Source organism: Drosophila sulfurigaster, chromosome 3 (genome assembly GCF_023558435.1).
Source record: "Drosophila sulfurigaster albostrigata strain 15112-1811.04 chromosome 3, ASM2355843v2, whole genome shotgun sequence".
Taxonomy (NCBI): domain Eukaryota; kingdom Metazoa; phylum Arthropoda; class Insecta; order Diptera; family Drosophilidae; genus Drosophila; species Drosophila sulfurigaster.
The window spans coordinates 24,699,081-24,770,750 of record NC_084883.1 but is presented as its reverse complement, the minus strand read 5'-3'; the positions used below and the strand labels follow the sequence as shown (position 1 = coordinate 24,770,750).

Here is a 71,670-nt window from a genome sequence, read left to right as displayed (position 1 = left end):
ACATTTATGCACTGTTCATAAAGAGTGCGGAAAAAAATTTAATAAAAACGTATACTAAGAAAAAATTTGTATTTTTTATGGGCAGAAAATTGTTTGAAGCTTATTCAACATAGAATTTATATTTTATTGTCATCAATTTATGGCTCGTGCAATTTAATCGTGTGTTTTTATTTTATGCAGATTTATTTGCGAGCGACAAAAACATTTCGTTTTTGTTTTTTATTTTACAAATATATAAATGCATTTTAAAATGCATCAGCGTATAAATAATAAAATTTGTTGAGAGATGCAAATATAATTGCAAAAACGCATATGGAAATGTAGTAAAAATATTTTGAAAAGTATAAAAACAAAATGTATGAAATATGCGCAGAAATAAATGTTTTAAAGGGTAGTTAAAGCAACTTATATAGAAATATAGCAAAACAAAGAAAAATTTTAAAATGCATAAAAAGGAATTATATAAAATGCTGCGAAATTTTAAAATTTCTTAAATTAGTTCGCTCCAAAAAAAATTAAGAAAGTTACAATAGAATGTAATTGACTTTGAGATACATTGTGAATAAATGAAAACAGTGCAGTATTCAATTTATATACCGAATTAATATACCACAAAGTACTAAAATATGTATGGTATATTTTCCACTCTATAGTATATTTTAAAGTAGTACTTTATCAATATACCACAGGCAACAATATTATTTCAAAATATACCAATAAAGTGTAAAATATACCAAATTGTGAGCCATAGAGCAGTATTTTTTAAATGAGTTCTAAAATTTTCAATGTAAAAACTTAAATGTAATTTACATTATGTGAATTTAAATGTTTAAAGCAAGCTGTTAGACAGATTTGTGTTTTGATATTGCCCGTAAGCATTTCCCTTTTAGATTGACGAGTGGGTGGGGCAGCTAGCTGTCTGCACTCCTCACACCTTTCACTTGATCCGCGCAATTAAATTAACTCGCGCCCAGTGAAACTGTCTTGTTGTGCTTATTCATTTGCCAAGCTAATTTGCTTAATCGAGCTAATCAATGTTGCCATCGTCGTTGTTGTTGTTCACTCCTAATGTGTGTGTGTGTTTGTGCAAAGGGGTCGCAAGACAGCCAAAGGTGTGAGCTGTCCGTCCGTCTATCCGTCCGACTGTCTGTCAGTCGCTGTAGTTGCTGTTGTTGTGCATTATAATAACAGCATTGGCTTATTGAGTATCCAATTGAGCTCTTTGGTGGGAGCCAAGCAACTGTTGGCCTACCCTAACAGACAGACAGACAGGTATAAACACACACACTAGCACACACACACACAGAGATACAGACGGACGGACACACGGACAGAGTGTGGACGGTGCTGCCCTCGTCGCGTAGTCGTAAAATGCAAATTGCATGCAATCAACGCGTTTTTCGTTTAATTATTATGAGAATTTTTCGCTGGCACGGAACGTGCCAAGTGCCCAGGCCAACAACAACAACAATAACATATGTGTGTGTGCAGGTTGTAGTATGTGTGTGTATTGGCCTTTGTCTGCGTTTGTTGTACGTCGTCGTCGTCGTCGTCGTTGCCTGTTGTCTGTTGTGCGCCCCCTGAGGCTGCCATTTTCAATTAAATTACCCGGCATTTTGGCGTAAATTGCCAGCCACATACACACACTCATATTTATAACTATGTGTGTGTGTGTGTGTGCGTGTGTCAGTGGGCAGTGTGAAATAAATTCCATAGCTAATTAATTTGCATTATTTATGATGTACAAATGCAAACAACAAGAGCAACAGCAGCAGCAGTGGCAAGCGAACAAGTCTTGAAGCTTATACTAAAAGTATGTATTATTAGTTGGCTAGTTCCTGGCCAAGTATGTCTTTTGGCCAAGCTTTTGGGTGGCCACCGACCGACCACATTAGCATACCAATCACAAACTCAAACACACACACACACACACATCGAGCTGACTTTTGTATTCTATAGCCACGTGTTGTGCATGAATAAAAACAATTTGTTTTGAATTTATTTTGCAATTAATTTAAATTTAGTAGCCATTCATTCGCTCACTCATTCACTCACTCAGTCATTCACTCAATCAGTTGTTCATTCATTTCACATTTTTTTTGTTTTGTTTTTTTTTTGACAAGTTTTTGCGCTGAATATTTATTTTTGGTCAAAGCCCCAAAGACATTGAACTCAAATGTGGGCGGCGGCTTTTAATATTATAATTTTTTCAACAACAAAAATATTTTTTCCAACGAAATGAACAAAACAATTTGCGCTGAGCTAAACGATTGCCGCTCAAAATGGGAGCAATAAACAGCAAAGCACAAATTTTTGAGGTTGCATGAACTTGTGAGAAGATTTGCAACGTAGCAAACTAAAAAAGTAACTTAAGAGTATTCTCTAGTCAGTGCCTCAAACCTAATGTGTGAGTGTGTGTGTGTGTGTGTGCGCATCTAGTTGCAACTACGTGACGGGATTTTGTGCAACAAATGCGATTGGAATTGCAAAAACGAAATGGCATTGCAAAGTGGCATGCAGCAGCAGCAACAACATCACAGTGTGTGTGTGGCAGCAACCATGCTGAGTTGGGTGCGTGATTCACGCTGCAAAAACAACAACTGCGACAACTGTACACAAACAAATCCAATCAAACTTATCACATTTAAAAAGCTCAACAAAATGGGAAAATATAGAAATTGGGATTGTGAAGTATTTACTAGAAAAATACTTTCAATAAATTGGAGTTGAATTGAAATGCATTTTAAGAAAATAATATTATATTATGATAGATACCTTGATGCTTTAACGTGTCAGCTTATTGATAAAAATAATAATTATTATAATAAAAACTGAATTGAAATATTTTAATTTTTTTATATTAAGATATTTTCAGTTTGGTTAAGTTTATTTAAAATTCACTTTGTTTAAAAACTGCTAAGAAAACTACAGCCGAGAGTGCCTAATATTATCATTTAAATATAAAAAAAATTATATACCTAAATAGAATCCACATATACTGAAATGTATATTTGGTATATTGATATAAATAATACTGAAAGGTACAAGAGAGAGATCCAGCGAGTAAAAAACGTTGTGAGGTATTGTTAAAGCTAAGTTGAAATGCATTTTATTAAAAAGTAATTTTCATGTAAAGTTCTTAAAAGGAAAATAATATTCAATTTGTTGTCATACATAGATTATTTCTTTAGGGTGACAGTTCAATGATAAAAATTGCAATTTCAGAATAAATTCAAAGCAAAATGCCTTCAATTAAGATAACTTAAAAATAAATTTATTTATGCGATATTTAATCGTATTAAAGTTGAATTGAACCGCATTTTATTCAAGGGATATTTGTGTTCAAAGTTCTCAAAAGGTTTACCTTTCAAATCAATATGTAATAGTATTGTTAGTTTAATGATGAAAATAATCAGAAAATATGTAATTTCAATTATTTGAGTGAATACTCCACTCATGTTGGAGCCTTTGTTTAATGTTCATATTGATTATCACGTTGTCAGCACTAATACAATTTTAATTAGGAGATGTCCTGTGGCAAGTGTTGTGCTCCGTTGTAAGCGCCAAAATGATGGAAAATTGAAATTAGCAATTTGCTTGGCACATTAAATGCGTTGCGACATAATTGAATTATTAAGCGAGCTAAACGCAGATGGACAGTGAGAGTGAAGAGAAGAGAGAGAAGGGAAAGCTAGCTAAAACACACACATAGTAGGACATACACACACAGGAACAAAGGACCTAATGGAATTGTGTGCTTCATTTGGAGCTGGAGACAGCAGGTGAAGTGCAGCCTGGAGGCGGATGTTATCCACATTCGTTGCGAATTGCATAATGCAATTTAACAGAGATGTAGAGAGATGTGATAAGAGAGAGAGAGGGAAAGGTTGAAGTTGAGCATTGAAATGCACAAGCCACAACAGTGTGGGTGTAAATGTGTATGTGTGTGTGTGTATATCTGGGTGTGGTTGTGCAGCTAAAGGATTTACGAGCCATTCAGAGACGTCCGAGCAATAAAACAATGCAAATGGCAGAATGCAAAAGTTGTTGTCCGGTTGCTGGCAGTTGGCAGTTGGCAGCAGCAAACTGCTTATGCATGCACATCCATTGGGTCAAGTCAAATAAACGCAATAATAAAATTGTAGCATCGCCGCAAGGGCCACAGAAGAGAGTTGATATACACACAAAATGCCAGACAACAACTGTGTATGAGTGTGTGTGTGTGTGCGTGTTTGTAGCAGGCGAAATGTTTTTGTGGACAATTTCCTTTTGAAATTATTGTTTTTGTAATTGGATAAACCAATTGCAGAGGCAGCAGCAACATTCACAGCAGCATACGTGACATTTTAATTAAACAAACAATATATGGCGTAATGCTTGCAACTCGTATTTTATGCAGTCAAACAGCATTTAGAAGAGACAAAACTATTTTATTATTTTGCTAAGTGCTTTCAAAAACTATGAAATTAGTAAGTTACAAAGTTCAATTTAAATATTGAGTATTTATTCATAAATAGTGTTTAGAAGTTTTTAACAAAATTGCAATAAAATTATATGATTTACATTAACAGAAAGTGAAACAAGAAATGTAAAATATAAAATTAGGAAACAAAAATTGAAAATGTAAATTTTGAGCTGCTAAAATTATTTACAATTAAAATGAACAGAAAGTAAAATAATAAATTTAAAATATAGTGGTACATAATTTAAATTGAGAAAAAATACAACTTTAAAATAAAGTTGTGACATTATTTACAAGTTCAACAATTAAAATGAACAAAAAGTAAAGTAAAATAATAAATTTCATATGAAGAGATACACTATTTGTTTAAAAAGGTTGAAATATATATTCTAAATTAAAATTTGAGATAAATAGTGTTATCAAATAACTTTCTGTACTTTTTAAATATATTCGTATATACTATTCCAATAACATGAACTTAATAATCAACTAATTGAAATATAATAAATTTTTTTAAATCTAAATCATTTTTAATTTGCAAATCAAAAGTCAACTCAATAATCATGATATAAAAATAAACAAGCAATCATATACAAAGTGAAGCAATAAGAGCTTGCTATAATTGCTTAGTAATAATTGTTTATCAAGATTCTGGTTCTTTATGAATTTAATATCTAAATTGGTTGCTTAATAAAGTTTATTGCAGGCAGCACAATAAATGTTTTAGTTAGAAATTTGCTGGTAAAACACAAAAATTAATTGGTAGCTGAACTAATTTAAGCATTTCATAATACCACATACAAAAAAAATCATACAAATAAATATTTCAATTTTTCTTTGTTTTCATTACTTTAAAGAACTTAATTATCAATTTAGAAATTATTTATTTTATATTTGATATGATTGGAAATCAATTCAAATATTTAAGGGACCAACACTGTTTATTTATAATCATATTTAGGATCTCATCTTATTTCCACATTTCAATCATCCGAATCACTTAAAGGTCGTCGAAAACTTCAACAAATTTGAATTGCTTTAATTTAAATCGATTTTCATTTAGTGGTGTTTGGAGTTGAGTTGGTGTTCGTGTGACTTCGACAGCTTTGTAGAGGTCAAAACACACACACAACACCTGTAATAGCAGAGCACCCTTTTCACCCTTCACCCCCTCCCCCTCTCCTAATAAAACCCGCCATTAAGCAAGCTGGTGTCATCCCTTTTGTGTGTGTTTCGTTTGTGGAGGAGAGAGCGAGAGAGAGAGAGCGAAAGAACTCCGTTGTGTCTCGTTATTGTCATTAGCATTATATGGAATGTAGTATGCATGAACAATGCTGGGTAATTATTGTTTTGCTGTCGTTCCCTTCCCCCTCTCCCACTCTGCTATGGTCATGCAACAGTGGCCGGGAGAGGCCAAAGGGGCAAAGCACAAAGGGGGCAAGGCAGGCAGATTGCGTGACTCGCGCACATTTGTTTTGTTTGCGGAAAGTAATTGCAAAAGTTGTTTCAATTTTCCAAGACGCTCAACGGACTGCGAAAACCCCAAAAGGGGGGAGTAAGGAGTTTTTTTTCTGTGGGGGCAAATCGTTTGGACTATGCGATTTGCATGAGACAAGAGAGAGAGAGAGAGAAGGAAAGTCGAAGAGACGGCACATAATTGACAGCGGCTTAATGCTTAAACTTTTCAGCCACAGCCAGCAGCATCGGCAGCAACCAAACAAATAAAAGCATCCAAAAGCAAACCACTCACAGCGCCAGATGTGATAGTGGGTGGCAAGGCGGAGAGGGGCGTGGCATGGGGGCGGGCAACAGCATCAAAAACGCATTTCGCTTTTGGCGATTTCGTTGGGCCAAAAACTTTCTGCCAAGTTGCTAACAAAAACATAAAAAAAAAGAGCAGCCACAAAACAAGGGGAGGAGAGACGTCGCGGGGTCCTGTGCAGAGGAATCGCCAAGTGGATATAAAAAATAAAGAAAAGCAGCAGCGAGTAAAAGGGGAAAAGAGAAGCCAGGGGAAGGCAAAGGAAAGGGTCATTTGCCCACTGCTGCTTTTTTTTTGTATGCCAGTTTCTTTTGCTGCTTTTGTTGAAATTACAAAATTTTCCGACGTTTTTCTTTTTTGTAAAATGTTTTGCCCAGTGTTCTATGTGTGAGTGTGTTGCGTTTTTATGCAGCACATCCGGCGCAAAAAGCGCATGAAATGCGCAAAACAAAACAAAAACAACAAAAAATAGCACAACTGTTTATTTTTCTTCTTCTCTACTCCTCTGTGCTCTCTTTACATTTCTTTACTTTTTCTTTGCTCTGTTTGGTTATATTATTATTATTATTTTCGGGGCGCGGCGAACAGTCAAACAACAAGTAAGCATTTCTGCCAACAACAAGTCTGTCCGGCAGTCTCGACTCTTGGCCAGCTGGTCAGTTAGCCAGGCCATCGCATGTTGACCATTTCTAGAGAGTGTTTGAAGGAATGAACAAAATGCACAAATGTTGCCAAAATGCAGGCAAAGTTTTTACGGGAAAAGAACTTGAACATGTCACTGGAAACGAGTATTATTTATTTTGTTTTTCATAAATGAGGGACTTATATGAAGTATTACATTTAAATGCAACAATACGGATTCTCAAAAGTACCCAGAAATAAATAAATACGAAAATACTTGATTTTTGTAATTATAAAATTTACAAATTTAGGATTAAATGTAATACCATTTAGTATTTTTTAATACATTATAGTATTTTTTAATAGATTTTTACACATTTTAGTAATACATTAAAGTATTTTATAATACATCATAGTATTTTAGTATTTTTTGTTTTTGCTTCAGTCTTGAAGATTACATGATTTTGTAAAATTTCTCTTTTTTCTCGAATATATTATAGTATTTCATAATATATTATAGTATTTTTAGTAAATTATGGTATTTTAGTATTTTTTGTTTTTGCTTCAGATTCATGATTTTGTAAAATTTCTTTTTTTTCTGTAACTACTAACTTAATCAAGTTGAAAATTAACATAAAATATTGGTAATGTGCATTTGAATTATCATTGAAGAAATTCTATTACAGAAATGTTACTGAAAATATAATTAATTGCACTAATTGAAATACTTTTGTACATTTTTTGTATAGTTAGATAAACAGTTAGTAAGAAATTTTTAACTACAGCATATTCTATAAAGAAATCGATCCGATCTATTCCATACATTTATCTATATTATTACTTAGAAGAACCGAATTATCAATTTTTAAATTATCATAAAATATTTAGAACAGAGAGTAAATATAATTTTTATACTTTAAATTCTATATATAGTTGCTAGCACTTCCTTCTTTTAGTTATTATAATAATTTTTGTATAATTATTGTATAATAATTAACATGTAAATAATAATAATAATAGATTCTATATACATTTTTTCTTCTTTTCTTATTTAGTTTTCAATTGTTAGCAGTCGATTCTATAAAGACATATCACTTCAACTGCTATATATACACCCAGACATTCGTTTAATTGCTAGCAACAGCCCCACGTCGCAGCCTTTGATCGATTTAATGCCCAATTCTGCGCTGCGGCTGCTCTATTTCTCATTTCCGCTTCCTGGAACACTCCCTGAGGCACGCCCCAAACTGTGGGCGTGCAGGTTGCAGTTTGTTTTTCCTTTTTGTTCCGCCTGCAGCAAAAAAATGAAAACTAAAACGAAGAAGAAAAAGAAAAAAGAAAATGTAAAAAGGCAAAAAAGAAAATCGAAAGAGCGCAACTTGCAAACAGCGAGCAGCGAATTGCACAAAAAAGAGCAAAATGCTAAATGTTTTATGTCAGTGCGTTTCGATGTGGGTGTGCGAATGGGCGTGGCAGCTGCCCTTACGGCATTAAAGTGCATTAAATTCAGAGGCAGTTGCCAAGTGCATTAAATGCAACATTTATTTGCTTTCATTTGAATGTGCGTCGCATTTATTTTGTGTGTGTGTTCACTTGACGGCGGCAATTGAATTGCCAACGAAATGCAAACAATTCATTTAATCATACAATATATATGTATTTACATAAATAAGCAAACATGCAATTATAAAAAATAAATAAATTGCATAGCTGCCAATTAGAATTCATTAACATTTTCATTCTCTTTCTCTCTCTCTCGTTGCAGGTTCGTATTTAATTTAATCACACATTCAGAATCCTCTTCGCCCGTCTCTTTGGTCATTGTAAGTTAATAAGATTATATTTTGTCCGTCATATGCATATCAATTTAAAGTCCAATCAATAGCAGCATTTCGATGCTCTGTTGCACAAATTATGACGCATAAATCTGTTAGATACTTTCATGTATTTGTATGTGTATCTGCGTCTGCATCAGCGTTTGCATTATGTAATTGCAACTGACAGTTGGCTGACTTTGTGGCTTGTCAAAGCGCATTAAAACGGCTTAAAAACGAAGCAGCAGATGGCTATTTAATTAAGGCAAAGCTTGTGAAATGTTTGACAAACAATACAGTTGGAGTACACAGCAAAAACAAAATGAGATAAAGCAAAAGAACAAATATTGAATGATGTTGACATAATGTCAAAATTTAAACCAGAAGATAAGATCTGAACTTAACATCAACATACAACAAAAATTGTAAATATGGAATGCTTGGTACTGTTTAGTATATTTTAATGTAATACTATATAAATTTACCAAATATACCATTCGGTATATTTTAGTATTTCTATACACTTATATATTTTATATTTTTTCGTTATATATTTTGAAGGTAATAATATATTAATATACCAAATATAGCATTCGGTATATTTTAGTATTTATATACACTTATTATATATTACATATATTTTTCGTGGTATATTTTGAATGTAATAGTATATCAATATACCAAATATATTTTTGTGGTATATTGATTTGGTATATTTTAAGAATAACACCACACTGTCAACTTCAATTGCAGATAAAACAATTAAGAATGTAAGAATATATATTTCTACTCAACTTGAGCTTTCTATATAAATTCAAAGTATCTTTCTTCGTTCTCAAAACACTCCTTCGTTAATCGGCACTACAAAAACTCAAACTTAACTCATCCATTTCCCATATTCAGTGCAGTTAAATAGCTTTTAAATTTTATGCGCTGTTCCATTCAACTTCATTAAATGCCACTGTCAATTTCACATATAATTTGCTTTTGTCATTAAATAAGTCAGACTATGGCCAAAGTTTGAGTTCCCCTTGTGGCGTTATTATCGCAGCTTGGGAAGCTGCTCAATTGACTGGGACTTGTCTGCCTCTTTTTTTTTGTTGTGTGTTGTGTGTGCAATCTACAGTCAATTACTTTCCCATTCTCAATGCCATTTAAATTAACAAAGTAACGAACTTTCACCCGAACCACAACGAACCACAGCATCAATAACGACAACGACAACGACGAACACAGCGAACTGCGAACACAGCAAACGACGGCAGCAAACAACAAATGGCAGCAAAAGCATTTGGCAAATTGAAATCAAATCGATATCGAATCAAATTGAAATCTCACCACAGGCCGACGACGACGTCGCAGAGACCGCAAACAAATGCCAATAAAAAACGTGGCCAAAGATTGTCTAGCTCGATTTTTGTGTTTGTGTTTGTGTATTTGTGCCTGGCGCTGCTCCAGAAATCTGTCCACTCTGAAACCAAAAATACAGAGCTGTCTCAACTCCGCACAGATTCAAAGCAATCCGAAAGTGCGCCAAGCATCTAAGCGATACATAATAACTAAGAGGAGGAAAAACACAGAGAGACAGGAGGGCGAGAGAGAGATCGAGAAAAGGTGGGGAGACTGTGCCAAGATAAAATATGATTGAATGCATTTGCCTGGCGCTGTCTCCGCTTGCTTTCCCCCTTGAGACCAAACTACTGCTGCCGTTGTCTGATTAACATAAATCGTGCTGCTGCCGCTGCTGTTGCTGTTGCTGGCTGCTGGCTGCTGTTGCTGCCTCTGACTATATCTTATTTCGATTTTGCTGTTTTTTTTTTCTTTATTTTGCTTTTTTCTCTCGAGTTTATGCAAAAAGCAACAGCGCAAAAAATTGAATTGAAATGAACAAAACAGCACAGCAAAAAACTGAAAGGCAAGAGAGAATAAAAAAAAAAAGTTGAAATAAAATGCAAACGAAGCTTGGTAAAAGCAGCAGCAGCAGCAGGGCGCAGGAAACATTATGACAAAAGGCAGGAGGAGGGATAAAGAGGAAACAGAGAGAGAGATAGAGGGAGGGGAACGGGTGTCAGCCAGACAGTCAGTAGGAGCTACAGCAGTCAGCCAGGAGCAACACATCAGCACCGCCTGCTGACTTTTATGTGCAATCGCCTTAACTCCAACTCTGATGTTGCTGCTGTTGCTGTTGTTGCTGCTGATGAGCATGAGAATGATGTTGCTATCTGCTGGCTGACTGGCTGGTTGGTTGGTTGTCTCCTTGTGCCCCTCTGGCACTGTTGACCAGCTTTATTGTTGGCTCGCTTAAAATTCCAAACAGCAAATTGCAACTGCCAACAATTTCGAGGCTATCAGTGGCACAGCATCAGACTCGACGCTGCTGGTGGCTGCTGCCGTTGCTGTTGCTCCTGGTGGCTGGCTTGCCTCCTCTGGCTGCTGCTGCTGCTGCTGTCAGTAATTTTATGCAAGATGCTATCGCCCAGCACACCTCAACACGATGTGCGCTGCAGAGACGTGAGGCAGCAGAGAGCTGTGAAGTGGGACAATGTTGCTGTTGGGAGAAATGCATGTAAGCCATTTCACTTGGTATGACAAACAGCTACGGCTCTTCGTTGTCGTCGACTCCTTTTGAATGGAATGGAATGGAATGGAAATGAAATGGAATTCAATGTCCAACAACAAGCTGGCAAAGTCTGAACAAATCCCCAAAGTCCTACGTTGGGTATGCACTCGTGATATGAATAAGTTGCAGTCAAATTAAGAGTGCTCTTAAAATCAAAGCGAATATTAAAATCTATTCAAAAGTAAGGTATTCAACAATCAGAACAAAGAGCGTAGCTACTAAGTAGCTTAAAAGATTGTTAGAAGTAAGGAAAATACCAATTTTAAATGGTGGTATATGAAGCTTAAAGGTGCTTTAAAAGCTTTTTAAAATAACTAGCAAGTAAATAAAAAAAAATAATAATAATTACATTTAGCAAGTTTGTGCTCATAAATGAGAAAATTGAAAAGAAAATAAAGATGAGTTTAGTTGATGCTATCGAACTTTGATGTTTAATATGTTGTGCAAGTTTAAGCTCGTAAATTAGCTAATATATGTGCTTTAAAAGCACGGTAAAGCTTTGATAAGTTACAAGGCAATAAAGAACTATAAATTTGTTTGCAATTTAACTTAAGAATCGTAAATGTTTAACAAGTTTTAAGCTGTTTAATAATCTCATATATACATATATGTTATTTCAAAGCTCTTTAAAGCTTTATAAGTTTAAAATGTTAAACATGTTTTTGTTGTTAAATTGTGTCTTAAAAGCGCATTCAAGCTTATATAAAATATAGGCAAAACAATATGAATTTAATGTGATTCAATTTAAAAGCCTAATATGTTGAAAAAGTTAAAGCTCTTAGTCAGTCAACTAAAGATACAATTAAAAAAGCTTTTATAAGTTACAAGACAATATGTTAAACAAGTTTTATTTGTTAAACTGTGCCTTAAAAGCGCATTAAAGCTATAGGACAACAATATCAATTTAATGTGATTCAACTTAAAAGCATAATATGTTGAAAAAGTTAAAGTTCTTAGTCAGTCAACTAAAGATACAATTAAGAAAGGAATTCTCAACTGTGATATTTCTATGTTGAATTTTAAAAGTTTGCTGTAAACAATTCTTTTTTAAGCCACTCAATAGGGGAAAGTCTCTGCAGATTTGATTGCAGCAAAAAATACCATAAAGTGTTTATAGCCAAGCGAAGCAAAAATGTAATTACAAGTACTTGACTTGAATCCTCTGTGAAAAGAAGCTTTCGCTCATCACTAAAGCGACGCTGTCATCCCTAAGTAGCAAGCTGCTGCCGTTGTTGTTGCTGTTGTTGCTGTTGCTGCTGTTGTTGCTGCCTCTTTTGTCTGCCTTGCAGCAGCAGCAATACTTGTTTAGCTTGTTGCCTGCTGCTGTTGCTGCTGCTGCAGTTATTGCCATTGTATATCTGTGATGCCTTTCAAGTGCCAATTGTGCGACTTGTGGCCCGAACCTTCGTCTTTTTTTTTTCTCTCTTCCCTTCTCTTCTCTTCTCTTCTTATTGTACTCTTTGTACTCTCCCCCCTCGTTGCCGTTTAGACAAACTGAATGCTTATTTAATTTAAGGTGGGAATTTCAATGTGATGTGTATGCAGCTCATGCAAATTAAGTTGATAATAAATACTCTCGTAGTTGCCAAACACAAACACAAACACCACACAACACTCAAAGTAGTTGTTGTCCTTTGTGTGACTATTATTGCTGCTATTCAAGTGTTAATTGTTGTCGGCAGCTTCAAATAAAAACAGCGATGCTAGCAAATTTTTAGCGCTTTTTGTGTTGATGTCGTTTATATAAGTATTTTATACAATATTAAATAATTGCGTGATAGCGACAGCAACATTGACGAGACACTGTGTCAAGTTTAATCAAAATAATATAACAACATCAGTGAATGCCACAATAATAGCAAGCAAGAGCAACAACGATGGCCACAGACACAGCTGAATCCCAGTATAATTCACGATTTCCTGCTATAATTGAAAATATATTTCAACGAGCAACGCGCCACAAGAACAAGTTGCTGCTGTGCAGAGACAACAACAACAACAACAGCAGCAGCAGTGCATTAATTATTCATGAGTTGTCGCGCATTGGGCAGCAACAGTGACAGGCAGCAGCCACCACAGCAGCCATAGCAGCAGCAACAGCAGCAGCAGGAGCAACAACTCGCCAACTGGCAACATAATTATTCATGCGAGCTTATCGCCAGTAAGGTAGGCAACACCATTTTAACCACAGCGGATTATAATTATCAGCAGTTGCCATCAGGCGAAAAGCAACAAGCACACACACACACACACACACATATACACAGCTGACAGCAGCTACATGTTGCTCGTTGTGGCCACAGCAGCAGCAGCAACAGCAGCAACATCAGCAATTGCAATGGTTCAGTGCTTAGTCGAGTAGCAGCAACAACCACAGCAACCAAGATCATAATGATGATGATGATGATAATGACGTTGATTATAATGGCAAAGGCGCAACAACCAATATAATTACACGACAACAACAGCAACAACAACAGCTGAGAGACAGACAGCTGCTTTAATTGATGTTGATTGCTATCAGCAACATTTCGCTGTTGCTGCTGTCGTTGTAGTTGTAGTTGCTTGTTGTTGTTGCTACTTTTGGCTCGCATGTTGAGGCACCTCAATGAGAATTCTTTTCTGCTTTCGATAGCTTTTGTGTTTCTCCTTTTTTTTGTATTGTTTTGTTTCTTTAGCTTTTGTGTGATTTTTGGCTTGTAACCTCAAACAACAAAATGTTGCATGTCAAAGGCGCGTTAAACTGTTGCAAATTATGGATTACAGCAAGAAATGTTTTGCTACTTAAATAATAACTAAATCGAAAGCGAAAACCAAAACCAAAACGAAAACGTTGTCAAGTTTTGTTGTTACGCCTCCCCCCATCTATGAAAATCACCCATCCGCCCCGTTTGCCCGTGGCGACTTGACACGCCCAATGCTTCGGTTGCATGCAACGCCAACAACAAAACCAAAAACAAAGAAACAGATGCAAACGAAATGGGCGTGCAATGAGATGGAAAAACTTGGCAGTTGATTAGAGTGAACAGGCTTTGGAAACTTTGACGGGAAATAAATGAGAATGAATAGAAGGAAATAAACTGCATGAAAATGAAATACTTCGATTGACCAACAGTTCCATTAAACTAGTTAGGAAGTCAATAATGGACAAAACTACAGGTTTTAACAGGCAAACCAGTGTTGCTAATTAATCCAAAATCTACAAATTTCGGTATTTTACCTGCAATTGCACAAAGCTATGCACAGATTTGTTTTGTTTTTTTTTTTTTGGGAGCAGCTGCAGGGTATAAAAACAAATATCAACAACAAATTTGTTGTGAGTTTTCACTGGCAACTGAAATTGACTGCCCCAAAAGTCATGCAATTGAGTTGAGAGTAGGGTTGCCAACCAACTTTAACAAAACTAAAATAGTCAAAATACTATTTAAACTTTTCTATGCTCATTCTATTGTCCATAGAAATAAAGCAGCTAATCTCATAAAAAATAACTTATTTATTTTGATTTTAATTATAATCGAACAAAATAAATAAAAAAAAAAAAATAAAATAAAATAAAAATACAAAAATACTGTTCAAGTTTTCTTCGTATATCTCAGTATTTATTTCTTCAAATAAAGTTGGCAACTCTGGCTGTAGCTGACAGCAAAACGTAACAAACAAATTAAGAGTGAAAACACTGCTCCAGTTTTCGTTCAATATTTTTCGTCAAATAACTTGCCGAAACAAACGAGTGTGCCAAAATCGCATAACGGCATTTGTAAATTTGTGTAAAGGCATTTTCATTGCTACTTTGTGCACGCTGTATTTTATGTCTGTGTGTGTGTGTGTGTATTTGTGTGTATTTTTGCGAGCCATTTGAGTTTTATAGCTCCCGCTGCAGCAGCAGCAGCAGTTAATTGAAATGGAAACAAGTTGTTGCTGCTGCTTACTGCGGTTGCGGCCAAGCAATTGCTTAGCGCTTGACAGTTGTTGTGGTTGTTGTTGTTGCTTTTATATTACAATAAAGCAAAGCACATGCTCATAATGCTGGCCTGAGAGTTTATGGCCGTTGCATTTGTTTGTTGTAAATCGTATGTATTTATTCGTGTATGTGGCAAGATGTTTAACTTCGTTTGTATTTTTAGCACGTGCACGTACTTGGCCCATTGGGTTTTTATTGTCAATTTGCAAATACTGTGACTTGAGCTGTCAGCAAGCCATGCAATTAATTTGTAAATAGCAACGCACACACACATACACAAAAATACACATACACGTAAGCTGTATAAATAAAATGCGAAAAATAAATGCAATAATTTCATTTTATTAAAATGACAAAAGCAGGCAACGTTGACAGGCGGCAGCAAATAAATCATTGTTGCCTTGCCGTTGCTATGTCTGCAGCTTCTGTGCTACAATTTGCACAGTTTAAGCTTTTAAATTTTAATTAACATTTGAATTGTGCGCCCCTCGGGGCCACAACAGCAGCAGTAGCAACAAAAAAGCAGCGAGCAACCAAAGTGAAAATGCGCCACGCTCTTCCACTTGGCATTGCCCGCACTCTTTGCACTCCCCTCAAAACTCGTCCATACTCCACAATTTCAAACATTGCTCTCCCGCTGCACTTGCTGCCTGCAAAGAGCAAGTGAGCGAGACCGAGCGACAGCAGGAGCAGCCATGTTTGTTTATGGCGCTCACAGCGCGTTCAAGCGAGACAGCCAATGTACTCGCCTCTGCGACTGCGCTGCGCATGCAGAAAACGAAGAAGTAAAACCAAAAAAAAAGAAGGCAACTACAACTACAACAAATCTTACTACAACTACAAGGAGTGGAGTAGTTTTTATTTAGTTGTTGTTGTCTCTGCTGCTGGCTGCTGCTGATGTTGCCTTTTGCTTTGGGCTTGCCTCGCCTCGCCTCTTAAATGTTTAAACGATTAAGTCGAATTTTAATTTAGCCGCAAAACATAACACGATTTCACACACACATACACACACACACACATTCATATAGTCATAGGCACACAGGGGCACAACACACAGCAGCTTTGCGGCCCCCGGGCGCGGACTAAACTAACAGAAATGTAAAGCAGGCAATAAAGTGGCAACATGCTGACTTTGCCATAACTAACCGAAACAGTTGGGGGCGTTTGGCTGCCTCCAGACAGACAGACTCTCCCCGTCCTCCTCTTCTTTCGCCTTCTTTGCGCCTAAGTGGATGAATGAATAAACGAGCGTCGTTCGCTTGGGTCCAACTGGGCATTGGAGAGACAGCGACACAAACACACACAGACACAAACACACGTACATAAACAGAGACAGCGCAATGAATTGGCACAGTGGGCACGGTCTCAGTTCCCGGCTTGGGCTTTTTGGCCCTGGCGTTGCTGAGGCTCATTAATGTTTAAAGTGTTTTATGATATGCATAATTGCTTGTACAGATAATAAAGTTTTGCTGCTCGAGCGAATGTGTTTCTCCTCTTCCCCTTGACGTGCCCTGTTTGCTTTTTTAGTGGAAAGTCCACCCTCAACGTCCATTCACTTAATTAAAATGCAAATGAAAATTCTTCAAATTGCTAGAAATGAAAGCCAAACAAACGTGCATTCTTGAAGGTCCATAAATGGGTGCAAAGGGGCGAGCGAACAAGTGAGTGAGAGAGAGTGCGCTATATTCTTGAGGGTGGGCAGGAGGCGAAACATGATGATGACATGTTTGCTTCCATTCTCCATTGCACACACCCAACAAAACTCACTTGTACACAAGCAGGCGCATGCGGAAATTTTTTGACTCGTTGCTTCTCGTTTTGTTCTTGTTTGCTGTTGTTGTTTTGTAGCTTTGCTGCCTTTGTCTTTGTTGGTGTTGCTGTAGCGCCTGTTTGGAAGCAGCTACCGAGTTTACGACGCGTGAACGGCAACTCATCCGCACAAAAGAGGCGACAAAATACACCAGGGAGAACGACGCAACGCAACGCGTCGACCCGAGCTGAGCCTTAACTTGGGGGAGCCAACACACAATCACACACACACGCAGGCCAACACAAACACACACAGTGAGGGGAGCTACATTGATCTCGCGCTTACCTCGCTCTATCTCTCTCCACTCGTCTGTTGTTCTCACTGCTCGACGCTACCTTTTTTTATTGTACTGAGGCATATTTCCAGTGAATTTTTCGATGATATCTTTGAATGTTAACATTCACAAAAGCGTAAAGATTGCTGCTGCCTCTGCTGGTTTTTTCCCCTCTGCTTAGTTTACACACACACATACGCACACCGAGACTCAAATGTGTGTATCTGCCTTCATATATCGGGCCTTTTTATGGGCACTTTTAGTGTCGGACTCGAGTCTGTTGTTCGTTCGGGTCTTTGGACCCTTTTTCGGCATCCATGTGTCGCTCTTGCGTCTGCCTGTGTGTGTGTTAAGTGAAATTCTTTTGTGTCGACAAGCGAAAATAAAATTCACACAGTGCGAAACGTGTCCAATATACAACAACAAAAAAGAGCACAAACACAATGGACCTGAAACTGAGTTTGAATCAAGCTGGAACTGGAACCTCCGCACGATACCGATGCCGATAATGTTGCTGCGCTGCTCACTCTCACTCTCTCTCCTTCTCACTCTATACCTGAGCCAATCTGTGCGAGCGGTCATTGAAAAAAAGGTGCAAAGGCAGCAGCAACAGCAGCAGCGAGAACAACAACAACAGCGGCAAGCATTAAGTGAGTGAGTGAGAACAGCAACAACAACGAAAACAACAACGAAAGTCTACAGAATACACTCAATGACAAGCTGCTCGGCAATTTGACATAATTTATACGTCAAATTACTGCAAATTGATGCTAAATGGCTTCAAATTGAATTGACGGGCGCATAAGCGAGACAGAGATATTATGGTGGGCGAAGGAGAGTGAAAGAAGCAAAACAAAACAAAAGCAAAAATTGTATGCGAGCGGCAACAACAAAATCGACAATGTAGCGCCCTCTGGCAATCGTGAAGAGACGAGAAGGGCGGAATGGAGAGGTGAGGTGGGGCGAGTTGAGTCGAGGCGACAACAACAATCAGCACGTCGGCGTTTTGTGCACTCAAACGAAAACATTTTCAGTTTTCTGTGGGGCGTCATTGTTGTTGTGTTAGTTGTTGTTACTCTTGCCTCCATACCGGGAGTTGTGTTAGCGAGGGCAAAGAGCGGGAGGGGGATGAATCAGTGAAGTCCACAGCACACCTTTCGCCTCACTTCACTTAACTGAACTCAACTCTACTCAACTCAGCTGAACGCAACTTGACTCGACTCCACTCAACTGAGCTGGTTAACTGCCTTCTGCCTGCTTTGCAGATTTCGTGAACAAAAAGGAAAAAACCAGAAGAGCGCAACTTATCTTGACAGCCGCCAGAGTGCTGCACCTCAGCACTTTGTAATGATGATTGCCCCCAACGGCAACAACAGCAACGGCAACAGCAACAAAAAATCAGCAACCAGCAACAATTGCAACACACATGAACTTCAATTGCCGATCAGCGCCAAACAAAGAAAATCTCAACAAATTTGATATACTCCAATGATCCAACGGTGTTTTGTGCATTGTTTACAAGATGTTAGCTAGTTTGTTAGACAAGCTACATTTAGGCAAAAAAAAATAAATAAAAACATTTGTGGAATTAATAACTACTTTAGACATCTGTCGGGGTATAAAACATCATGAAGTAAAAAATTTAAGGCACTTCTTAATATTTTATGTAATTGGTGCTTTATTTTTCAGTATTCTATGTAGTAACAATAATGAATATAATAATAAAATAATTTAAAAGGTTCGCTAGCTCTAATTCTTAAACTGAAATATACCAAATATATACTATATACCACTAGTTTTTACTATATACCAAATATAATACAGGATTTAGCTAAAAATAGCTTTTTGAACTTTTTTTTACATTTTTGTGGATTATTAAAATTATATATTATTAAAATATAAGCAAGAAAAAAGCTGGGAAGTAAAAACGTTTGTTAATTAGTAGGTTGAAAGCTTTTAAGAAGTAAATAAATCAGAAAAAACCGTAGATTTTTTTAGCTGTTAAATAAAATGAATTTATTTAATTCCTACAACATTTTTTTACAAATATAACAATTACTCAAACTTTCAATAACAATAATGCTATAAAAAATAATACCATAAATACTAAATCTTTTCGTTTTCGTCTGCTCTTCTCTTTACAGGTTGGTATTTTATGGCATTTAAATAAAGAAAAGACGTCAAGAAAGCAGCGAAGAAGAAGAGAGAACAACGTGTCAATTGTCTGTTTTCCCAGTGGGGGCAATCGACACGCCGCCTTTCACACCAAGACACTCACACATATTTCCACCCACACACTCAGACGAGGTAAAAGGAAAATCAATTTTCAGCGCAAGAGACAGTGTACAAAAAAAATTGGGGGGGGGGACGAAAAGAAAGGGAGAAAAAGAAAAGAAAGAAAGCAAGCAATGAAATGTGCCAGGCCATAAAATGCAACTGTCAACGAAAACTTTGTTGTTTAACAATTTGTTGTTGTCGCAGTTGTTGTTGCAACAGCGCATGAAAATGGCATGAAGCACAGCGCGCTTGGCTGGCAAAATATTGAATTCAATTTAAAGCGCAAAAGGCGTTCATAAATCTCGACAATGTGAAGAGGAGAAAGGCAACCAGCCAACAAACTCGGCGGAGTAGCAAACTGGGCAACTTAACTTGCAACACAGGGAAACGAAACGGACGCTGCTGGCTGGCAACAAGGTCCGACAAAGTGAAAGAGTCGGCAAAAGAGCTGGAGCTAAAGCTCTTTAGCCAGATTATGGGTATGGCCAAGGCTCAATGTTGAGCTGGACCTGGGTTGGCTCATTGCCTTGATTAAGGCCCGGGTCAAAACCGAAAAGAAAATACGTAAAGAGAGCGCAAAAGTGGGAAAAATTAAATTAAAATTCAATTAAGCGGGGCAAGCTGACTGACTAAGTGCCTCCGAAAATGTGGCTTAAGAGTGAACTGCTTGAGAATTGTAAGCGAAAACAACTTGGGGGCAAAATTGTGCACTTTAGGGTCTCTTTTTGATGCCATGTAATTCAAAGTAAATTAACTATTTCAGCAACTTAATTGAAAATTAATTGCTAGTGGCAAGTGTGGCAAGCTCCCCATCACACACACACACACACACTCGCACACACACCAACACAAAGGCGGCAAGTCCATAAATTTATGGGCGCCCCATCATAAATTAGCGTCGAGAATTTTGCGTGTCGCCAGTGCCAGAAAAACTTGTCGCAGTTTGATTGCTTGTTGCTTGCCTCCCCCCCCTCCCCACAAACGCTGCGGGGCACTATGCAAATCTTGACTAGTAGCTGCCACAGCGGCAACAAAATGAACGCTGCACTCGGTGAGTGCGCATCTGTCTCTTTTCTCTCTCTCGCTCTCTCTTTCATCTCTATCTCTATCTTTGCCTCGACTCGGAAATTGTTCAACTTCATCAGTTGGGGCAACGTTGGCAGCACCAACTGAATGTATTATATATCTTGTTCACTGTGTGTACGAATGTGTGTGTGTGTGTGGCAAGTTTCTGTTGCCTGCCAACGTCTGGGCAACGTGGCTGCCCCGCAGCTTCTTCACTTCATGCCTCTTGCCTTGTCTGGCTTTTGTGCCCTTTTTTTTCTTCGTTTTTTTCTTTTTTTGCAACATAAAACCAAAAGTATGCTGCAGCCAAAAGGCCCCGAGGATGCGAGCCAAGCACTTCAACAGAACGAGAGAATCACGATGGAGCTGCAGGCGGGGTGGCGGAGGGGCGTAGAATGACAGAGAGAACGAAACGGAAGAAGCTAAAATAGTTGGGGATTGGTCAACTTTCAGATACCCTGTGCAAAGCTGAAAAGAATCTGCAAACTTTTGTTGAAGATTTTGATAAAGTTAAATTGATATTTTGTTACTCTGTGTAGGAAAACTTTCTAATGGAAATGATGATGGAAAACTTGGTTGCATTGTGACTCGTATTTATTATAAAGTAATAGATTGTTTTACGAAGCTGATGAAACAAAGTCGCTTTATATAGAAGGTTGTATTCATTGGAGTTCTTTAACCAATAGAAAATTCTTCTATAACAGGTTTATTAAGTTCTGTCTTAATATACCCCACAAAGTGTTTCTTTTGCTTATAGAACACGCAAATTGCAAACTAACAGCAACGATTCAAAGTGTACTGCATTATTTGTTGTTGTTACTGTAGTTTTCCTTGTTGTTGTTGTTGTTGTTGGTGTTGCTGTTGTTTATGGAGCAAGTTTGCAACCGTTTATTGCCAGAGATAGCAGGAAACTTGCCTCAGCAAACGAAAGCAAATGGAATTCAGTTGAAATTCATAGAAGTTTCGAATCTAACTACTTAGATCTCCCTCGGGCAGGGCAGCCAAAAACCCAGTAGTGCTCAGCACATAAAAGCACTGCTATCGATAGTAGAAGCGAAGCACTTGCCAAACTCATTACGAAAACAACTAGCCAAGGCAATAAGAGTGAGTCCCAAAGAGTTGTTGTGAACTAAGTCGCATCAAGTGGAATCGATATAAGAATTAATTCGCAAGCGATCTACTTAAAGCGCTTGTTATCGATAGAAATATACTATCGATTTACCAAAGCAACAGTTATTGATCAATAATAATACGTAAATGTTGCTAATATTTATCCTCATCAACATATTATTTTCATATTTCTGCGCTTGTTACGATTTATGTGTATTATTAAATAAGTTTTCATCCGTAATCGATCCACTTGAAGCGCTTGATAGCGATTGAAATACTATATAAGATGCTTGAAGTGGAATCGAAATAAGATGTCATTCGTAATCGATTTACTTAAAGCGCTTGTTATCGATTGAACTATACTATCGATTTAACAAAAACACAGTTATCGAACACTACAAATTCGCTAATGTTTGTAACATTTGTCTTCATCAACATATTATCTAAGACGCTTGAAGTTGAATCGAAATACGTATTAATTCGCAAGCTATCTACTTAAAGCGCTTGTTATCGATTGAACTATACTATCGATTTAACAAAAACACAGTTATCGATCAGTACACATTCGCTAATGTTTGTAACATTTGTCTTCATCAACATATTATCTAAGACGCTTGAAGTTGAATCGAAATACGTATTAATTCGTAAGCGATCTACCTAAAATGCTCGTTATCGATTGAAATAGACTATCGATTTAACAAAAACACAGTTATCGATCAGTACACATTCGCTAATGTTTGTAACATTTGTCTTCATCAACATATTATCTAAGACGCTTGAAGTTGAATCGAAATACGTATTAATTCGCAAGCTATCTACTTAAAACTCTTGTTATCGATTGAACTATACTATCGATTTAACAAAAACACAGTTATCGATCAGTACACATTCGATAATGTTTGTAACATTTGTCTTCATCAACATTACTTACATATTTCTATGCTCGTTTTGATTTATGTGTCTATAATCGATAATAATATGGTTAAGACCATGGATAAACTCGTTGATTGCGCTGGTCAATGGCGACAACTGAGATTGTTATCGATAAAGCCATTTCATGGCATCAAAATGCCATTAAGAGCGTCATCGAATCGGACTTGTTCACATTTCCATGGAGCAATAACTACTGTGCAGTTAAGGCAGATAAGGCCACAAACTGCATATTAACCTGGTTTTAAAGTCGGGCTGCATAACAATTTGCATTATTACACACATTTTGTGGCTGCCCCACACATGTGTATGTACATATGTGTGTATACACAGACAACATTTTCGGGGCGTAACCAAAGTTGTTGAGGCTGCGGCGAAAAATTGTGTTAATTGCTGTCAAGTGACAATTAAGCGATCTCTCAGAAACAACAACAGCGAGCAGGTAAAAATGACTTGATTGCAATGATTATGCCTCCTCCTGCTGTTGCACTGGACTCCGCACTTGATTAATTGACGCCCCGACAGCAGCACAACTCAAACAGCAACAACAACAACAAAAGCTATAGCAAGTCAGTTTGCAGTCGCTGAAGCTGAAGTTGACGCTGACGCTTGATTGACTCAACGTGGCCCGAACCTTTTGCAGCTAAAAGTTAACAAGTTTTTGCCGTTCCACTTGACTGCAAACGACAGCAACAACTGCAGCGAATGAAGACGCAATCGAATAGACAACGAAGCAACTAAGGCGACCATCGACTTCAAGAGCCAAAGAGCATGACTTTGGGGCCAGCTTCACTCGTAGACTTCAGTCGCAGCTTTAGCCTCAGTCAAGCATGCCAAATGCGGCGCACAGTTTTAAATTCGCTAGAGATGGAGATGGAGCTAGAGCTGGAGACAGAAGAGGAGGAGATGAGGAGAGGCAAGCAAAGCCTTTTATCTAGTTGAGTCCATCTAGGCGCTGTCCGTCCGCAGTTGTCCGCATTGGACAAACGACGAAGCGTTGCGTTCATATCAGCCATGTCTATCTGTGGTTCGCTCTCTCTCTCTCTCTCTCTCTCTACTCCTCTAGCTCCCTCGTATATTTGTCCATTGAGGCATGCAATTGATTGCTGCAACAACAACTTGGTCTCTTTGCCAACTCTGGCTTCGAATTTGTGTTGTGCGTCTCTTTCTTCCTCTCTCTCTTTTTCTGCCTGCTGCGCTTTAATTGCCTTTTCATTGCAGCCCGTCGACCGTCGTCTGTCTGCAGTCTTCTGTCTTATGTCTGCTGTCTTCTGTCTCTTGTCGTCCATTTCGACAGTCGCCTCTTCTTCCAGCTTCCCATTCCGTTGCTCTCCCTTTTCCTTGACCATGCTGACTGTGTAATTTGTGGTTGTTGTTCTTCAGTTAATGCATTACATGAATTTTAACAAGCTTTTGCAGCATCCATTTCGCCCGAACATCCAACATCCCATCATCCTGTTGCACTCTTGTTTATTATAGCCGCATCGCACATTTCGTCGCATCGTATGCAAAAAGTGCATTTGTTGAGTGTACTCCAAAATTGATATAATTAGCCAATGTGCATTACTTCAAAGCATTCATAATTTATGTGCAATGTTCCTCATTAGATGCAGATCTTGATAACTGCCAAGATTTTTTGTAATCATGCAATTAACATAACTAGATATAAACTATATTTTGATATTTTTAATTGAAATGAGACTGGTATAGATTAACAAATAAAAAAGGTGCAGTCGAGTGTGCTCGACTGTGAGATACTCGCTATAAATGCTGTATTAGCACTTCAAAATATACTTGATTCATATACCCAATAAAAGTTGAAATATACCAAAATATAATTTGGTATATTGATATAGTTAACAAGTAAAAAAGATGTTGTCGAGTGTGCTCGACTGTGAAATACTCGATATTAGCACTTACCCAATAAAAGATGAAATATACCAAAATATATATTTGGTATATTGATATAGTTTTATGGGGTTGGATATGATTCCTTCTCACTGTAAGATACATTTCTTGCCATAACGATAAATACTCGGAGGTGCATTCTTCTCACTGTTAGATATACTTCCTGCCGAAACACTACACTTCCTCTTCTACACTATGGAAATTGGTTCATAGTTTTTGTGCAACATTGGGAATCATGTGAAGATCTTGATAACTGGCATGCTAAAGTCAAAATTTGTTGAAAGCATGCAATTAGCATATCGATATGTTAACTATATTTTCATATTTATACTCGCTCATTGTACGGTATTAGAACTTAAAAATAGACTAATTAATATACCGAATAAATTATGAAATATACCGATATGTATATTTTATATATGTCTTTAAGGGGTTTAAAACTCCTTCTTAATGTTAGATACATTTCCTGCCGGAACAAAAAATACTCTTCTACCCTGTGAAAATCAGGTATAACAAGTAGGTTTAAACTATAATTGGTATTCCTAGCAGCTCATTAAGGGATCAGCCTATAATCTGAAAATTATCCGAAACTCTAGTTATCATCTTATTTATCTTTATCTTTTTAAGCCTGCTTTTCTTAACAGCAAGCAAATAGAAACAAAAAACTAAAATACTCTTTGAATAATAATAAACATTTGTAACTAAACTATGGAGTTAGTTTGTCTTTCCATCTAAATGTATGTAGATACTTATCTAACCTAAACTGTCTTAAACAATCTAAATATGTGTAGATACTTATCTAACCGAAAAATTTAGTCGCAAATCGAATGCCGTTGCATCAAGTGACAACATGTGTTTTGAATTTGAGCATTAAATTATAAATCGAACAATTGCATTGTTAAATCGCTGCCAGAGAGACAGACAACAGATGCTGGGGATTTGTTAACTCCTTTTCAGCGCTGTCATGGCAACAAATGCAACACTCGCAACAGTGCTTGCAACCTCTGATTCGGAGTCTCTGTTGCTGTCCTCTGTGTTGTGTTGTGCTGCGTTGTGTTGTGTGCTGGCTTAACAAGTTTCTTTTATGCATTTGACACATGCCAACACGTTAGCATTTGAGTGCACTCCACACACACACACACACACACCACACACACCTTGCCCCTTCGTTTCCCGTTTGCTCACATTTCGTTGCGGTGTTGGCCAAACTAATTGGCTGCGTTTTTGGTTAATTAGCGCAACTCGGAGTTGCTTCGTTGACTTCGTCCGTTGTCTGTTGTCAGTTTTGTGTACTGTCGATGCCGTCGTCGCAAATGAATTCTCGCACACGCGCTTTGATTGCCACTCAATGTGGCAGCTAAAAACTTTGGCAACGACAACGGCGCAACGACAACTTGCAAACTGGCAACAGCGGCAACTATTTTGTCTGCATTAAAACGTTGTAATTATTTTATGCCAGATAACAATTTGATATTGTCAGCTCCATAAAATGTTCGTGTTTGCTGTTAAAGTTAACTTGGCCAAAACCAGCAACGACCAAAACTGAAAACTGTGCAACAAACGGCACATGCGTGCATGCAAATTGCCGGAGTCGAATCTATGCCACATTTGGCTGGACACACCGTTAACGTAGATAACGATAATAATAATGAACCAGGTGTGTCTGCAAACCAGCAACCAGCAGAAAAAAAAACCTGGCCATGGAGGTGTTGCAGCTCCAATTATGGCATTAAATGCTGTATCAAATTAATGTGATCATGAATGGTTTTGCGTGCCTCAAGCTGTGCACATAAAGCGAGCATAGACAAACAGCTTTTGGCTTTCAGGGAACTGATTATAGAGGAGAAAGAACATTAACAATATTTACAAGATCAGACTAATTGCGTTGACAGCTTTAAAATGGTTTCAAACATCAAAGAAATGAGTCTTAAATATGTATAAAAAAAACTAGAACTTAGTAGTCAACAAAACTAGATAAAAGTGAAGTGCTATGTACTAAAATCTATAATAGATATTTCTTATAGAAAGTCTAGTTTTTAGTTTTTCATAAATTCAATCTGTTTAAATAGAAAAAGCCTAATTTGGCCTGTAATATTTTTTTCCACTTTCAATAGTGAAATTTACTATTATGTTATAATAATGAATAGACTGTTCTAAACTTTTTTTCACACTTTTACATTATAGATTAAAGATTGAAATGAGTTTGAAGATTATTGCAATAATTTCTCAAAGTATCATTCGAATTTTTCATCCAATCTTTATATTTTAACTTTAAAATGTAAAGTAGCTGAAATATCAGAAACAAATAAGATAGCTAAAGTTGAGTATGCTCAACTATGAGATACCCGCTTACTATATTTAATAAAAGAAAAAAAGTGCGGTAATGTTCTTAAAATATACCAAACTAATATAACACAAGCATACTAAAACATACCAAAAGCAATGAATGGTATGTTGATATAGTGCTACGTTGAAAATAAAATGTACCATAGACTACTAAAATATACCAAATTGTCAGCCAAAACAATTAAGAGCCATAGGAATTTAATAATTTCCGAATTTGTATATCAAAATGAAGAAAAAACAGTATACCAATATACCATAGAGTACTAAAATATACCAAATTGTCAGCCAAAACAATTAAAAGCCGTATGAATTTAATAATTTCCGAACTTGTGTACCAAAATGAAGAAAGAAAACAGTTCAAATATAATTAAATTATCATTATTATGCTACTTTGAAAAAAAAGCTTTCAACTCTTCACAAAAAGTAAAGTAAATAAAGTAGCTAAAATAGACATTTATGCAGACGGCCAGCTCTTAAAAACAACGCACATTTTTAAGCAATTGCAAATGCATTTTCGGGCCACTCGAAAGTGTTTTATATGCAGTAAAATATTGTGCCTGCTGCTGGTGCAACACATGGAGGCAGGCAGCGAGTGCGGCTGTCATCAACTGACAGTCGCAACGGGGTTGCAACGACAACGACAACGACAACAGCAGCAGCAGCAGCAACCAACAACGTGCAACAATATCAAAGTAGTGGTTGCAATCTCCTTGCTCCCGCTTCTTCCCCCTTTTGTCGTTCGTTAACAATTTGCAATAAATTAGCCAGCAACTGTGGCGCATTTTCACTTGAAATGCGATTCGAATTGCATTTGCACGGCGACATTTTGTCAGCATTTTCTTTGGTTTTTCTTTTTCTTTATTTTTCTTACACTTCTTTTTTTTTGTTTTTGTTACTTACTCGTATGCAATGTTACCGTTACCCTGTTCAGTTTTCGCTCTCCACTGTCAACGAGTTAACACTTTTTACCACAACACAATTTCGAACATGTCTTGACAATTTCACACTCGATCTAACGTTGCAACTTGCAACTTGCAACTAGCAACAACTGCAAGTACAACTACAGCAACAGCTGCCGCAAACTAATTTCAAATTTCTACCTGGCAGCCACATTTGGTGTGTCCCTGCTCTCTAATACCTTGTGCACACTCCAGTTAGTCGCTGACTGGAACGAATTGAGTACGGAATTCAAGTTCACCTGGCATGTGGCACACAGCCCAGCACGACACTCGTCACGCCCACGTAAAGGGTAACAAATACACATGTGACCAAATGTCTCTATATGCAGACTGCTTACAACATGCACAATTCCTTTGAACTAGATCCATTTTCGATTTAAATTAATGATAACTCAGCGTAGGGTTCAACTTATCTATAATTATAATAAATTGTTATTTACCCTTCAGGAAATAACTAATTTATAAGTTCTAAAGCATAATAAAGAGATATTCTTAAAGTATAATATAGAGACTAGTGAAATTAAAAAAAAAGGATAACTCTTATTTTAACATCTTATTTTAATACTTCAACAAAAAAGATATATTGGGTTTTACCAAATCTATGTCCAACGGTTTCAATATTTTCTTAATTTTTGGAAAATAATAATTTGAACATAAAGGTCTAAAAATGCTTCAAGAACAAAAAAAAAAAAACATTCTTTTAATAATTCCCATTAGATAAAAATTAAAACACTTCAGAGTTAATCTTTAAAAGAAAGATATATTGCGTTTAAAATATTGCAATTTAAATGCTTCAATATACCGTTTATTTTTAGAACATAATCATTAGAAACATAATTTTTAGAAAAAAAAAATTTATTATCCTCAAAAAAAAATCCTTCCTAATAAAATTAACTGATTCGAACCATAAATTCAGTCCTCTTTCTTTTTTTATTTTACACTTCGTTCGAAATAAAACGTAATGGAATAAAGCTTATTACTGCTCCAAAAGGAGTCGATTTTACTGAATTAAATATTTATGCAGAATATGCTGCTACAACATTAGAAATTTGATACCTGTTTAGGGCATTAATTTGTCAAATATCTTACAGACAGACTGAAAACCCCACTCGACCTCTCCAGTGACATTGAAATTTATCTTATAATAGCCTTGGGGCGCTATTTCAGGCATGCCATCTCCTGAGACTGTACAATCTTTGAAGGAATAGTTGCCATTTACCCAAGGAAGGATATCAGCAGGATCTCGAAAATTTGAGCAATCGCCGAAATTCTTATAAACCAAGTCACCGTAGAAATTTTTAAAGAACTCCTCGTAGTTTTGCTTTGGTATACTCCAGGGCACAGGTGTGTAGTCATCATCGTTTCCAGATTGACTGCGCATTGCAGTGGCCTCCATCTGTTTTGGAAATAGAACTGTACCGACTTATTCAGTCAGGTGGGAATTAAATACGAACCATAGTAGTTTCATCCATGTCATAATTGAAGTTTACAAAGCCAGCAAAGAAGTATTCTCCTCTGGGACTTCTCTTAATTTTAAACTCAATATCGAGTTTATCTGGATCCGACGTATAAGGATCAACCGAAATGGGTTCATAATCCCACCTGCGCTGTTATTACAATCCGAATGGTATATTTTACATACTGACACTCATTGAGAAATACTAAATTGTTTACCTTCGCATCACATCCGAACAAGAATACGAATACAATGATTATACCGACTGCAGTCAACACTTTGCAAAACATTTTTACTATTTACTAACGATTCGATACTCTTTGGCCTTATATAGCTGAGAATTTAAATAAAATTACGCTATATCTTGTTATAGATACTTAGCTGAATTCCCAATAACTATGTTAACAAGTTCTAATTGGAGTTCATGTTCATTCTATCGGATTCATCAGTTTGATAATTCCGAAATGTTAATACGAATACCATCGAGTAGGCATGCAATTGAAATTAATTTGTCACGTTTGTCGACAATCTAATTTCGAGAAATTACAGTGTTCGGGGGACAAAGAATTATCAAGGGGAGTACAGAATATGAAAGAGAAAAATGTATAGTGCATTTTTTAAATTTTTTGGTTCCCTTTTTCTGGTGCCCTAATTAAAATCAGTTTTCATGCACTAAATAGATCAAATATCATTTAGATTATTTACAGACAACTTAAAAAGGCATTATAGAACAACAAATTTTAATTAAATTGATAGATCAATTCAACTTAACATTGGTAGAAAAACAGTATTAATTATAATATGTATTAAATGATACACCTAATGGAAAGTTACCACAATCTATATTAACATTTCGATCTCGAAGATTATTAGATCTGAAGTACCCAGTTTGGTGAAAGTATTTAAGTATTTGCATTGCAGATCAATAATTTTATTTATTTTTATTATTTGCTGTATAATTTTTAACTTTATTATCATGTTAACCAATTGCAATACAATGATTTGTTATACCGATTCAATATATGCTTAGTACCTATATCTATCAAATACCTTGACGACTCCCACAAAACCCCAATCGACTTCCCCAGTTACATTGAAATTGGCCCTATAGTAACCTTGGAGTGCTATATCGGGGAATCCATGCAGCTCGACATTGCAGTTAACAAAAGTATGGTTGTGATTTTTCAATGGAACAATATTTTCTGGTTCTGGCAGAGTTGAGCAACTGCCAACATTACTATAAACTAAATCTTTATAGTAATTTTCCATGAATTCGTCATACGATTGCTTTGGTATACTCCAGATCACCGGGGCATATTCATTCTCATTTCCTGCTTGACTACGCATTGCACTGCTTTCAATCTGTTTGGAAATACTTGTATAGTATATTTATATCGTTTACTTAAGGTACTTGAAATACGAACCATAGTTCCATCAGCAAGATCATAATTAAAAGAAATATATCCATCAAAGTAGATTTCTCCCTTGCGATTTTGTTTTACTTTGAAGTCAATGGAAAGCTTGTCTGGATCCGATGTAAAGGGCTCAATCGAAATGATTTCAAAATCCCACATACGCTATAATATCAACTCTGATTATAAATGAGTTCCATTGAGATATATTTTGATTACCATAGCGTCACTTCCAATCAGGAATAGGGATACTCCGATTATACCGAACACAGTAAACGCTTTGAAAATCATTTTCAATATTTACTCACGCCAATGATCTTTGGCTTTATATAAGCAGAAATTTGAAATAAAATGTCGCCATTATTTGATGGTTAACAAACTCTAGTTGTCGACCATGTATATTCTATCAGATTTTTAATTATTATAATTATAAAATGATAATTCTAATGGGGAGTTTTTCACCAGCATTTAGCATGTTGACTGCCCGTCTGTCTGTCCGTCCATCCGTATGAACACCGAAATGTCAGCAACTATTAAAGATACAAACACAAAACTTTTTACATATTTACGAGTCTAATTACGACTAAGAACTAAGAATTCCAATAATAACACACGATAAAAGATTTAAAGATAAGAAGCCTATTACAGTCACAATGTCTATACCTTTCTTAAGTGTTAAGATGAGAGGTTGGCTAAAGCTTTCATGTATATCCTGTGCATATTATGATTGATGTTTAAAGAATTGCGCGCATTTCATCTCCCTATGTCGAGTAAGGGAAAGCTGACCTGACTTCACACAATAACTATATGTTTAATGTTTCATTTTGTATTTTATTAGAGTTAATTCGAAGTTATTTTATACCGATTAAATGTCTACTTAGGGCATAAATTTATCGAATACCTTAACGACCCCCACAAAACCCCAATTTACTTCCCCAGTTACAGAGAAATTTGCTTTATAGTAACCTTGGGGGGCTATATCGGGAAAGCCTTTTGGTTGTACAATGCAGCCACTAAAGGTATAGTTATCATTTTTCCATGGATCAATATTTTCTGGTTCTGGCAGAGTTGAGCAATTGCACAAATTCTTATAAATCAAGTCATTATAGTAACTTTTCATGAATTTGTCGTAGGTTTGCTTTGGTATCAAGTAAGGGACCGTTTTATATTCATTTTCGTTTCCTGTTGGACTGCGCCAAGACCTGCCCTCAACCTGTTTGGAAATATATGAACTTATGACTTCTTAAGGTATTTTAGAATACATACCATAGTTCCATTAGCAAGATCATAATTAAAAGAAATATATCCATTAAAGAAGATTTCTCCCTTGCGATTTTGTTTTATATTGAAATCTAGTGATTGTTTTTCTGGATCCGAGGAATACGTCTCAACCCAAATAATTTCATAATCCCACATGCGCTGTAAAACCAAGTCTGATGATAAATTAGTTCTATTCAGATTTTTTCTTTACCTTAGCATCATTTCCAAAGAGGAATAGGAATACAATGATTATACCGACTAAACTAAACGCCTTGAAAATCATTTTCAATAAAAAGTCCAACCAATGATCTCTGGCTATATATAGCAGAAATTTGAAATAAAATGTCGCTATTATTTGATGGTTAACAAACTCTAGTTGTCGACCATGTATATTCTATCAGATTTATAATTATTATACTTGTAAAATGTTTATTCTAATGGGGAGTTTTTCACCAGCATTTAGCATGTCTGACTGCCCGTCTGTCTGTCCGTCCGTCCGTATGAACACCGAAATGTCAGCAACTATAAAAGATACAAACACAAAACTTTTTACATATGTACAAGTCTAATTACGACTAAGAATGTATAATTTGTTCGTAACTATTTATGCGAGAATTCCAATAATAACACACGATAAAAGATTTAAAGATAAGAAGCCTATTACAGTCACAATGTCTATACCTTTCTTAAGTGTTATGATGAGAGGTTGGCTAAAGCTTTCATGTATATCCTGTGCATATTATGATTGATGTTTAAAGAATTGCGCGCATTTCATCTCCCTATGTCGAGTAAGGGAAAGCTGACCTGACTTCACACAATAACGATATATTTAATGTTTCATTTTGTATTTTATTAGAGTTAATTCGAAGTTATTTTATACCGATTAAATGTCTACTTAGGGCATAAATTTATCGAATACCTTAACGACCCCCACAAAACCCCAATTTACTTCCCCAGTTACAGAGAAATTTCCTTTATAGTAACCTTGGGGGGCTATATCGGGAAAGCCTTTTGGTTGTACAATGCAGCCACTAAAGGTATAGTTATCATTTTTCCATGGATCAATATTTTCTGGTTTTGGCAGAGTTGAGCAATTGCACAAATTCTTATAAAACAAGTCATTATAGTAACTTTTCATGAATTTGTCGTAGGTTGTCTTTGGTATCAAGTAAGGGATCGGTTTATATTCATTCTCGTATCCTGTTGAACTGCGCCAACCCCTGCCTTCAGCCTGTTTGGAAATATATGAACTTATGACTTCTTAAGGTATTTTAGAATACATACCATAGTTCCATTAGCAACGTTATAATTATAAAAAATATATCCGTCAAAGAAGATTTCACCCAGACGATTTTGTTTTATATTGAAATGTAGTGATTGTTTTTCTGGATCCGAGGAATACGTCTCAACCCAAATAATTTCATAATCCCACATGCGCTGTAAAACCAAGTCTGATGATAAATTAGTTCTATTCAGATTTTTTTCTTTACCTTAGCATCATTTCCAAAGAGGAATAGGAATACAATGATTATACAGACTAAACGAAACACCTTGAAAATCATTTTCAATAAAAAGTCCAACCAATGATCTCTGGCTATATATAGCAAAAATTTGCAATAAAATTACTCCATTATTTGGTGGTTAACAAACTCTAGTTGTCGTCAATGTATATTCTATCGGATTCATAATTATTATAATTATAAAGTGATAATCGAAATGGGGAGTTTCTCACCAGCATGTAGCAAATAATCAGGTTAAAATTAGTTTTTAATAATTAGTTTTCGATTGTGGAGAATTCAATATTGTTCCAGCGGGAATATAACAACTGTTACATAATTGATTATATTGTGAATTTAATATTTCTTTTATTATGTAATGCAACCATGTAACAAAATTATAGCATGTATCTAAAAATCACTGAAAAGTGCAACTTAATAATAAATATGGGACTGTAGTTCTTTGACAAGCGCAGTATACCCCTTGTATCTATGCTGGCTATAAGGTATAATACCACGCTTATCTGGACAACCACTTGAGAGTGAGAGCTCGGGCAGCTCAGAAAGAAGAAGAGTCAGAAGCAGAGGCAGAGACAGAGGTCGAGGCGTAGACCACTTCAGTTTCAACCATTCTGAGTGATCGATATTGAAAAAGCAATTGAATGATGTGCCGCAGAGCAGAGCAGAGCGACGCGCCCCTTGAGCAGTGTGCTCCGCTTAAGTGGCATGATCGCCACTCGAGTGTCGTTACCAGACACAGAGAGTGTTGGTGTTGTGGCGGTTGTGGCTGCGGCTGCGGCAGCGGCTGCGGTGGCATCCACATCCACAGGCAAAAGCAAAGGCAAAAGGCGGGGCTGCACTTAATTTAATTGAACTCGACGAAGGCAGCGAGCGCTGCAACATTTTGAGCCGCCAACGCAACCAGAGATGCAACATAAACACTTGAAACGACACACGAGAGTGCGAGTGTGTGTGTGTGTGTGTGTGCGAGTGTGTGTGAAAGAGGGAAACTGAGTGAATGAGAGAGTAAGGGAGAGTATGAGTGAATATAAAATCAAATTATCGCGCTGCACAGGGAATCAAAAAAGCATAAGAGCCAACGGAATTATAAACGAAACGCAATTTGTGGCGAGAAGATGAGGGAACGCAGGGAGCGTTAAGGGAAAAGAGGGATGGGAGCAACTTCGCTGAGACTCCTTCTTATGGCTGCCCCCCTTTTTTTTATGTTGCGGTTAGTTTGCTAATAAAAGCGCAACTGGCAACTCCCTTGAGGCGTTCATTTAGCGGCAGTCAAAGCAACAGCAACATCAACGGCGGCAGCGTCAGCGGATCGATCTTATACAACCACAAAAAGATGAGCACAACGATGCCGACGACGATGACGACGACGACGTGGTCGTAAATCTTGAACTTAGCTGCTGCCCCACAGCTCCACAGTCCATGCATTTCTACCTTCACTTCACTTGCCCCTCTGCTCGCCCGGTGTTTAGTACGTGCGGACAGCGATGGCTATAACAAGATGCGACCGACCCGTCTCCTCATAAAAATCCAGGAGGGAGAAATATATACAGATGTGTTTGTGTGTACATACATACATACTTACACACTTATATATTATCCAGTTTGGGGCCCAATTTAAAGCACGACTTGAACGATGACCGGCGCTGCCTTTGTGTAGTTTGCCAACGAGGCAAACTGGCTGTGGCAGCTTCTTCTTTCCAACTGTGGCACTTACCTCTTACTTCCTGCCCAACCATAGCACGTCCCTTGCCAAATTCGTTGCAAGTAGTTGAAGGATAGAGGGAAGGAAAGAAGAGCGGCTATTAGTAATTTATTGATTTGTCTAAATTATGGAGTGTTTCAATCGGCTTGTTTGTTTGTTATGGCTGCAAACAGCACTTACCGCGCTTTGGCACGTTGATGCCACATGCCACATGCCTCATGCCACATGCTACGCAGCGCCCACCCACCATGCACGTGGCGTTAATCGTCAATCTTTCCCATGAGCATTCCAGGAAGTTCCTGCGAACAGTCCAAAAATAATTGGAATAAAAGCTCTAGCAGCGATTTGTTAGAATTGTCAGATTAGCGACCAACAAAAAAGCTCTGGAATGAGATCTGACTCATTGAGATCGTTGATAGACTTTTTGCCGTTAAAGCTTTAGGGTGCGTGAAATCGATGTGATTGTTATTCTGACTCAGATTATAATGCAAATGACAAATACTCATACACACACTAACACACGGCTCACTAACCAATTATTGATATGCGTGGGCTCTTTTAATAATGACAATAAACGCAACAACTCAATTAATTAAATATCCATATTAAAATATAAAGGCAGCATTACACACAATAACCGCCAACAACAACAACAAATGATTGTCCAACAAAAACAAAATAGCGAAACCCACATAAAAAATGAAATAAACGTCTGCCAGTGTGTGCGTTACTTAATTATCGTAAAAAAAAATGCTAACCACATGCAAATTTAATTGCTTGCGCGTCGTTTGAATGGGCATTAAAAGCAAAATAATCCACAGACTTTCCAGCAATTCCAATTCCAATGGAAGCATACTATAAGCTGAAGCCCAAAGACAGCGTGGGAGTTATGATGATCATAAAGTGTTGGAAGTTGCGACCCAATTTATGAAACTGTCATAGATAGTAGTAGTAAATGCACACACCCATACAAACGTGCACACTTACACGTACATAACATAAAGCCATAAAGCACAATGGGCTTTCGCACATACATACAAGTATGTATGTATGTATGTTTGTATTCGTTAATCCACGTGAGGGGTGGCTGCTGTGCAGTAGTAGTAGTAGTTGTTGTTGTGTCTGTGTGTGGTGTCTGACAAAGCGGCTTACAAACAGTGGACGAGCAAAGAGGAAACTAAAAAGCGATTAGCCGCTGACAACTTGTTCATACGTGTGTATGAGTGTATATGCATGTTTAAGTACGTCTCAATAAGCACCCACTAAGTGAGCGAAAGAGACAGACCGACAGAGAGAGTGAACAGTAATTTGAAGTGACAAGTCGAGAACAGAACGACTTAATTACGGGCGCCGGCGACGTTTGCGTCGTTCGTTTGCCTGTCACCGACCCAACGATGACGTCATGCAGCAGCACAAAAGCTCGCTCTTGTCATGTTTTATAACAGCTAATAACTTGAAATGTTGTACGCTTAATGCTGCTTTATTTATAGCAATGTCCAAAAGTGTCTCTATTCAGCTGTATATGGCTGTTATTTGTTGTTGTGCGATAAATACTTTTCGGACGTTACATTCCCTCATAAATACATACATATGTACGAACAGACAGCACTTGTGGGTGGTGTAGTTCGATTTGACTTGGTTTGTTTGGTTAGAATGATATCGGTGATATCTTATCGACAATCGCTACCGTGACCAGTGAGGCATCGTGTACCCAAAATCATATTTCAAGCACTCGAGTGGGTTATCAGCAAATTGCAAAAGTGTTTTAATTGCCAAGTCGTTAAGGTGTCTGCCAAGTGCTACACACACAGGTCGCGTATAGCAAATCACAACAGCTCTCTGCTGCGCAGCATTCAACCTAACCTCAAAGCCCCAACAAGCTTTCGCTAGAGCGGAGCAGCAAAGCGATAAGAGGGTGGCGGTTATCGCTAATCGCAAAAACTCGAAAGGCCGCCACACTTGAAAGGCAACAAAATTGTTATTTATGTAGTATTTTTCTTGTTGTTATTTTGCATGTTTTATTTATAGCTAATTTATTTTTTTAGCGCTGGCTGGCTCGCTGGAAGCACTTGAAGCACTCTACTATGATTTGTGCTCTCACTCATACTGATTGACATTCTCGCTCTTTTTTTGCAGTTTTGAAAATGAACAGTTTGGCCCGAGGGCCGAGGCCCTGCGTCTCCTCCCTGTGCCGTTGCCTGGAAAACTCGACAGTGCGGCAATGCCAGCAGCCAAAACAATTCCAAGCTCGTAAGAATAACAACGGTAACATCAGCAACATCAAGAAGATCAGCAACACATTGAAAAGTACGTTCCTAGGCACTATTGGTAGTACTTTGGGCCCGCGTAGTGCGGCCGCCCGATCGTTTGCGTCTGCATGGAGTCAATGAGACGTAACGAGGCGAACACTAGCCACCACCCGAATAAGGTGAGTAGTATGCAGTACTTGTAGTACGCACTAGTATGCACCCCCTTCTCCCTTGTCATGACTGACCACCATCGAAGGTGATAAGAAAGCGTAATTATTTTATTGTCATTTGTTTCGACCGTTGTTGGTTGTGGCTTGGCCCTCACCTCAAGTGGACGGGCGGTTTCTCAAGTGGCCACTAGAGTTTACAGAGTACGCAGATAAAGCACAAAATATGGATGATAACACATTCAGCAAAAATACATTCACCAGTCTCATAATAATATCGTTGGGAAAGTTGAGTTTTTGTTGTGGTTTTATTTATGGTCACAGCGGTGGTAGCCTTAATTTTGTGTTGATTGATTTATTGGGACGAAGAAAATACAATCACAATTACTTAAAGCTGTCTTTGTTTATTATTGAACTGGCGTGGGACAGATGGATGGACGAGACTGTTTTAATCACAGCGTAAATCAAATGACAACAAGAACAACCACAACAACAACAGAAGCAGCAAGAACTATATTATTTTCGCCTCGTTTACCAACACTCGCATTTAAGTGGCGTTTTTGTTTATGCGCTTGCCGCTGTCGCTTGCTCTCTTCCTCTCTGCTGCCGCTTCTCTCTTACACAATTTACGTTTGTGTGAGCGACAGTGCTGTCAACATTCGGGATGAAAATAAAGCGGTATTTAATGGAAACTGAAAAAAAGCTAGAAAGAAGCACGCAAAGGAACCATTTAAAATAAAAACAGTAAAACAAAAATGTTGCTGAAACTACCGTACTTAAAAACTACTATATATACAACAGAAAACTTATCAAAAATAATTGTTTTCTGCGTAGAATCTTATATTTTGACCAGGGAGTACCTTAAAATCCGTTCAATTAATACAATAACAAAATAGTCAGAATTCCAGGTTTCCCAAATTCCATCGATCATAAAGATTAGCTAGATTTGACGGGAAAAAGCGAAGTTGACAACACTGGTGAGCGCACTTCTTGCGAGTGTGCGTGCGTGTGTGAGACTGTATGTGTATGTGTTGGTTGCGAGCGTGCTGTTTTCGGTGGTTGCTCTTTGAGCTGTTTTTTGTTCAGTCTCATCTGCGTCGCCGCGCTGCGAAACGAACGGAAAAAAGGACGCTGAAGAACGCTCGCGCAAAACATTTTCGTCGGCGTTTTTCTTTTATTATTATTTATTTATTAAATCGCAAACATTTAAATGTTCCATAACTCGGTCGCCATTCGAAAGTTTACAATTATAACGCTTGTAATGGAATGGAAAATCGGCTTGAAAAGGTAATGACGAGGAGAGCATGGCGTAGGCAAGAAGAAGAGTGCAGTACCATTTCCCCCCTCCATTCCTCTGCCGTTATTGTGTTTTTGTATTTTGGGTATAGTTTTGTGGAGATTTTGTAACTTAAGCACACATACACGGCAGCATATTTATGTATGTATGTATAACTAAACTTTTCTTTTTTTCATTGGATTTTTCGCAGGTGGCCCTGAATAGCAGCAACGTAGCAACGGAAAGCAATATTAAGAATAAATTGTTAGCTAATTTAAGTGCGGCAAACGCAGCAACAACAACAACGTCATCATCATCGGTAGCAGCAACGGGAGCAGGAACAGCGGCTACAGCAACAACAAATTCAACGGCAGCAGGAACAACAACAACAACGGCGGCCACAAACCAAGCATTGAATTTCAATAACAAAGTGAAGGCAACAACAGCAACGAATCATTTGCAAGGCAACAGTGCGATTAAGAAGCATTCGAGTAAGTAGAGCACACAATTGCACACACATACACATACACGACGAAATGCAACTGCAAATCATCGAAATGAAAGAAAATAACATGAGCTAAAGCTTTTGGTACAATTTTCGCACAGCAGCCGAACATGGCCGCTTTTAACATGGGCTGGCTGTAGCTTTTTAGATCAAGGCATCAATCAAAGTCTAATCGATAATATGGTGCAATACAAAAACATGCCATGTGTTTAATTATCGATAACTTTGCAATCGGTTTTAACGAAAATATTTCACTTTTCTATATTTTTTGATGGCTCAGAATTAATTGGCGGTGGCAAGGGACACACAAATAATACAACGACAACAAGCAACAACAGCAACTCAACAACATCGTCGAGCAGCAGCAGCAGTTCGTCATCCAATTCAAGTGAATCAAAGGATACGAATTTTGAGTACGAGGACGAGTGGAATATTGGCGGCATACCAGAGCTGCTAGACGATCTTGACGCTGACATTGAAAAGTCGGCGGCGCATTCGGGTGGTGGCAACAACCAAACGACAGCGACGACGACAACAACAGCAGCATCAGCAGCAGCAGCAACATCATCGACAACGTTAAATGCTAAACAAGCAAACAGCTCAACAGCAGCAACATCCTCATCAGCAGCAGCAGCTCACAAATCGCACAAGACCACATTGCATAGCAATTTGTCGGCCACATCGCCAACCACAATTAAGTTCACACGCCAACCCATTGCCAGTGGCAGCGTCTCGTCAACGCCATCGCCAGCGGCAACCGGCTCCAGCAGCAGTAGCGGCAGCAGCAACAGTTCAGCTGCTTTGTCCAGCAGCAAAGGATCGTCATCAACGGGCAAACACCATCATCATCATCACCACCACCATCATCATCATCATCACAGCACTGCTGGCAACAGCCCCAAGGGCTTCAAGTCTGCATTAGTGGCACAACTGAATAGTCCGGGACTTAATCACAACAACAACAACAATAATAACAACAGCCAGCATCAAAACAACAACAGCAGCAGCGGCGGCAGCAGTAAAAGCAGCGGCAGCACATTGTCATCCTCGACTTTTGCCGGCTTCTCCAAGGGCGGCAATTTAGTTTCGTCCTCCCTCAGCCAGTCTTCCTCGAACTCGAGCGGCAGTGGTCAGCAAGGCAAACTCTCCGCTGGCGGCATGTCCTCGCAAACGGGCAGCGGCAGCGGCAGCAACTCGAGCAATAACAACAGCAGCAGCAGCAACAACAGCAGCGGCGGCAGCAATAGTGCCGGCAACAACAGCAGTAGCAACAACAGCGGCAGCATAGGCAGTAGTGGCATTGGGGGCGCCACGGTTAGTGGCCAAAGTTCGCAAGGCGGCAGCGGTAAATCGAGCGCAAAAATGTCCATTGATCATCAGGCAACGCTCGATAAAGGACTCAAAATGAAGATCAAACGCACCAAGCCCGGCACAAAGAGCTCCGAGGCCAAACACGAGATAGTCAAGGCCACAGATCAACAGCAGCAGCAACAGCAGCAGAATGGCGGCCTTGGCAACAATAGCTCTGGCGGCGGCAGCAGCCAACAGGACGATGGTGGCAACAGCAGCACCAGCAACAGCAGCGGTGGCGGCAGCAGCAATGCGAATGCGTCTTCCCTTAGCAACAGCAACAACAATAGCAGCAGCAGCAACAGCAACAACAGCTCGAGCGGCGCCAGCGGCAACTCTTCCAGTTCCAGCAGCAGCAAAAAGCATTTGAATAATTCCAGCAACAGTAGCAACAGCAGCAGCGGCAGCAACAGTGGCGGCAGCGGCAGCAATCAAAACAATGCACACGGCAGCAGCAGCAATAACAGCGGCAGCAGCAGCAACAGCAACGCACAGTCAACGCCGCAGGGCAACAAACGTGGCAGCTCTGGACATCGGCGCGAGAAGACTAAGGATAAAAACGCACATTCCAATCGCCTCAGCGTTGACAAATCATCGGCAGCCTCGGCGGCCGGTGAGAAGGATACGCCCGAGAAGAATGCCAACAACAGTGGCAGCAACAACAACAGTGGCAGCAACAACAGCAGCAGCAGCGGCAACAGCAATTGCCAGTGCAACGGCGATGTTGCAGCGACAGCAAATGCTCCCCCGTGTGCCCATCATGCCTGCATTCGACGCATCTCCAATGCCAGCAGTGGCAGCAACAGCAGCGGTGCCAGCGGCAACTCCTCAGCATCGGCCGTGCCACCGGGCGTCTTTACGCCATCGGCTGGTTCGCCAGCTGCTGTTGTCTCGGCGGCGGCATCATTGCTGGCTGCCACAACGGCGGCCACAAATGCCGCACAGTCGTCGGCAGGTGGCGGCGGAGGCAACAGCGTTAATCCGGGTGCAGCCAATGCACCGGGTCCGCCGGGCAAAGATGCCAGCATTAAAATCTCCTCACACATTGCCGCCCAATTGGCGGCAGCAGCTGCCTCCAGCAGCAGTGGCGCTGGCAACGGCAGCAACAGCAATGCCAACAGCTATGGCCAGGGCAGCGGAGGAGCCGCTGCTGGTGGAACGGGAGCTGGTGGCAATGCGGAGAGCAAAGCGGCCAGCTTGGCACAGGCCAAGCTAATGGCACCCGGCATGATCTCAGCCACGATGCACCACACAATTTCAGTGCCCGCCGGCAGCTGTGGCCCCAATGCTGGGGACGAGGAGAGCAAATCTCCACCGGCAAAGCGGGCCAAGCACAGTGATGGCAGCAAGGATATGGTCGACATATGCATTGGCACCTCTGTCGGCACCATCACCGAGCCAGACTGCCTGGGACCCTGTGAGCCGGGCACCTCGGTCACCCTCGAGGGCATCGTTTGGCACGAGACTGAGGGCGGCGTTCTGGTCGTCAACGTAACGTGGCGCGGCAAGACCTATGTGGGCACCCTGCTCGATTGCACCCGACACGATTGGGCTCCTCCAAGGTGAGTAGCTGTGCTTGGATCAAACGAATATGACGGGATACGACTATGATGGGACTTTCTTTCAAACTGTTTCCGAAAATAAAGATGCCTTTTTTTAAATAACACACATTTTGATTGCGATTCATTTTTCGTTTGTTATCTTTATATGTTGCGACAGTTTGAAAGAAGTCAAATAGTTTTAAAGAGAGACTTTTGCGAGAACTAAAGATTTCATTTAACGTTTCAATCAATCAAAGAATTAACAATTTGGAGAATATCTTCAATCAATCAATTGAATTTGTTTAATTGGAGATCTAAGATACAATTTTTAACATATCTGCAAAATCAATCATCATATTAAATTTAACAAAACTGCCAATTACAACGAAAATTCTTCAAAAAATAAAAGTTTTTCGATCAATCAAAATGATTGAGGAAGCAATTTACAACTTTAACTGTAAAATTTTATTGTAACGAAAGCAAGGTTTCTACAACAAGACCTACTTTGTAATTTGCAGTCAATCAATCAATCAATCAATTAGTAAAATAGTTGTACTATATTTATTTATAAGCAATCACATATTTTAACTATCATTCACTCCGTAATATAGCTTTGTAATGTGCAGTCAATCAATCAATCAGACCATCAATCAGTGAAGGAGTTATATTTATTTGTAAACAATTTCACTCTGTAATATCGCTTTGTATTTATAGTGTAATATTTCTTTGTAAACAATCACTCATAATTCCTTCACAATCATTCTCTTGCAGATTCTGTGATTCACCAACTGAAGAATTAGATTCTCGAACTCCAAAGGGACGCGGAAAGCGCGGACGCAGCGCCGGCCTCACGCCCGATCTGAGCAACTTCACTGAAACCCGAAGCTCGGTGAGTACCAAAGCCCCACCCCCCGCAACCACAAGCCTCCTTCTTGTGGAAGAGTTGCTCTAGAATAATTGAATTTACTTGCAGATTTACTTCTCACATGCCCAGGTGCACTCAAAGCTGCGCAACGGGGCAACCAAGGGACGCGGTGCGACGCGCAGTGCATCCGGTAATGCGGGCAACAGCGGCAGCTCGTCGGGCAACGGGGGTGGCGGTGGCGCCACGCCAAGCACATCGCCAACAGCATTTCTGCCACCGCGGCCAGAGAAACGCAAATCGAAGGACGAGGCGCCGTCACCGCTCAATGGCGATGGCAACGCCGATGGAGCCGGCGGCATGGTGAGCATGGTGAATGCCAGTGGCATTCCAATCTCGGCCAGCGGCGGTGGCTTGGCCACACAGCCGCAGAGCCTGCTCAATCCAGTGACCGGACTCAATGTGCAAATCAACACAAAGAAATGTAAGACTGCCTCGCCGTGCGCGATCTCACCGGTGCTGCTCGAGTGTCCCGAGCAGGACTGCAGCAAGAAGTACAAGCATGCCAATGGCCTGCGCTATCATCAGTCGCATGCGCATGGCGCCAGCGGCAGCAGCGGCGGCGGCGGTGCCAGCTCCATGGACGAGGACTCGATGCAGGCTCCCGAAGAGCCAGCGACGCCACCATCACCGCTTCCAGCAGCCGCTGCCACACAGGCAGCAACAGTTGCCGCTGCCGCTGCGGCGGCGGCCACAGCAACTGCAGCAGCAGTAGCAACACCCATAGCAGCAACAGCAGCATCGCCGCCAGCCAACAGCACAGCTGTGGCCAATGGCACAACAGCAGCCACTGCCGCAGCGGCAGCAACAGTTGCAACAGCGTCGCCAGTTGCTGTGCCCGAGCATGTTGCCGCAGCAGCAGCAGCAACTGCAGCGACTGTGGTCAGCAGCAGTGTTCCAGACGCGTTGCCAGCTCTGCCTTTGGTTGTCTCTGCGGCGGCAGCAAATGCAGCCTCTGTGGTGACAACAAATGCAGTGCAGCAGCAACAACAACAACAGCAGCAGCAACAGCCACAGCCGCCGACACCACAACAGCAACAACAACAACCGCAGCCACAGCAACAACCACAAGCATTGCTGGCGCCAGTTGTTGGTGCTGCGGGCAATCAGCCCGTGGCTGGTGGCAGCATCACAGCTGGCATCTCAACACAAGCGCTGTCGCAGCATCAGCAGCAACTGCTTGGCGGTCTCGTGGGCAACTGTGGCGCCGGATTGCCAGCCATGTTGTCGGAGCAACAGCAACAGGCCTTGCTGCAGCAAGGAGCATGTAAGTCTCGCAGCAATCCTTTGTCAGCAACTGTCTCTTAACGATTTCTCTATGCTCTTGTTTACAGTGAAAGCGGGCGTGCTACGCTTTGGGCCACCAGATGCAGCTGCTCTGCAGCAGCAGCAGCAACAACAACAGCAGCAACAGCAAGGACCAGCATCACAACAGTCGCCGCCTGGACAGAGTCCATTGCGACCGCCCAGCCTGACACAGGATGCACAACAAGCGCCGCCTGGCTACGCACAACAGCAGCAACAGCAACAACAACAGCAGCCGCCGCCAGGCCTCAAGAGCTCGCCAGGCTTTGGCCCTGGCTCTGTGGGCGCCAGCATTAAGCCGAAGAAGAACCGCAAGTCGCCGGGTCCCGGTGACTTTGACGGCAGCGTGTCGCGCGACGATGTGCAGAGTCCAGCGTACAGTGATATATCGGATGACTCGACGCCGGTGGCCGAGCAGGAGCTGCTCGACAAATCGCAGCCGGGCAAGCACATTGAGCTGATGGGCAAGAAGCCCAGCGAGTTGGGCGTGCCACCAGCACCAGCGCCCAATATGCCGCCATCGTTGGCTGGCTATGGCATGTATCAGTTCTATCCGGCGGCACAGCAACAGCAGCAGCAACAACAACAACAGCCGCCGCCACCGCAGCCACAGCCGCAGTATATGGTGCAGCCTGGCGGGCCGGAGGCACTGCAGCAGCCGGGCAAGCCGTCACAGCAGCAACAGCAAATGCAACAGCCAGGCGCTCCGCCAGCTACCTCACAGGCACCGCAGCAGACGCATCTGCTGGCGCCGCCGCCACAGCAGCAGGCAGTTGGCCATCTCGCTGACTACAGCAACAAGAACAAGGAGCCGCCATTGGATCTGATGACAAAGCCGCCAACGCAGTCAGTTGCCCAGCAGCAACAGCAACAGCAGCAACCGGGTCAGAATGACAACAATGGCAAGGACTCGGGACCGCCCACATCGCAGGCGGGTCAAGTGCAGCCGCCGCCGGTTAATCTCAGTGCTGTGGCTGGACCGCCACCGACTGGCTTGCCGCCTGGCATGGCTGGCCTGGCCGGTCTAGGTGGTCCAACGCCAGGCAAAGCGCTGGGACACTTCTATCCCTACAAGTAAGTTAAAGGATATAATTATAGCTTGAATTGTAATTTATTGATTTGTTGTCTTGTGTCGCTGCAGCTTTATTCCGCCGGGTTATCCTTATAGTGTGGATCCAAACTTTGGTCCCGTTTCGATAGTGCCCTCGGATGAGGCTGCCAAGCTGGCTGGCCATCCTGGGCTACCGCCCAGCTCACAGGCGCAACAACAGCAGCAATCGCAGCTGGCTGGCATCAGCATTAAGGAGGAGCGCATCAAGGAGAGTCCCAGTCCGCATGAGAACTCCAAGCATTTGCCACCACAGCAGCAGGTAAGTTGACTAACCACTCATGAATTTCATACACTACTAAATCTGATTCGTTCCATTGTAGCTGCTGGCCAACAAGCTGATCAAACAGGAGCCGATGATCAAGCAGGAGATCAAGCAAGAGCCCAACTCGAATCCGGGTCAGCAACAACCGCCGCCACAGCATCAGCCACAGCAGCAGCCGCAACAACCGCCACCACAGCCACAGCAACCGCATGCGCTGCATCCCAAGGATCTGCAGGCATTGGGCGCCTATCCCAGCATCTATCAGCGTCATTCCATCAGTTTGGCAGCAGCCCGCGAAGAAGAGCTGCGACGGTATGCAATACATTTGTTTTTCAATCGAATTTGAATTTATTCATCAATTTATCGTGTTTTCTGCAGATATTACATGTTCACGGATCAACAGCGTCGTCAGAATGCCGCAGCTGTGGCAGCGGCACAAGGTGCGCCTGGCATGCAGCCGCATCCTGGTATGCCGCAACAGCATAAGGATGAGGCCAGCCTGAGTGCACAGCAACAGCAGCAGCAACAACAGCAGCAGGCACAGCAGATATCCATTGCACAGCAACAGCAGGTGTTGCAGCAGCATCATCAGCATCTGCAGCAGCAGCAGGCGCAGCAGCAACAACAGCAGGCCCAGCAGCAACAGCAGGCGGCACAGCAGCAACAACAGGCACAACAGCAACAGCAGCAGCAACAACAACAGCAGCAGAAGCTGAAGCAGTCGCAGGCGGCCAGCGCATCGGCCAACAACAAGGCCACCAATCTGACCAAGGAATCGCCCAAGCAGAAGGGCAACTCGGCGGACGATGATCAGCAGCAGCCGCCAAAGGTGAAGCAGGAGGGCCAGAAACCCACCATGGAAACACAGGGTCCGCCGCCACCGCCAACCTCGCAATACTTCCTGCATCCCTCTTACATCTCGCCGACGCCGTTTGGCTTCGATCCCAATCATCCCATGTACCGCAATGTGTTAATGTCGGCCGCCGGGCCGTACAACGGTGCGCCGTATCATCTGCCCATACCACGCTATCACGCGCCCGAGGATCTGTCACGCAACACGGGCACCAAGGCGCTGGACGCACTGCACCATGCGGCCAGCCAGTATTACACCACGCACAAAATACACGAGCTCAGCGAACGTGCTCTCAAATCGCCCACCAGCGCCAGCGGACCCGTCAAGGTCAGCGTCAGCAGTCCCAGCCTCGGTCCACCGCAACCCGGCGGCGGTCCCAGCAACAGTGGACCTGGCTCGGGGCCCAATGTACTGGGCGGCAACGGTCCCAGCCAGCCGGGCTCAGCGCCTGGCGGTGCCGGGGGCGTGCCACTGAATCTGCAGCCACCACCGGGCAGCCTGGGCGGTCCACCGTCCAGCAAATCGGATATGGCTGGCCAAAAGTCGCATGGCGGGGCGCCCGGCACAGTGCTGGATGCGCATAAGCAACCGTTGCCTGGAGCGCCGCCTCTAGGTGCCGGTCCGCCTGGCAGCTCGGCTGTGGGTGTGGGTGTCGGCGGTGCTGGCAATGGAGCACCGGGTGGCGCCGGTGCCGCGGATTCGCGTAGTCCGCCGCCACAGCGACATGTGCACACACACCATCACACACACGTAGGACTCGGCTACCCCATGTACCCGGCGCCCTATGGAGGTATGTAGAGATTTGGCTTGGGAATGATTTGAGATGATTGATTGGTGATTTCGCATGCTAATTGTGCTGTTGTTGTTGCTTGATTTTAGCTGCCGTTTTGGCCAGCCAACAGGCGGCTGCAGTAGCTGTGATAAATCCATTTCCGCCGGGACCGTCGAAATGAGAACCACTGAACGGCAGCAACGAGAAGAAGGCCTACAATGTGAAAAACAATTAGCGACAGCTCCGTGTGGATGTGAATGAGTGGATAAGGGATTAGGGATGAATCAAGTGGTTAAACATGGATAACTAATCTGATCCCTGACAACAAACAAAACAAGAAAATGCATTTGCTATTAGTGCTTGGTGTGCACACTGATATATACAAAACATACACACACACACACGATAAACACACACACATGAAGCATATACATATAGTAAATAGATTATTTTTACAATGTTACACAACCACAACAAGGCACCCCAACAACAACAACAACCACAGCAACTAGTAACAACAACAACAACAAAATGAAAGAAACGACTATTTAAATGCATAAGTATTTTTTGTATGTTTCGTTTAACGTGTTAACTATAAATGTAGAAAAGTAAGGCCTAAGTTATCACTACTATTACCACATAAAAACCAACCACAACAACAAAAAAGAACATATATATATATATACATAAACATAAACGATATGATGATAATCTAGCATAACTTCAAATTAGAGATGTTTTTCCTAAGTGTATTTTGCATATACTTATAAATTTATATATAATTATATACAAGAAATATTATATTATTATTACTATTAAACATAAAAACATAATATAATTATAGTTACATATATTTATATATATATATATAGATATATATTATTATACGAGAGAGGCGTAAATCGAACATGAACAAAACGTATGAAAAAACCGTAGTGTGTTGATTTCTTGTAAAAAAAACAAAACAAAACTAAACTAAACAAAACAAAAAACAAATTGATACAATGAAGAGAAACTTAATCTTAATATTGTTTAACGATTATCGATTACCAATTACATATTACCAATTACAAACAACAAAAAGAAAAACAAAAACAAAAATACAGTTTACAGATTACCAATTATATAAAACGTAGATCTTACAACAAATTTAGCATTTAGCAGTGTGTATTAATTAATCCTTATCTGTGTTGCGAATGGAGCTAGCGCAATATTTGCATCTAAAAGACAAAGGGCGCGCGCCCCATTCTTTATATTCTTATGTATGTAATGTAATGTGTGTACTATTCGTATCCGTAGTTTATTGACAACAAACAAAATCTAAAAAAACAAAAAAAACAAACAAACAAACGAAATACATTTTCCTTTTGTGAATTTCTCGGCCGAAGATGTGCCGGCATTAATTTAAAATTTAAATGTTTCTAAGTATCAAAACCGAGTGTACTTTAAATATTTATAATTCTATAAAAAAAAAACAAAACAAATACATCATGTATGTAAACATTATTATAATTCGAATTATGATATGTGTAATTTACATTTACTGCAGTATATGAATGTGGGTGGTGTGTGTTGTAGTTCACTAGCCGCTTCATAGACTACACGCGTGATTTAATGGCACTTAATGTTTTATAGCCTAAGCCCCGACAAAACAAAAACAAACAAACAACAAGAATACAAAACTACATACACGAAGAGAACACACACACACACGCAATTCTTTAGAATTTATCAATAAAAACACAAAGTATTGCATGTAAATATACCTTAAATCGAGTCTTTTTATATATACTTATATTATATACATAAATTGTAAATTAGTTTCGATTGATGTTTCACTCTTGATACAACATTTGGCATGTGGCATGCGGCATGTTATAAACACAAAAGCATCATCATATGTATGTGTGTATTAACAAGGGGAATAACCGACAGCATCTACATTGATACAATAAGAAAAAAGAAAATATATATAAATGAAAGCTATTTTCCCCCATTCTGAAGTCGGATGATGCACAATTTATCATCTCACATTTATCGCAAACAAAATGTTCGTAGTGGAATCAGTGTAGTGCAACAAAATTAACGATTAATTGACGAGGACTAAATCGCAAATGAACAGCTTAGATTATTGAATGAATAACAAAATAAAATGGTACAAGCGCAGAACTTTTTACAAAACAAAAAAAAACAAAACATGTATTTTAAACGAAGACGAAAGAACAAAGCAAAAGCATAACTTAATGACATTCTAAACAATGAAATTGTATGTAAGCACAAGGAAATCCCGGCTACCGGAAAATGAAATCCAACAAATAACAGCCGGATAAACCCCGGCAAATTCGGCGATGTCAGAAATTCGAATTTGAGGCGATGACAACAAGACAACAAAACGGATAAATGGCATTCAAAACAAATTATTACAAAACAAAGGAAACACACATAATTAGTGCTAAGAAATTTCAAACTATAGTACACATATATAGATATATATATAAAAATAAATATATATATTACAAAAGAAAAAATAAGCTTTAGATGTGAATAAAAAATGTATTTAAAAAATTAAACTGAAATTTAATAAGTTTAGTGGGGGGCGGAGAGGTTCAATCGTAATCGAGTAATTTACAATAATTTTGTATAGAAATTGTTATTTTTATTAGTGGGTCTTTGAGCTTGTCCAAGACATGTCTTTCTTTAATATCATGAGTTAATATAATACTAGAGTCTAAATATTTGTATATAGTATGTACATTAAGGGCTGCCAAGTGGTATTATAAAGCTCATATAGTCTGCAGTTGCGCCCCAAGCTGCTCGATTCGTTTGGAATATGATGATCCAGGTAGTCAAGGCTATTAACCACAGAAGGGTTCCAATCGCCGAGTATATAACATCTTATAAAAGAGAGTTGAAAGTTATAGTAAATACTGGTGAAGTCAGGGAAGATCAGAGATTACTTACAGCGCTTTATTTGACTCTGCTCGGGATATGGAGGTTTACGGAAAGCTTCATCGAAGAACCAGCAAACATTTATGGCCCAAACGAACGGCAGGAAGGCAAAGCCAGCTTTAAAGATTGAATTTCGGTAATCAAATTGTCATTTTGGGAACTGATTAAGCTTACTCATTAAGTAGGTGCGACATAATTGTAGTTTCCGTGGGTTTGGTGCTTTTGAGATGTCCATTTTTGTTTGCCCCTCTTCTAATTGTTTATACTCTATGTGGGCGTCTTTATTAAGCTTTTTCACTATAATAGAGTGAAACTGGCAGAGTATTACTTTTTCTTAACTATTACTTTTTTGTTTTCATGTCCATTCAGTTTAGTAGAGGCGGACAAACACCGACAACACTTTCGATGATTTTGAAATATATGGAAATATCGATTTTACGGGCATACATCGATGTATACAAAAGAAAATAGTGATGCCAGACATTTGAAGTGAATGTCAATTATGCTTATTTTATTATAATAAATATATAGCATATAGCATCTAGTTTAATTTGAGGCCACATTAAGTTGTATTTTAAGAAAGATAATTATTTACTGTAATCTAAGCAACGCTTAGATATTCCTTATTCCTTTTGAAAATATTTGCGCAACTATATCGATAGCTGTACCCAATATTAAAGTGTGACCAGTTCATATACAAAATACTGAAAACAGCTAACTTTTGCACACAAAATAGCAACGCTGCACCGCGCAAAAAGTGACGCGCAACTCGCTTTCAATTTCAACGATTTGTGCAAGAAAAAGTGATTTGGAAAAGCTGATAAAGCACTATGGCCGATACTGATAATTTGGATTCTCTGTCGAACAACGAGCTGCGGGCGCAGATGATTGCCCAAGGATTGCCAAACATACCGGTAACAGATAGCAGTCGCAAAGTATTGGTTAAACGTTTGCGTGCCTCGCTTGGCGGCAACGCTTCGCCCGCTGCGAGTCCAAAGAAACCCAGTAATCGTCGTGAGACCTTGCAGCCAGCAACTGCTGTAGTCCCTGCTTCTGTGGATAAACCAGATAGCTCCAGTGCCGCAGCCTCCAAGTCACGTCGCACTATTGCTGCCGCCACTCCGAGTGAAGTCAAAGAGATCGAACGTCGTCGTCCGGCTGGGAACAAGCCAGAAGTTGTTGCCTCACAGCCAGTGGCGCCTGTGGCCAAGCCGGCGCCCATACAGTCACGTCGCATCTCGAACACGGAACGCCGTGATGCAGTTCCCGAACGTGTGTTGAAGAAACCCGAGATAATTGCAGAGAAGCCGTCCACACTTCCTAAGCGGCGCAGTCCTGAGAATGTCTTGGACAACTCGCTAATCATACTCGAGTCCGACGAGGAGGAGGACGAGGAGCTGGCACAGGCAGTGAAAAATGCCGAGGATCAATACAAGATCAAACAGAAAGAAGCGCTGCCAACCAAGCTGCCCACTAAGCTGCCTCCACAGGAGCCGCAACGTCGTCAACAGATCTATGAACCGCCCAGTGTCACTGAGGTGCCACGTCCACGTGAGTTGCCCAAGCCACGTGAGGTACCGCGACCTAGAGAGATGACTACTCAGGCGCAGCCAAGTCGGAGCCAAGCAACAGGCTTCAGCCAGGCATCGGGCTTCAATCAGGCGCCGAGTCGCAGTCAGGCGCCGCCCATTGCCAACCTGACACGCAGCACCTTGGCCAGCAGCAGTACCTTGGGCAGCAGCAGCTATACTCGCTACAGCAGCTATGTGAACCAACCACAGCCGACCACAAGCTACATATCATCGCTGTCTTCAGCTGCTGCCACTTCGGCTTATCCACGCACCTTTGCCAACGAGCTAAGCGACGACACCGCCGAGGAAGATGATAAGGACCAGTCTGGTAGCAAATCGGCACGCTTCGAGAGCGACTTTGCGCGCAAGTTGGCGAGTCTTCGTGCCGAACGCATCGGAGATCGCAGCAGTCCCTACAACAGACGCACCATTGCCACAGCCAGCAGTGGCTCCAGCTTCGAGCCGGTGGCACGTCGCTCGCTGCGTCCCGAGAATGTGTCGCTGTCGACACAGTTCCGACAATTGGGCCAGAGCATCGGACGCAAATATCCTGTGAAGACGATCTTCGTATTGATTGTGCTGATGCTGATCTATCTGGCCTATAAAATCTATTATTAACTTAATGCGACTGTGCCATAAATAGTTAAAGAATATACTCTTGAAAGTTTGTAAACATGTTAATGTATTTTAATGTATTTAATGCCGTTGTAATTGTAAGAGTCTCAATTGATTGTAACTAGCACACACACACATATTTTGGTATTTTGGTTGATTTTTGGTCATGTGTGTGTGTGTGATTTCCTTTGTACACGAGTTTAAATAAAGCGTCAAGCTACTGGTATAAAGAATTGTGTAAGGTATTCTTCGTTGTAGTTCTGTGCAGTAGAAGAAGAGTGAAGAGAAGGGAAAAGAGTAGAGTAGAGAATAGTAGCGTTGACATTTGCGCGTGCAGCAGCCGCTAATGATAGAAAAGTATTTGGAATGCGTGTACAACACTTGTCGGCATCGCTGTGACCAAATGAAGGCGCACTCGCTTACACACACACACTCATAGACACATAGACACACATGGAAAGCTGGGCATGTGCATGTCCAGATGCCGATACCGATGTCGGCATTGAAACACGCATAGCTCGCAGTAGCAGCAACAACAGCAAGAGCAAAAGAAATCTTTGTTTTTGCGATAAGAATTAATAAGAATTTCAGTGACTGTCCGACGACAAAGAGAGGAGGGGTTGAAGTATGAAATAGGAGGGGGGGATAATTTTATTAAGTGGAAATCGCACTTGCGCGTAAATTTTCTTAAGGAAATTTTCGCCTTATTTAGCTTCAGCAACCGGATCTCAAATGCGCGAGTACAATGGCAATAAGTTATGAAAATTGCAACAACTATAAACGAGTCAAATGTCTGGGGAGGAAGAGATAGAGAGAGGGAAGCGACTGTCGCCGATGATGAATTCCACAAATACATGGACAATGCGGCAGATTCCTTGAAAACAAAGCCAGCACACATATCGTATATATGTTGTATATATGTTATGTTTGTATAGATATCGTGCATGGTACGCGGCTAATAAATACGACGCGCATTGCGAGTTGCTCTTAATGAAATTAACTTCCAGGAATTACCTACATGGCTGCCTAACCAGGTCTGGTCTCGGGTCTGGGCGACTGGGCGACTGTCTGGCTGTCTTCCTTCCAAGCTAAACAATGGAGCAGCAGCAGTTGCAGCTGCAGATGCAGTTTATGCATTTCGCCAGCCATTGGCCATGGAAATTAAATGGAAGCCTGCAAAAAACGTTTCACGCGATGACTTCACACCGTAAACTCCACGCCAATAATAGAGACGTCGTCGTCGTCGTCATCGTTGCTGTCGCTGCACCCACTGGCGAATGTGGCAATGTGGCAAATGTGGCGGGCAAACGCAACTCAAGTGTGACATTCATGGAAAACAGAGTGGAATATGATTTTATGGCCACAAATGTCAACTGTGTGCTGGACGCACAAAAACACAACTCGCTGCAGCAACGCCTTTTGTCAGCATCACGTACCATGCAAAATGAAGCTTCCAAGCATGGAGAGAGGAGAAGAGTGAGAGTAGTAGAACTTTTCTGGGTGTGAACTGCTGTGGATGCTTTAGACTCCACTTGAGTCTCGGCTTGTCAAGCACTTCCTTGTTTGAGGCCAATTAAAGTTTTGTTCGTTTCTTTTCTTTTTTGCTGTGTGCAGTGAGAAATCATTTGTATTGCAACGTTTTGGAATAATTCACGCTCAAATTGCTCTGCTCGCGAAAAATATTGCAACATTCCACAGCAAATTTTATGATTATGCGTTTCGACAGCCAGCAGCCCGCGACGACAACGACGACGTCGACGATGGCGATGGCGACAAATGCCAGCGCCTGCCACTGCAACTAGCAACTATGCAACTAAGCAACTGCCAGCAACTGTGCAACAAGGCAGCGTGGCAACATTCGTAGGCGCACATCAAATCAAATCAAATTGTAACCGATGGCGGCCGTTGCACCAAGTCCAAGAAGTTGTTGTCGTCGTCGTTGTCGTTGTCGGCCTCTTGACCATTCCGTTTGGAGTTTGAGTTTGAGTTTGTTTGAGCCATTCGCCATTCGCATTCGATTGACGCGACGCTGCTCCAAATCAATAAATCACCCAGCTAATTGTTCCACTCGCTCCCCCAATGCCTCCTCGTTGCCACTGTGCCACCTTGGCCGCCTACTCGACATCGTGTGAGAATTGCAACTGCGGAAAAAAAGGCAAAAGCCAAAGCAGCCTCATTGCAAACTCCTTAAAGCTCACATTGCAATAGCACTCAGAAATGAAAGCCAGCAACTAGACTCTGCATCTGTTTGTATAATTTAATTTATTTGTTTGGAAAAACAAACCTGCTAAATCAACAGCTTCTATTTACTTTGAAATATTGAATTTGAACATATTGTAGATTTTTAATTTTATTTATTTTCATTGTGTTGTGTGGTCTTTGCTCTGAGGTTCATACTCTAGTCGGTTCATATATAAAAATAATTATAATCATATTAAAAAATCAAGTTTTATTTTAAACAATCTATCTCTAAGAACGTTTTTTCTTGATTTAAGGCTATGAATTTTTAGTTCAATTTTGCGAATTTTCCATTCATGAATATCAATATTGGGCAATCTTGGAAATTTTTAGAATTTTTATCTTGATTTAAGAAGGATCCATTTTGACATCAAATCTTAATTCTACAAATTTATAATCTTTAAATACATAAGTATGTTTAAGCAGTAAATGTTTAAGTCTTAACTCTTCCTTAGTCCTTAAATTATAATATTATAAATAACGTGTAAATAATAAAATAAGAATTTACTAAATAAACTCATAAAAACAATAATTTTCACTATATAAAGATATTGCTAAGCACTGTGTCTATATTTAGTATGTTTATTAAATGTAGTGCTATAAGAGGAAAATGCAATTATAATAATAATAATAGAGAAATTGTAATTGTTTTTAAATTAATGTATACTTAACGTTTTTTCATCAACTTTTAAGAAATTTCTACATATTACAATAAGTCATTTTGATTTGTTATAAAACTTTTATTGCTGCTAAATCTTTTTTTTTATAAACATTTAAAATAAAATGATGCTGTTTTTACGCTTCCTTTTGTTAAAACCTTTTATCTCATGAGCATCAACTTATTAATTTGCTGTCTGCTATAAAAATAATCCCAAGTTGACCTATCGTGAACCCAACACATAAAAAAGAATTTGCCAAAAATATGTATATAATGGAAATTGATGCAACATTTGTTGTGACAAAAGTTGAAACGCTTGTCAGTTGGCGCGAATATCAAATTTAGCTAAGAATAAAGTATAATAATTCTAAGATATGACACGTATAAATAGAAAACTCAGACATATATCACACAAAGCAATTTATTCAGCCATTTATTGTGGTATTATTTGCATAATTTAATAAGTCGAGTAAGCTGAATGGAGGTGCAATCTATTTAAATGAGTGTGTATAATGGCATTCGGTACAAGTTTTCAACATAATTAATTGATCGGGAAGCTGTGCGTATTTATTTTCCAATATATGCAAAAGGTCAGAGGGGGCTGAGACATCGAGACATGGAGTTGAGTTAAACATTTTAATTCCATAAATAATGACAGTGCGCCTATAAACAGACACTCTTGACTCTTTTTGGCTGCCCACTTGTTAAGGTATTGGCATAAACGTTTCTCTCGTGGCACAAACATAGAAACACACAGAAACACACAAACTCGTTGCGGAGATAATTTGAAAACGAGCATGCGAACTGCGGTGACTACTCGTTGTCAACTTGTGGACCACAGCGACCAATCAGTGTCAGCTGGAAGTGTCTCTTTTAGTGGCCTAAGTGATGAGCTAATCAAGTGCCCCGCCGGCTAACTGGCTTCGCTTGATTTCCCTTCGATCGATTCGATTTCAGAACCGAAAATCACATCGTGTCTCTATTTTAATAACATTATTTATGTGCATGTATTTGTTTTTAATAGGAATCAGAAATGAGGCGAAACACAAAGTGAAAGAGTGACTAAGAGTGTAGAGCAGCTGTTGGTGCCCTCAGAGGTGAAGGAGGAGGAGGAGGAGGAGGGAGAGATAGGGACAGGGACAGGTAGTAGATAGAGACGATTTTGTATACTTATTGTAATTTGAAATTTTTGGTGTTTTAGGTGTCAATCGCATTAGACGGAAATCAGTTTTGTTTTATTGTACAAATTTATCGCATTGGTCTCTTATTGGTTTTCGTTTTTGTTGTTATTTTGTGTGTTTCTTGTTTGTCTTTAACTCTCAATAATGTGCTTGTTTATGTGTTTCTCTTTCCCGTAAATGGGGCTCGACGTCTGTCGCCGTGTGTTGATTTTATGTTAAATTAAACATTTTAAGCGACGCTTTTAAATAGCCTACGAGATAATTTGTGACTCTTGTGTGGTCTCTCGCACTACTTATGTATGTGTGTGTGTGGTGTGTTTATGTCTGCGAGGCATCAAATAAATTATAAACTAATTTAAATTAAATCGAATGGCCAATGGAAATGTGAGCTGCAACAACGCGTTCGTTGCCTAAGTCTTTTGTTTTAGCTTCGTCTTTTTTTTTCTTGGAACTGGTCATCGCCCTAAGTTATTGTCGCATCCTTCAGTGAGTAAAATATGAAGTTTATAATTAATTTTTATGTGCCGTCGCAATGCGTTGCAATTAGGCAACAAAGCGGCGACAAAGCGACGGCAACAAATTGCTGATGATGAGGAGCGATGCACACACACAGCACATGCAAATGAAATCAAGTCATGCCTATAATCGGATTTGTTGCTACTCGTATATTAACTTGTCACAATTTCTATGTGTTGAACATAAACACAATTTGCGCTTAATCCCCTCGGCCTCAACGGCAGTCGCCAGCCAGGCTTTCCACTTTTATTCCTTGCTTCGACTTCATCAGCAACAGCAACAGCAACAGCTTCAACAAACTGTCGCTAGTCGCTATCAATTATGACATTTTGTTGCTGTTTTGTCACTTCTGCCACTGGCACGTTTAATACCGCTGACAGCTACAGGTGAGGTGGAAAGAAAGAGAGTGGGCAGCAGTTGAGGCATCGCAGGGCTTTTTGATGTGGCTGGGCGATTGAATTTCCTAACCACAATTTGCTGCTATCATATCAGCTGGCAATCAATCAACTCTGCCAATTGTGTCGGTGAACAATTGAAATGAGGCTGTGCGATCGCCAGTTGCCAGTTGCCAGTTCTGAATGACGGCTGGCACACATGGCGCATGAGTAATTTGGCCCCGTTTTGTGGTTAACGCAATTATTGAGAATGACGGAAATGTCTGTGTGGCGGTCGCATAACAACATAAATAATCGACAGATTAATAACAATAAAACTTGAGTGCGCTTTAAACAAATTGCAGCTACTTTAGAATTATTTATGACGCGAAATTGGCGCTGGTCAATCGATTGACTCGACTTCGCCCCACTGTGCAGCTGTGCGCCAATCTAGATCTGTGGCAATTGCTGCACATATGCACCCACTCAGAGGCAGAGAGAGCGAGAGGGAGAGAGAAAGAGAGGGGCAGCAAGCTTGCCTCACACATTTGGGGGGTGTGGCCGTGGTTAGCCGCAAATTAGGCGCGAAAATATGCAGCAAAGTGAGACAAACAAGCAAACTGCTAAAATACTCAAAACAGCAAATCAGTAAAAAGCAAAGCAAAACAAGTAAGAAAGCTGCAGTCGAGTGTGATCGACTTTGAAATACCCGCCACACATTTTGAATAAAAGCAAAATAGTGCAGTATTCATTTTGAAATATATCCCATGTTCATATAACGCAAAAATACTAAAAATATATCAAATGATATACTTGGTATATTGTTATAGTACTACATACAAAAGATATCATAGAGTGCAAAATATACCAGATTTTCAGCAAAGCAACTAAAAGCCAAGTATTTCTTTAATAACTTCTACATTTACGCGCAATCAAATTTTCAGAAATAATAGAGACTATAGTTATTATTGTGTGTTCAAAATTACGCTTGTTATTAGATTTTTATCGATTTGCGGGGCGGGTGTGGGCGTGGCAAACATTTGAAACAACCTATAACTGCGTGCAAACATAACAAATACTGTCGATAAAAATTATATTTCTATCTTTTATAGTCTCTGAGATCTGAATTTAAATATGGACGGACAGACAGACAGACGGACAAATGGACATGGCTATATCGATATCTCCTTCTGCCTATTACATTCATTCCATGGAGGTGCTAAAATTATAATCCCCTTCTACTCTATAGGTAGCGGGTATATAAAAAAAAAAGACAAAACTTGCCGCTGGTCAGCTAATGGTGTTAAAATTTTGTGCCCGGCGATTGCATCTATGGCTATACAAATTGCAGCGCGCTGCACAAAATCGACAACGGCAACAACACTTGAGCAACAGCAACAGCAATAGCAACAGCGGCGACATGGCAGTAGCAACCACAGCAACAACAGTAACAACAGCAACATGAGCAACGACAACAGCATCGCTCAGTTGTTGGCTCGTTTTGTCAACAACAACAGCAGCGAATGCTTAGCCGCGTTTTCCCAGGGGACACTTAACGCGGCTGCTTAACGTCTAAATCTGTCGTCAAGACGCGCTCAAAAGGCTAAAATGTTTGCGTTAACCAGCGTTGCACAGAGGCAGAGCGGAGAGCGAAGAGAGAGAGAGAGGAGAAGGAGGAGAGGGGCGCAAGGTGATTTGACACAAGTGGCCAAGTGGCCGGCCAAGAAGGCTCCAAACTCCAGCTTCAGCTCCAACTTCAGCTGCAACAACAATTTGTATGCAACTTTATTTTTCGTTGTCGTCGCGTTCAAGTTGAGCCCAGTTGAGATTTCCTTTCTACCTCAATGTGGTTGCTTTGCTCTCGGTTGTTGTAGTTCTTGCTGTGTAGTGTTGTTGCCTTGTCTCTTGGCCTGAAGTGCGTTGAACGAGTTAAAGTCAAAGCTGCAGCTAAATTTATGAACCGTCCCAGTTCGGCCATGGTCATGGACAAATAAGAAGCCACGACAACGGCCAACGAACGCGTGTAAACATTCTCCAAGTACACACACACACACAGGACGCGGAGAGGAAGGACAAACAGGAGGAAGCAGCAACCTCTTCTCTCCTCTCCTCGCTCTCTAAATGCTGCCAACGGAATTTATATGCAACATAATCAGCATAAATGCCGCCATGCGCCATCAAAATGTTGCGACTGGCAATGCGACGCGCGTTCACTTCACTTCACTTCCCTTTCCTTACCCTTCGCTTTGTGCCCACTTTAGAGTGCAACATTTTGCCATCACTTGGGTGGGTGCCATTGGCAACAAGCAGCGACAATGTTGCTCTTGTTGTTGCTTCGTTGTTGCTCCGTTGTTGCTGTTGCGGTCACCTTGGCTAATTTAAGCAATTTGCAAATTGAGAAATTGCAAATAATTTACAATTTAGCCAAGTTATTCGAAATACTCGCAAGTGTTAAGTGCAAACCATAAAATGTTCTTCCCTAATGAATGAAAAGTGAATTCGCACTCACTATTGTAAAATATTTTATAGTTCATTTGCCATATAAATTATATTAATTTTTTTTAACACAACACAATAATTACATTAATTTCATATTTTTTACACTCATTGCTTAATTTATTATCTAAATACTTTTATGAGTTTGCCATCGGCTAGAGTCGTTAAACTTTACAGCAGACAACTCGTAAAATCATAAAACAAAATTGCATTCGCGGGTGCGACGAAGTCGAAGATTGCATGCTCTCGAGTCGAACTTAAGTTTATTAAAATATAATATCTATCGGCTATAAAAATATATATTGAAATACAGTAGCTGCATTAAATAATATTAAGCAAATCGTAAAAAGGCAATATAAACTAATATCGCATTATTGGCAACTATGTTGCCCTGAATAACTATGAAATGTATTTCAATACTGTTGTTGTTGAGTGAGAGGCTGAAATCGGATAGGATTGGGGAAAGAGTCTCTCGAGACAATAAAGCTCAGTGGTTTGCTTTTGCGCTTGAATGCCGCCCACTTTCTTTTGCGTTTTGTTTTCCCCGTAACGTAATTTGAATAGTAAAAGCCACAAGTATGAGGACAGCAATGCAACAAAACGCATTTCAAATCACTGAATTGTGGTTATGCCCCAAGGGCAGGGTGAAAGGCGCAGCTCGCAACTGGGAACTGGGAACTGGCAACAACAGCAGCCAAATGAGACAGCAACGAGTTAATTAAGTTTGCGAGTGAAAACTGTCTAAAATTACACACACTGGCGGGCAGCCAAAGGCAGCCCAAAAATCAAGACTCAGCGAACACACAGTCAGTGAAGTCCGAAGAGGAGTCCAGTAGTCCGGCAGTCCGTCTGTCTGTCTGGCTGTCTGTCCGTAAAGCAAAGAAACTGAACTGACAAACTGAGCCGCAATTGTGCCAACTTCTGTGACAGTTGCCCAAAACAAATTGCTGCCATTTAATGCGCATCGAACAAAGAACAAAAACGAAACGGCAACGGCAACAGCAACGACAACGACAACGATGCAGCCAAAAACCATGTGAGGCAACAACAGACAGCCAGCCAGCCAGTAAGAGAGGTTGCCCCATCTCCTGGCTATGACAAATTCCTTGAAGTTGTTACCCATATAAATTTCTGCATTTTTCGTTTGCTTTTATTTTTATTATTTGCGTTGCCACTGAGACTGCAACTGAAACTGAGTCATGCGCCGTGTTGCCTTATTGATCGCTCGGCCAACGCATCACCATCACCATCATCATCATCATGACGATCAACAGCAGCGGCAGCTTAATGATGATCATCAGAAGTTATGTGAGTGGCAACTGGTTCAACTTTCGGCTGTCTGCCTCGACTGGTAATTAGGAGCATTACATGTGCTTGGGCGCTTCAAAAATGTTGGCGATGTTTTCGTTTTTCGTTTTTCGTCTTTTTTTTTTTTGGGCCAACATTTATGTAAATGAGTTTTGTTGCGTTTTGCAACTGCTTTTCTTTATTAAGACAAATGACAGTCACGCCCAGGTCTAAGCGCAAAGTAAACACTTGCCAAATGACCATAATTATGGGCAGCAGTTGGAATTTATTAACATGCCACAAATCCCAGTTGCAGTCGCAGTTGCAGACGAAGAGGAAAACGAAGACTCAGGCGAATGCCGAACTTCAACGCGACGACGAACTTGAGCTTAGAATAAATTATGAATAATCCACGATAATAACAGACAATTAATTTTTAACGCTGATTTGTGCGAGTTTTATGCTTCGCCATATAACCAAAAAAAAAAGAATACGAAAAACCAGAATATCAATTTAGCGCATTTTAAGAGCAAGAGTCGGAGTTGAAGTCGGAGTTGGCATCAGTCTGGTGACAGGCTCTTGGTCAACTCTCGTTTGTGGCTGTTGCATTAATGCATTCGCTTCCAATGGAATTGCAGCGCCAACACGTCGTATGTCATTTAAGCAGCGCTCGAACACACAGTGAAGCGACAACAACAACAACGACAACAAAGAGAGCTTCGAGAGCAACAACATTGAAAGTATGCAAAGCGTATTTCTTGAATTTGGGAGTTGAAGTTGAATTTGGAGTGCCAAGTGCAGTCTTATCGTACTTATTTATGCATATGCAGGCCCATATGCTCCCTCCTCCCCACAAAAAAACCGAAAAAAATCACATGGCCAAACAAAAGACTTAAGACACGAACTTGTCGAGCAGCAAATTTGAGTGTGTGTGTGTGTAGGGCATGGGTGCAGTCGGCTACGCAGCGCAAAAGTAGCACACGCAAAAAAGATACACACACATACACATACACACCAACACAGAGAGACAGAGGAGCAACAAAACAACGCTGGCGATGCATCACCCAGTGCCAAGGCAGGCACGCTTATCAGTAACCTACACTTAAAGTTAATGCATGCCCGGCAGGACCAACCAAGAGTTGCGCAGGCGCAGCCAGAGATCGTCGTCATCGTCAGCAACAGCAACAGCAACGTGCGGGCTCTCTCTCTTTTTCTCTCTTTCTTTCTTGAGTTGTTATTGTTGTTATCAATGCGGCCGAAGCCTTTTAGCAAACGCCGACGCAGCAGCCGCATCAGCTGAAACCGAAGCTGAAGCTAAAGCTGATGTTGCTGATGTTGATGCCGCAGTCTCCATCTCCGTCTCCGTCTTTTCTTTTCGCAGCGCCGTCAAAAGGCAGGCAAAATAAAATCGAAAATGAATGCGACTGTAGATAAGGCAGCGAACGCATTTTGAAATGACACACGGACGAAGTTGACAATCGCCAGGCGAAGGAAGGAGGAAGAAGAGTCTGCTTAAGGGGAGTGGACAGCGAGCATGCGAAATTCGTGTCACTGCCATGATTTGTGACCGTTGCTCGGGTCAGGCTGCTGCTGCTGCTGCTGTTGTTGCTGCTGGCAACTCTACATTCCAGCTGGAAACTTGGTCCAAACTTGAATGCAAATCGATGGGGCAATAAAACTATTAAGCCATTAGTAAGCCAAACACGAGTACAATGCCAAAAACAAACACGTGCAGTTCAACAACAGGCAACAGCAACACACAGAGTCACAGCAACAGGCAACAGTAGAAGGCAGGGCAACAACACACAAGCAACACAAGCAACAGGCAACAGCAACAAGCAATTAATGCAAATGTGCAGCCGGCAGCCAAATCGAGCAAAAGGCAAGAAGAAGGCAGAAGCAAAACACATCGAGATCGCAGGTAGACAAATGGACAGACAAACTCGTAGCAATGCCACAGACACGGCCAGCAGTTCAAGAGTCTGCTAATGTTTGCTGGAGCAGCCAACAACAACAACAACAACAACAGCAAGAGGCAGCTGCTGGCTGACTGGCTGGTTGCTTGCAACTTTGTCTGGCCTCAGCCTGGCCACTGACAATACATGTGCGAGGTGCAAACTAATTGAAATCATTACACTAGTAAAAATGTTAATTCAATTAAAATGCGCGCAACAACAGCAACCAGTTGCTGACCCACAACATCACAGCACAGCAGCATCCACATTGTAACAGCAACAACAGCAGCAGCAGCAACAGCAACTGCAACAGGCAACAGGCAAGAGCAATATATAGTCTAAGAGAGATATCATCGCAACAACATACTGCAGACCGCCTTCTCGGCACATCGGCAACATGTTGTTAGGTCAGGCAACATGAGCAACTCTAGGCCACTGCCAGGGCAGCAGCAACAACAGCAACAGCGACAGCAACAGCAGCAACATGCAAATGCAGACAGCGCTGTTTCTCGCAGTTCTATGAGTGTCTGTTTGTTGGTTTTTAGTTTTATTTTTTTGGGGGCTGCTGCTGCTGCTGTTGGTTGCAGCCAAGGGCGCCAATGTGCATTGCATTTCCGGTTGAGCAAGTAGCACCATAATAAATGCAGCAATCAAGTTGCCCAAGTTGCAGTTGTTGCTGTTGCTGCTGCCAATAAAAGGCAATAAGTTAATTTCACACACTCTCGCATAGCTTGCAACTTGCTGCGGCTGCTGCTGCTGTGGCAGGGGCAATAGCAACAGCAACAGCTTTCCACTGCTGGCCATAAATGAAATCGAGTCCATAAGCAGGCACAGAGTCAAACAACAACTGACAACAACAACAACTCTCGTTTCGAGGTGTGAAAATGTTTGACCATATTAGGGCACACGTTAACACATTCGATCTTATTGTTATGAATGTGTATTTGCATTTTTATGGCAACGCCTAACCCCAAAACAGACAACCACAGAGAGAGCGGGAGAGGCCAGGAGGGAGTCTTAAATGTCATCCATTGAGCAACGGAAGCTGGCCGGATAAGCTCGAAGTATGAGAGAGAGTGCCGCAGGAAGCTGGCATATATTCCATCAAGAATCACATCGTAAATGGAGCCATTAACGATAAACAAAATTCTACGAGCTCCTCCCGAGTACAACACTCACACACATAAAAGATGACCATATCCCAGCCCATAAAATGACATATAAAAAAACACTTAAAATATTTTCAATGAGCGATTTTAATGGCCATCGATGCAAAGCCAAAGCCAAAGCCAAAGCAAAGCAAACCAAATGGAAGCCAAGCCCAACTAAAGAGACGCTCTCGTACCTTTTTTGGTGGTCTGTTAACAATTTTTGTGTGTTTGGCGGCACTCTGGGAATCTCTGAGAATTGGGAATGTCTCATCGTCGTCGCTCTACGCTAATGCAAATGACGCGCAACTTGCGCTCAAAACTACTGGTGTCGATATAACAATAAAACGCCCCATGCAACGCCCTGAAAACAAAAAAAAAACAACAACTTACGCCTGGCAGTTGCCAGCGACTGGAAGCAAAGTCGGATTAAATAAATGCCAGTCTCAGCCGCGAATCAGCAAAACAAAACAAAACTGCCCAAAAAAAAAAAAGGAATATGCGAGGCAGCCAAAGAGGAAACTGATCTGACAGATCTGATTGTAAGCATGCAACAAAAATGCGCAACGCCGTTGCAAACTGAAATCGCAGAATCCCAAAACCAAAACTGAAACCGAAAAACAAAAAAAAAAACAACTCAAACTCCAAAACCAATGCGCGCCATCAAAGGCGCAGTCGCAGACGCAATCCAAGTGCTGCTGCTGTTGCTCGGAGTTGCTTGGAGTTGCTTGGAGTTGCTTCTCATGCTCATCTTCAGGCGCGTCGTGTGCTTGCGCCGCTTAAGCTTGTGCAATTTAGTGATCAATCATAGCGGGAGCAGCGCTGCGCTGCGCAGCCCGCACAACGCACAGCGCAGAATTCAATTTTAGTGCGAATGGCAGTTTATTGTTGTTGCAACAGTTGTTGCTGTACGGCAGCAGCGCATCAGGCAGGCGTCTCTGCTGCTGGCATTGCTGGCTTCCACATGCGACGACGAAGGTGGAAGCCATAAATCTTGGCAACATGAGAAATGACTTTAGCAGTCGAAATGATGAGCTGCAACAGCAACAGCAGCAGCAAATGCCAACACACACACACACACATGCAGTACACACACATACCAATCAGATAGTTGATACTATATAACTATAACTACAGCTATGTGCCACAATTGATACGTAGTCAACAAAACCGACTAATATGCGAATATTTCGCATTAAAGTCAATCAAAGTTTGACGCGCTGACCAGTGTCTGGTGGCGTATACGTAATATTTGCGCATACAACTTTGAAGCTGTAAGGTACACTGAGAAAAACAAGGTTTAAAGTCTCAAAAGTGCCACAAGAATATGAAATGAAATGAAGAAATCTTGATTTTAGAAAACACATTTTGATTTCAAGAATATTTGATATAAGACCCAAGTTCTTATTTATAAGAGGAAAAAAAATTGTATAGTTTTAAGACCAAAAATCTTATTGTAAGACACACAAACTATTACATTATATTTTATTGTTTTTCAATTTTAATATTTATTTGTTATTTTATTACTTTTTTTACTTTATTAACGTATTTATTTAATCACTCTGCGTATGAAATATTTCTCATCGATTCACGAAGCATCTGAAGTATTATTATTCTGACACAATGTCGTTTCATTTCCACTTACTCCACTCAATTGTTTTCTTATTATAATATTCTATGAATATTCGATACAGCTACGAATGAAAACAGTCAAAGCTAGATAACTACTTTATAGCAAATTCGATGGATTATTTTGAAATTTTTGGCATTGTTCAGACTAATGTTTTTGGTTTAAAGAATTTGTTCTTAAAGTGGTCTTACTTTCAAAAACATGTTCTTCAAATGGTCTCATTTTAGAACATTACTCTGAAAAAGCCAAAAAATTTCAAAATTAAAGCAAATATACTTAATTTAGGTTACAAAATTCAGTAAACCTTCGAAATTTGTATAAAGTTTTTATCATGTAGCTTTAATTGTTTTCGTTCATGGTCTTATTTTAAGAACTCAATTTTAAAGACCTGATTATTAATATTAGTAATTTTTGTTGAGTGTAAGTATGTTAGCATTTTGTGCGGTTTCGGGTTCGTTGCAACTGTTCAATCGCCAGCACAGGTCATTGTAGTGTCCACCCCGCTGCGAATTAATCGTTTTTAGTGCCAGGGCAACGAGGCAACAAGGCAACAAGGCAACTGGCAAACTGGCAAGCGTCTCACCTTGCAAAAGCACACTGGCAACGGTCTCCCATGGCTGATTAATATTTTAGCCAGAGTTAGTACGTTACGTTACGTTTGCCTTGTCTTGTTAGCATATCTCGCCTCGCATGCACTTTTGCATATTTCGTTTGTTTGTTATCTCTGGCTGGCTGCTTCCTTTGCCAGTTGCCACTCGCTGCTCCGATGCCTGCCTGCTGTGTGAGTGTATTATTGGCGCAAAAGTCCAAGTTCAAAGCCATATTTGACTTGGGAAAAATCAATAAAACGATCGCTTGCTGCGGCACATGCGTGTGTGTTTGTGTGTGTGTGTGTGTGTGTGCGCCTTTCTCATAATGAAATTATTGCCCTGTGATTGAAATCTATTTATGCTAATTTACGTGTGCATTCGCACACACACACACAACAGCTTCAAACGGAGCAACGTCCCAATGCAGCTAAAAGAATTGTTCCAACTTGCAACATTTCCGCATTTTCTGTAGCTGTAGCTGTAGTTGTGGCAATGGCTGTGCAGCTGCAGCTCTCTGTGATCATGGGCATTTCGTATCGGACGTCGCCCACCAAAAAACTAAAAACTAAAAAAAAGCGTATCAAACGCAAATACAGCGAGAGAGACGTCGAGAAGAGAGGGGGGGGAGAGTTGATCTGGGATCTTGATTAGAAGTGTTTGGGGCAAGCTGCGGCATTTTGAAGTTGCGACTCCAAGCTGTTGACAATTTTCAATTAAAATGAATTGAGCTGCCCGCTAAAAATGTGTGTGTGTGTGTGTGGCGTTGTGTGTGTTAATCCGCCCACGCAGCTAGAGGCTGGCAACGCCTTAGTCCCCAAACAAACATGACTGACAATTCCAATTCCAATTCGGATTTAAATTGTTGCGACTCTCGAGTGTGTGTGAATACTCGAACTCACACTCAGTTGTTGTGTGAATAGTTTTTCTGATATTTTTTAAGCTTCAACAGCAAGTCCCAGAATTGTCATGTGGAGCTTATGTAAAGTTCGTTCGCTCTTGACATTTATTTGCCCGGCTTTCAGCATTTGACGTTTAATTATAAATGGCCAGCAAAGTTCGAGTGTGTGTGTGTCTCCATTGTGCTTTAATTTTTGATCTCTGGCTCTTTTTCTTTGTGGCTGAAGTGCGTCATAAAATCCGCGCACTTCTAACTCCCAACTTGGCCATATCGAACCGGCGATTTCATATTTTGTTGTTGGGATTACCTTATCCAATTAGCCCCGGCACCAGCAACAGCTCTGGCAACAGCAGCCAACAGCCAACAGCCAGCAAATCCCCACAACAATCGACGACACATAAAATGCTAAAATAACTATGTATACATGTGTCGCTGGACAGACGCAACGGGTAGAGATTGGGATTGGCAACTGGCAGCGGGCATCGGGCAACTGCTGTTGCTGTTGCTGGTCAGAACATGTATGTGCAACGGGAATCCGTCTGAATACGGCTGAGAAATCGGAATCTCTTTTGCAGCAGCCCCGCTCTCTCTCCATCGATGGAGTGCAGTTAAGTTTTGTCGCTTTGGTCGCCGGCTTAAACAGGTTCCTAAACATCGTCGTATTTGTGTGATATATTTTATTGTCTTTTGATGTGTTTTAAAATCCCACAGCAAGGAATCGATAAAATTTATCGATGCTGTCTGCCCAGTCGCCTAGAGACGACAACGCACAACAGCAAACAGCAAACACCAAATAGCAAACAGCACACAACACACACTCAGTCAGTCACACTGAGAGCGGGGAACAGGTTCCCAATCGAGTCTTGGTCTTCGGTTTTCACTAGAGACCGACTGCAGATAGTCCTCTTTGGACTGGCACTAGCTGGGCATGGCGACAATTTTAAGTGCGAAATTAAAAGTAAAACAAGCGATTAACATAAATTTTAAGCAATGCGCAGTTAATGTTTCGCCTCGCTGGAGTTCTTCTTCTATAATTTGCATGGCGAGAGGATGGCGACAACGGAAATGATGATATGATTAAGACATTTCTGACTGCATTTTTGTTTTTTTTTCTTCTTTTCTTTCGTTTTTAACTTTAATGAAAACTAATGCAATTTATTGTTTATTGTTATTTAATAATGTGCGAGCCGTTATCTCAAGCTGGTTCCATTCGCTGACAACACAATCAGACGGCTAAATGAGCTGCCAGTCAACTTTGACTCGATTTCAATTTTTGGAGTGTGGTTCTTCTCAGCCAAAAGACATCGACGACCACCACCGGAAGCCACCACTGACCCAAATACGCTCTTCTTTCTGCCCAGCGGTGCACACTATGTGGTCCTCTCTGACTGTGGCAGCAAATGCATTATTTATGTAGGATTTGAGCAACTACATGCTGCAAAGACACACAGAGGCCTTGTGTGTGTGTGCGAATGCGGCCAAAACTGAAACTGAACTGAACTGAACAATTTGGCATCATGACAAGACCGCACTTGCAACGATGATGCACGCTTGTCAGCCAACTGACAGAGCCCAGTTCCACCAAACAAACGAACTGCGTCTGAGTCTCTGTCTCAGTCTCAGTCTCAGTCTCAGTGAAATGAGAAAGGGCTGAGACAAAGACTGAAGACGGAGACTGGAACTGTGTAGCTTTGCCTGGTTAGCGTTCAACTGGCTCACTGCTTATAGCCTGGTTAGCTGGTTAGCGTTTGCTGCCTTGTTTCTCTGTTTTTCTTCTCCTGCTTGGGCCTGTTTGTTTTAGCGCCTGTTGTGACAGCCGTCTGCCACGTTTTTGGCACTTGAAACGGGGCAACGAGCAAAACACTAACTGCTCTTGCTCTGACTGTGTTGCTGGGGGGATTGGACGCCAAACCCAACTCAATTGGCGAGTCCAACAAGTGCCTGAGATAAAGCGAACACTCATTACGCACTGATCATGATCACAAGTTGTCAATAAAAAATAATGCGATTTTGCTAGTTACGCGCAGATAGCACTCTAAATGCTCTAACTAGTTTAAACAGTAAGCTTATAATTTGATATGAATAATGTTTGCTATTGAATTTGATTACATTAAATTATTTTAGCTAAGAAGCAAAGCAACCAGCGTAGTAAATTTATACTGTGTATTGAATTTAATTCTAATATATGCATTAATAATAAATAAATAATAATAATAAAATTCAAAAATTCAAAATTTATTTATTATCAAATAAAATACCAATTCCTTTGCATTATTTATATATATAAATGTAATATTAAATAAGATTTAAAATTTGTTTATTGAGTTCGGAATTTATTATTAAAAATTGATGTATGTATTATAATTGGTTTACATATATTGCATTTAAAATGGTTTTATTAAATTACTATTAAGTCTAGCTATACATATGCAATATAATTCGTTTTTATCGTTAAGATTCTTTAACGAAATCATTCAAGTTTTATATATAGTTTGAAAGATTTCCACTTTTCAAATAGATAATTTCTTTGAATTTAAAATATATATCTGCTGAAATTTATCTCAATACTTTGCTATTAAATTTGAAATGCATTTAGCTCAAGCTTTTACGTTTTTTCAAACCCAATTATGAACTTGTCAGCAAAAGTATTTATTCATGTTCAGATAAGGTTTTTTATTAAATTTTCTTACATCAAATATGTAAACATAATGTAGATAAAATTTAAATTCCTTTGATTGGTATAAAAATTACGTATTTGAAAATGATTCTATAATTTTAATATTAACTCAATTTAAAATTTGTATTTTTTTGTTATATATAAAATTCTAAAATGAAATCATTTTATATTAACACAAAATGTGAGTTGAATGATTTTCTGCGATGGTGTATTTAATTTTGCATTAATAATTGGTTTTAATGTATCATGAAATTGCCTTCAGATGTTTTAAACAAAATTATTGACTTGTCAACTAAAATTTTCAGTCATCTAGTTAAGATGACTTTTGAAGAGTATTTATACATGACTGAGATAGCAACTGGCAGCAGATGTTGTAACAAACTAGTGATGTGTTGCAAGCTCACGCCTCAACAATTGTTGTCGTTGTGGCAAGTTGCAAGTGCAATGCACTGTCAAAGGATGCATCACAACACGGCACAGCACAACTCAAAACACCACACCACAGCATACAATGGGGCCAATGGGGCCAGAAGAACAGTAACAACAGCAGCAGCAGTAGCAATAACTACAAGAGGCACAACAACTGTAACTGTTTGGCTGGCGACAGTTCGATTAGAGAGCGACCAAACTTGGGAATTGCAGCTTCACTTCCTAGTGCCAAGTGGCCAAGTGTGCCTGGGTCTAGGCCAAGTGCGTAGCTGAGGAACAGTAAATGTTGTAGTTAAGGCCCAGTTACGATCAGTGCAATGTTTTTCTGCTGACGATCTCTCAAGCAAGTTTCTCACAGACTTTGGAGAATTGGCCGCCTAATTATGTGCAACGAGAGAGAGAGATGCTTTTTAGCTGCCAGCTAAGTTTTGTGGCATGGGTGCGGATGCGGGTGCGGCGGTGGCAGTAAAAAGCAAAGTCAACTTTTGTTGCAATTGAAAACATGAATTCATAATTCTGCTTGCAGCCATTTGTGTGCAATCTCGCTGCAATTTATTGCCGCCTTTGTGCTTTGTGTGCAATGCGGCAACGTCTGCGGCTCTTTTTGCTAATGAAGCCATTTGCCACAAAGGCCGCAGGTTCAACGTGATTTGCCTTTGATTAACATTCTGAATTATAAATTGTCTGTCAATCCACAATCCTGGCCACAGTCGTTCTTAGTCCATTTGCCATTGCCATTTGGCAAGCAGTCCAAATAGTCAAAACAGCCAAACAGCCACAATTGTATTTTAAAGCAATTGGCAATTGTTCACGCCGAGGCGCATATCAGCCAACTGAAATCAGCCAACAGCCCAAAAAATTGTCTGTTGTCTCTTTCGC

The 71,670-nt window shown here is 40.3% G+C and overlaps 5 protein-coding genes across 6 annotated transcripts; 2 read left to right on the top strand and 3 right to left on the bottom strand.

Moving 5' to 3' along the window:
- Window positions 1-28,800: 28,800 nt before the first annotated feature.
- On the bottom strand, window positions 28,801-29,672 carry LOC133843881 (uncharacterized). The gene is made up of 3 exons (XM_062277639.1): window positions 29,594-29,672; window positions 29,374-29,526; window positions 28,801-29,315 (listed from the first exon to the last, which is right to left on the bottom strand). Exons 1-3 carry the CDS (start codon window positions 29,663-29,665, stop codon window positions 28,980-28,982), a joined length of 561 nt encoding a protein of 186 aa, XP_062133623.1. The 5' UTR covers window positions 29,666-29,672; the 3' UTR covers window positions 28,801-28,979.
- A 1,992-nt stretch (window positions 29,673-31,664) lies between these two features.
- LOC133839960 (uncharacterized) lies at window positions 31,665-32,332 on the bottom strand. The gene is made up of 3 exons (XM_062271615.1): window positions 32,259-32,332; window positions 32,054-32,206; window positions 31,665-32,000 (listed from the first exon to the last, which is right to left on the bottom strand). The coding sequence occupies exons 1-3, from the start codon at window positions 32,328-32,330 to the stop codon at window positions 31,665-31,667; spliced, it is 561 nt and encodes a 186-aa protein (XP_062127599.1). The 5' UTR covers window positions 32,331-32,332.
- Window positions 32,333-37,402: 5,070 nt separating this feature from the next.
- Window positions 37,403-49,059, top strand: LOC133844785 (mucin-19). Of its 2 annotated transcripts, none has more exons than XM_062279042.1 (10): window positions 37,403-37,694; window positions 39,170-39,449; window positions 39,744-42,375; window positions 43,126-43,243; window positions 43,328-44,543; window positions 44,611-45,655; window positions 45,723-45,951; window positions 46,013-46,266; window positions 46,333-47,597; window positions 47,687-49,059. In XM_062279042.1, the coding sequence occupies exons 1-10, from the start codon at window positions 37,644-37,646 to the stop codon at window positions 47,758-47,760; spliced, it is 7,164 nt and encodes a 2,387-aa protein (XP_062135026.1). In that variant the 5' UTR covers window positions 37,403-37,643; the 3' UTR covers window positions 47,761-49,059. The 2 variants fall into 2 exon arrangements, with proteins under 2 accessions (XP_062135026.1, XP_062135027.1); XM_062279043.1 differs by lacking the exon at window positions 37,403-37,694 and adding an exon at window positions 38,798-38,969.
- Window positions 49,060-50,213: 1,154 nt separating this feature from the next.
- Window positions 50,214-50,922, bottom strand: LOC133844788 (gamma-secretase subunit pen-2). Its single transcript, XM_062279045.1, has 3 exons — window positions 50,703-50,922; window positions 50,541-50,645; window positions 50,214-50,473 (listed from the first exon to the last, which is right to left on the bottom strand). The coding sequence occupies exons 1-3, from the start codon at window positions 50,761-50,763 to the stop codon at window positions 50,334-50,336; spliced, it is 306 nt and encodes a 101-aa protein (XP_062135029.1). The 5' UTR covers window positions 50,764-50,922; the 3' UTR covers window positions 50,214-50,333.
- A 325-nt stretch (window positions 50,923-51,247) lies between these two features.
- LOC133844787 (otefin) lies at window positions 51,248-52,947 on the top strand. Its single transcript, XM_062279044.1, has one exon. The coding sequence runs from the start codon at window positions 51,359-51,361 to the stop codon at window positions 52,715-52,717; it is 1,359 nt and encodes a 452-aa protein (XP_062135028.1). The 5' UTR covers window positions 51,248-51,358; the 3' UTR covers window positions 52,718-52,947.
- The last annotated feature ends 18,723 nt before the right edge of the window (window positions 52,948-71,670 follow it).

Bases quoted from the DNA above. Each gene is read 5' to 3' on its own strand.
- LOC133843881 (XM_062277639.1), bottom strand. From the start codon at position 29,665: ATGTTTTGCAAAGTGTTGACTGCAGTCGGTATAATCATTGTATTCGTA. The intron at 29,527-29,593 runs GTAAACAATTTA...TTGTAATAACAG, and splicing joins TGTTCGGATGTGATGCGAAG to CGCAGGTGGGATTATGAACC. The intron at 29,316-29,373 runs GTTCGTATTTAA...TTTCCAAAACAG, and splicing joins ACATGGATGAAACTACTATG to ATGGAGGCCACTGCAATGCG.
- LOC133839960 (XM_062271615.1), bottom strand. From the start codon at position 32,330: ATGATTTTCAAGGCGTTTAGTTTAGTCGGTATAATCATTGTATTCCTA. The intron at 32,207-32,258 runs GTAAAGAAAAAA...TTGGTTTTACAG, and splicing joins TCTTTGGAAATGATGCTAAG to CGCATGTGGGATTATGAAAT. The intron at 32,001-32,053 runs GTATGTATTCTA...ATTTCCAAACAG, and splicing joins ATCTTGCTAATGGAACTATG to GTTGAGGGCAGGTCTTGGCG.
- LOC133844785 (XM_062279042.1), top strand. From the start codon at position 37,644: ATGGAGTCAATGAGACGTAACGAGGCGAACACTAGCCACCACCCGAAT. The intron at 37,695-39,169 runs GTGAGTAGTATG...GATTTTTCGCAG, and splicing joins CTAGCCACCACCCGAATAAG to GTGGCCCTGAATAGCAGCAA. The intron at 47,598-47,686 runs GTATGTAGAGAT...GCTTGATTTTAG, and splicing joins GTACCCGGCGCCCTATGGAG to CTGCCGTTTTGGCCAGCCAA.
- LOC133844788 (XM_062279045.1), bottom strand. From the start codon at position 50,763: ATGGACATCTCAAAAGCACCAAACCCACGGAAACTACAATTATGTCGC. The intron at 50,646-50,702 runs GTAAGCTTAATC...CAATCTTTAAAG, and splicing joins ATGTCGCACCTACTTAATGA to CTGGCTTTGCCTTCCTGCCG. The intron at 50,474-50,540 runs GTAAGTAATCTC...CTCTTTTATAAG, and splicing joins GCAGAGTCAAATAAAGCGCT to ATGTTATATACTCGGCGATT.
- LOC133844787 (XM_062279044.1), top strand. From the start codon at position 51,359: ATGGCCGATACTGATAATTTGGATTCTCTGTCGAACAACGAGCTGCGG.